The 60,924-nt window shown below is 48.4% G+C and overlaps 1 protein-coding gene across 1 annotated transcript; it reads right to left on the bottom strand.

Annotated features, from left to right (window-relative positions):
- Positions 1 to 15,491: 15,491 nt before the first annotated feature.
- On the bottom strand, positions 15,492 to 53,480 carry ENTPD4 (ectonucleoside triphosphate diphosphohydrolase 4). The gene is made up of 14 exons (XM_058820174.1): positions 53,419 to 53,480; positions 49,598 to 49,792; positions 47,424 to 47,529; positions 46,164 to 46,349; positions 42,978 to 43,183; positions 41,338 to 41,488; positions 40,424 to 40,527; positions 37,334 to 37,393; positions 33,893 to 34,017; positions 28,150 to 28,316; positions 25,600 to 25,912; positions 22,231 to 22,316; positions 18,867 to 19,028; positions 15,492 to 16,748 (listed from the first exon to the last, which is right to left on the bottom strand). Exons 3-14 carry the CDS (start codon positions 47,429 to 47,431, stop codon positions 16,523 to 16,525), a joined length of 1,794 nt encoding a protein of 597 aa, XP_058676157.1. The 5' UTR covers positions 47,432 to 47,529; positions 49,598 to 49,792; positions 53,419 to 53,480; the 3' UTR covers positions 15,492 to 16,522.
- Positions 53,481 to 60,924: the final 7,444 nt, after the last annotated feature.

Raw genomic sequence — 60,924 nt, 5'->3', positions numbered from 1 at the left:
CCCTCCTGCCCAGCACATTCTCAGTGTCCAGAGCTGTTCCTGCAGCACCCACAGAGAGACTGGGAAATAAAATCAAACAATCCTGGAGTGGCTTGGGCTGCAAGGGAGCTTAAATCCCATCCAGTGCCACCTGTGCCATCCCAGGGAACCTCCCACCATCCCAGGGTGATCCAGGCTGGCCTTGGGCACTTCCAGGGATCCAGGGGCAGCCACAGCTGCTCTGGGAATTCCATCCCAGCCCCTCCCAGGCATGAATTCCTTCCCGAATTTCCCCCTTTCAGTTGGAACCCACCCCCTTTCCCCAGCACTGCAGTTCATGCCCTGGAAATTCCTGGTTCCCATCTCCAGGAATTTCTTGGAGCAGCCAGGACAGGGCTGGCCCTGGACCCTGGAAGTGTCAAATCCACATCTCCATTCCTGCTCCTTCCCCCACACCAGGCAGGACATCAGGGAGCTGCAGGTGAAACAGCTGGATCCAGCTGTGCCATCGACAGAAGATGCTCCACACATCCCTCTCTGCCCAGGAGAGCTTTTTGAGCCTCCTGGGATGCACTGAGGGGCTAAAATTTAAATTGAATGGAATTGGAGGAGATCTGGGAAGAGGCCACGGCCTGGATTTGGAGCTGCCCCTTCAGGAAAGGTCTGGCAGTGGATTTGGGTGTTATTCCCTAGAAAAATTCCCCTGTCCTTGCAAATTTTAGGGCATTTATCCTTATAAACATCAATATATCCTCATAAAGATATCCTTATAAATATCCTCATAAAGATATCCTTATAAATACCCTCATAAAGATATCCTTATAAATATCCTCATAAATATATCATTATAAATACATCTTTTTATAAATAAATGTAGAAATAAATATCTCTTTACAGCAATAAATTTATCCTGATAGATAAATTTCTCCTCACAGAGATAAGGAAAAGTTTTCCTGCTACATTCCCAGATTTCAAAACCAGAATCTCTGTCACGTTCTAAGCTCTCCTGGTCTTTTGGTCTTTATTTTTTATCTCCACACAGCAGAAACCACTTCAATCAAACACCAAAAATTCATCTAAAGGGGAAAATTGACCCCAGAGAGGGATCCTGAGTGAGCTGAAGGAGCAGAGCTCAGCCCAAATTTCCATGGAGAGGATTTCCAGGTGGATCTGGAGTTCTCCAAGGAGGAGGGGATCACTCCTGACCCTCTGGGTGATGCTGTTTTAATTAATCTCCCTAATCCAGCAGGGGACAGCCAGGCTCCAAACCAGGCTCTTGTTATTGCTGGGAAATCCCCCTTGGAATAACAAATTTCCACCCTGGATTAGGAGTGGAACTTTTCCTCCTCCCAGGGCGTTTGTGGGGATGGGAATGGGAAATGTGGGACAGAAAGTGGCAAAAAAGGGCCCTGAAGGTGTCAAAAAAAAAGAGTTCTGACTGTCAATAAAGGGCCCTGAAGGTGTCAGAAAAGGGCCCTGAGAGTGTCCAAAAAGGGACTGGGAAGTGTCAAAAAAGGGCTCTGAAGGGGCCAAAAAAGAGCCCTAATATTGGCAAAAAAAGGGCTCAGAAAATGCCAAAAAAGAGCACAGAGAGTGTCTAAAAACGGCTCAGAAAGCATTGAAAAAAAGGGCCCCGAGTGTCAATAAAGGACCCTGGAAATGTCCAAAAAGGTCCCTGAGAGCATCAAAAAAGGGCCCTGAGGGTGTCCAAAAAGGGCTTGGAAAATGTCAAAAAAAAGGCCCTGAAAGTGCCAAAAAAGAGCCCTGAAGGCATCAAAAAAGGGCCCTAAGAGTGGCAAAAAATGGCTCAGAAAGCATCAAAAAAGGGCTCTGAAGGTGTCTAAAAAGGGCCCTGGAAGTGTCAGAAAAGGGCCCTAATGGTGTCCAAAAAAGGGCCCTGAAAGTGGCAAAAAAGGGCTCAAAAAGCGTCAAAAAAGGGCCCTGAGAGTATCCAAAGAGGGCCTGGAAAATGACAAAAAAACCCTGAAGGCATCAAAAAAAGGCCCTGGGGGTGGCAAAAAATTGCCCTAGAAATGTAAAAAAAGGGCCCTGAGAGTCACAAAAAGGGCTCAGAAAGCCTCAAAAAAAGGGCCCTGAGTGTCAATAAAGGGCCCTGAGAGTGTCCAAAAACGAGGCCCGAAAGCGGCAAAAAAGGGCTCAAAAGTGTCAAAAAAGGACCCTGAAAGTGTCCCAAAAAGGGCCCTGAAAGTGGCAAAAAAAGGGCTCAGAAAGTGTCCATAAAGGGCCCTGAAAGTGTCAAAAAGAGCCGTGAAGGCATCAAAAAAGGGCCCTAAAGGTGGTCAAAAAGGGCCCAGAGAGGGTCCAAAAAAGGGCTCTGAGAGTCACAACAAAAGGGCCCTGAAGGAGTCAAAAAAAGGGCCCTGAGAGCATCAAAAACGGGGCCTGGAAGTGACAAAAAAGGGCCCTGAGGGTGTCCAAAAAGGGCTTGGAATTGTCCAAAAAGGGCCCAGAGAGGGTCCAGTAAGGGCCCTGAAGGTGTCCAAAAAAGGTCTCAGAGAGTGTCTAAAAAGGACTCAGAAAGTGCCAAAAAAATGGTCCAGAGAGTGTCCCAAAAGGGCCCTGAGGGTGGCAAAAAAGGGCTCAAAAAGCATAAAAAAAGGCCCCCAGAAGTGTCAAAAAAGGGCCCTGAGGGTGTCCCAAAAGAGCCCTGAAGGAGTCCAAAAAAGGCCCTGAGGGTGGCAAAAAAGGGCTCAGAAAGTGGTAAAAAAAAGGGCCCTTAGAGCATCAAAAAAAGGCTCTGAAAGTGTCAAAAATGGGCCCTGAAAGGGTCAAAATAGGGCCCAGAGAGTGTCCCAAAAGGGCCCTGAGGGTGGCAAAAAAGGGCTCAGAAAGTGGTAAAAAAGGGCCCAGAGAAAGGGCTTGGAAGGTGTCAGAAAAAAAGGGATCAGAGTGTCCAAAAAAGGGCCTGGAAAGCGCCAAAAAAAGCCCTGAAGGCACCCAAAAAAGGGCCCTGAGGGTGTCCAAAAAGGCTTTGTCTGTCTGTCTGTCTGTCTGTCAGGCACTGACCCCCAGGAGAACTCTGCATTTGACCTGAGGCTGTGGGGAAATCTTCCAAAATGGAATGATGGAACTGGGATTGTGGGTGTGGAGTTTGGATAGAGGTGTGTGACATCACAGGGGGAAAACCTGGAATTTAAAGTATTACAATATAGTAATACATTCTATTATATATATTTTTTTGTGTATATATATTTATCTATATAAAATATAAATATACACACAAAATTAAAGTATATAGCTACAAAATACAAATATAACTACAAATGTAAATATAGATATAGGTATAAATATAAATCAAGATAGAGGTTTTAGGGCAGAGGCTGGTCCCTCTTCACCTCCTTCATGAGTTTAAGTGGTTTTGTGTAAATGGATTAAAAAAGTCCACACTGCAGGCCACAAGTTAAAAGTAAAAATAACTTCAGTGTCATTTCTTAATTGGACAATTTATCCTTAACAAGCTTTGGAGAGAGAGAGATGGGGCTCAATATTTTAGTTTGTTAAAGTGCTGTAAAGCTCAGTTGGTGAGACTGTAATATAAATAAGAACTAAATAAACATCTAAGGAAGTGTAATATAAATAAGAACCAATAAACATCTAAGTAAATATGAATAAGAACAATTAAACATCTAAGGAAACATAATGTAAATAAGAATTAATAAACATCTAAGGAAATATAATGTAAATAAGAACTAATAAACATCCAAATCCAAACAAGAATTAATGTCTCATGCATTTAATCCCAATTCTGGCAAAATCTGGGGCTCATCCCAGTGCCCCAAACTGGGAGCTCTGGTTTGAAACCTCACCAGGAAAGCTCTGGAAGTGCTCAGGAGGGGAAGGAATAAAAGGGAAAAATTAATAGAAATTATATTAATTATTGAATATAAATGATATTAATTATTAGATTAATTAATATAATTTCCTTAACAGAAAGGAAAGCAGAATGGAGCACAGGGACAGGAAAGAGTCAAATTATGGATATAAAACCCCAGATATATAACCCAAATTATGGATATAAAACCTCATTTCTGGGTCCATTTTGGGGTCTCAGCCTGTGTGAGCAGTGAAATTCCAGATTTCCCATTAAATCCCCCCGGGATCCTCGTCCTGGGCTCCATCGCCCAACTCTGCCATCCCCGGGGCTTTTCCGAGCTGCTGAAACGTCCCTGGAGCTTTTCCCCCTCAAATTCTCATTTCTGCACCCCCGAAGCTCTGCTGGCTCGGGCTGCAGAGGAATTCTGACCCCAGCACCGCCCGATTTAAGGATTAAATTTCATTTAAAATCCCATTTTCGGGGATGTTTCCCAACCTCCTCCTGCCCTGGGGGATTATCGGAATTCCCTCCCGGAGCACCCAGCACCACTCCAAGGTGCGCACTCGGATATCCCAGCAATTCACATTTTATTTCATTTATTTTTATTTTAACTGCTCCCCACTCCCCAGCCGAGGAAATTCCACCACCGTGGGTGGCTCAATGCAGAGAAAACTGGGAAAGAGGAGCCCTAAATCCCCGATTTTCGGGCTTTATCCAGGAAAAATTGGAAGCACTGCGCTGTCACCTTTACGGGCTGGTTGTGGGGATGATGAATTGTTTTCCTGCTGCACTCCCAGATATCCAAACTTGGATCTTCCTCTCTAATTCCTGAATTATCTGAGCTTAGATCTTTTATCCAATTAACAACAAAAAACTCACGAGGAAGGAAATATTAATCCCAATTATTGGTGAGCTCAGCCCTGCTCGGGTTGAACATCCCACGTTTCTCCGGGTGGATATCCCCAGGTAATCCCAAAAATCACCAGGATAAAGCGATTTTCAAGGAGCTGCTGGGAGGCTCAGAGGATCCCCAGCAGTGACAGCAGGAAAAACAAAAAATCCTTAATTAAGGACATATTTAGCACCTTCTGCCAAACATCTGAGTTTTCCCTCTGGAAACAAACCGGGAATTATCCAGAGAGGAGAACCCCAAATCCCCCTCGATTTACCCCAACGCTGATGGGTTTTCTGCTGGAAATTCGGGATATTTTACCAAAATCCCAGCTCAGCCATTGCCCAGCTTCCAACTCGTCTTTTATTCCGGTCGGGAATGGCTGGGAGCAAAAAAGGGATGAAATCTCCAGCTCGGCCAGGACTTGTTGAAAAAGTGACACCGAAACTCTTCGGCATCGCAGCCCGGCTAAATGCGGGGAGAAGAATCCCCCCAAAACTCGGGATTAGGAGAATTAACTTAGGAAAATTAATTTAGGAGAATTAATTTAGGAGAATTAACTTAGAATTAGGAGATACATAAATTTCCCCCCCTCCAGTCTCTTACCACGATGGGAGAGGGAGAAAAACACACTCGGAGAGAAGGAGGGAAACGAAACTTTCAGCCGGGAAGAAAGAAAAGTTTGGAAATGTTGAAATTATTGAATTTTTTGCGGCAGTAAAGCCCAAACGCGGCTCGCAGCCCCGGATTTACCTGGATTGGCGGTGCCGGTGCTGGGGGCGGCTCAGCCCAGGCTCGCCCAGGTTTTTCTGAGCGCTGTGAAACGCTGCTGCAGGCAGGGAATGTGCGGCAGAGCCGCCGCTTCCTGCCCAATTTCACTGGATTCGTTCGCAAACCCCTCCCCGAGCCGTGAGCTCAGCGCTCCTCCCGGCTGGGCCCGCCCGGGGGGGCGGCAGAGCTGCCCCCCAAAAAAAAATAAAAAAAAAAAAAAAATAAACAAAAAGGGTGTGGAGCGTGGGTTTGTGACCCGGGGGTACCCAGGGGATGAATCCCGGGAGTTATCCCGGCACCCGCGGTGAAATTTTAATGTTTAAGGACTCTGAGATGGTTCAGCCCCTGCAATTCCAGGGGGTTCTGGAGCAGAATCCTGGAATTCCCAGCGCTGGCATCTCCCGGGGTTCACCCACACTTAACCCTTTTGCAGCTGCTCCACATTCCCTGGAATGAGGGATCTCTGGCATTTGGGATCCCTGGGATATGGGATCCCTAAGCTATGGGATATTTGAAATTTGTGATTCTGGGATGTGGGATCCTTGGGATTTGGGGTCGCTGGGATGTGGGATCTTTGGAAAGAGGGCTATGGGATCTCTGATATGATTCAATCCCTGCGATTCCAGGGGGTTCTGGTGCAGAATCTTGGAATTCCCAGCATTGGCACCTCCCTGGGTTCACTCACCCTTAGCCCTGCAGCATCCCCTTTTCCAGCTGCCCCACATTCCCTGGAATGAGGGATCGTTGGAATGAGGGATCTCTGGGATTTGTGATCCCTGGGATGTGGGATCTTTGGGATTTGTGATTCTGGGATGTGGGATCTTTGAGCTATGGGATCTCGGGGATGTGGGATCTCTGAGGTGATTCTGTCCCTGCAATTCCAGGGGGTTCTGGAGCAGAATCCTGGAATTCCCAGCGCTGGCATCTCCCGGGGTTCACCCACCCTTAATCCTGCAGCATCCCCTTTCCCAGCTGCTCCACATTCCCTGGAATTCCTGGATTTCCATACCTTCAGCCCTTTCCCAGCTGCTCCACATTCCCTATAATAAGGGATCTTTGGAACGAGAGATCTCTGGGATTTGGGATCTCAGGGATGTGGGATCCTTCGGATTTGTGATTCTGGGATGTGGGATCTTTGAGCTATGGGATCTCTGGGATTTGGGATCCTGGGATGTGGGATCTTTGGAATGAGGGATCTCTGGGATATGGGATCCCTGGGCTGTGGGATCTCTGAGGTGATTCAATCCCTGCGATTCCAGGGGATGCAGAATCCTGGAATTTCCAGCACTGCAACTTCCCTGGGTTCACCCACCTTTAACCCTGCAGCATCCCCTTTTCCAGCTGCCCCACATTCCCTGGAATTCCCGGAGTTTTCATCTCCCTGGGTTCACCCACCCTTAACCCTTTTCCAGCTGTTCCACATTCCCTGGAATGAGGGATCTTTGGAATGGGACGTCTCTGGGATTTGGGATCCTTGGGATCTGTGATTCTGGCATGTGAGATCCCTGGGATGAGGGATCTTTGGAATGAAGGATCTCTGGGCTATGGGATCTCTGAGGTGATTCAGTCCCTGCAATTCCAGGGGGTTCTGGCACAGAATCCTGGAATTCCCAGCACTGGCATCTCCCTGGATTCCCTCACCTTTGCTCAGCATCCCTTTTTCTCAGCTACGCCACATTCCCTGGAATTCCTGGATTTCCATACCTTCAGCCCTTTCCCAGCTTCTCCACATTTCCTGGAATAAGAGATCTCTGGCATTTGGGATCCCTGGGATGAGGGATCTTTGGAATGAGGGATCTCTGGGCTATGGGATCTCTGAGGTGATTCTGTCCCTGCAATTCCAGGGGGTTCTGGTGCAGAATCCTGGAATTCCCAGCACTGGCATCTCCCTGGGTTCACTCACCCTTAACCCTGCAGCATCCCCTTTTCCAGCTGCCCCACATTCCCTGGAATGAGGGATCGTTGGAATGAGGGATCTCTGGGATTTGTGATCCCTGGAATGTGGGATCTTTGGGATTTGTGATTCTGGGATGTGGGATCTTTGAGCTATGGGATCTCGGGGATGTGGGATCTCTGAGGTGATTCTGTCCCTGCAATTCCAGGGGGTTCTGGAGCAGAATCCTGGAATTCCCAGCGCTGGCATCTCCCAGGGTTCACCCACCCTTAATCCTGCAGCATCCCCTTTCCCAGCTGCTCCACATTCCCTGGAATTCCTGAATTTCCATACCTTCAGCCCTTTCCCAGCTGCTCCACATTCCCTGGAATGAGGGATCTCTGGGATGTGGAATCTCTGAGCTATGGGATCCTTGAGATTTGTGATTCTGGGATGTGGGATCCTTGGGATTTGGGATCTCTGGGATTTGTGATCTCTGGGATGTGGGATTTTTGAGCTATGGGATCTCTGGGATGAGGGATCTTTGGAATGAGGGATCTCTGGGCTATGGGATCTCTGAGGTGATTCAATCCCTGCGATTCCAGGGGGTTCTGGTGCAGAATCCTGGAATTCCCAGCACTGGCATCTCCCTGGGATTCACCCACCCTTAACCTTTCAGCATCCCACTTTCTAGCTGCTCCACATTCCCTGGAATGAGAGATCTCTGGGATTTAGGCTCCCTGGGATGTGGGATTTCTGGGATGTGGGATCTTTGGAATGATTGATTTCTGGGATTTGGGATGCTTGGGATTTGTGTTTCTGGGATTTGGGATCCCTGGGATGTGGGATCTTTGGAATGAGGGATCTCTGGGCTATGGGATCTCAGGGATTTGGAACGACCTGGGATAGGGGAGGGGGATGTGATGGGATGAGCTCTCAGCTCCTTTCCCTGCACCAGGAATTCTCAGGGAAAAGGACAAACCCTGGGAATTGGATCCTGACCCTCAGCAGAGCCAGTCTGGGGACATCTCCTGTCCCAGGAGAAGCTGCAGGAGCAATTCCAGGCTGGAATGAGGGACGTGGAGAAGTGAACGTGCCAGAGCCTGCATGGGTCAGGCCAGGACGGGGCAGGGTGTTTTATCCATGAGAAATTCCAGCTGATGGACGGGAGAGCTGGGGATGAAACATCCAGCAGGAACCCAGCAGAGTTTGGGATGAAACATCCAGCAGGAACCCAGCAGAGTTTGGGATGAAATATCCAGCAGGAACCCAGCAGAGTTTGGGATGAAATATCCAGCAGGAATCCAGCAGAGGCTCCCCTGGATTCAGGGAATTCGCTCTGTCCCACAGCGGGGTAAGAGCCAGGGAAAAGCACCCGGGGGGAAAAGGGGATTTGGAACCAGCCTGGAATCACCCAGGGAAAAATGGATCTGGGAAGCTCGGGATGCTCCTCGTGGACCCTGATTTTCAGCACTTTGCACGTGGGTTTATCACCCCAAACCCCGCGCAAATCCCAGTTCCAGCTGAATCCCCTCCCTGCCCCACTCCCAGCCCCATTCCCGGCGTTTTTCCCTGCCCTGGGACACACCTGGCTTTGACCGAGCAGTGCCGGTCATGCTCCCTGCTCCCAGGAACGGGAACGGGCCGCTGCCTGCTCTAATTCCCCTCATTTGCTCTAATTCCCCTCATTTGCTGTAATTTCCCTCGTTTGCAGTTCCTTGGCGAGGCTCATTGCCTCCCCATCCCGCTGTTCGCACCCTGGGGCGACTCGACCTCCCCAAATCCGGGAGCAGCTCCCCAAAAGCTTTTCCCTGCAGAGATGATCCTGGAGATCCCAAAACCTGCAGGAGTTTTAGGGCCACGTGGCTTTTTTCAGGGATCCAGTGAGAAATTCCTGCAATGGGTGATTGAAGATCCCAGTGGATGAGAAACCCCAAAATTATGGAGAAACGAATCAATATCTCCCCCCCAAAAAATTATTTCTGTATTTAAAGCTTTTCCCTGCTGAGATGATCCTGGAGATCCCCAAAACCTGCAGGAGTTTTAGGGCCTTGTGGCCACTTTCAGGGATCCAGTGAGAAATTCCTGCAATGGGTGACTGAAGAGCCAGATCCCAATGGCTCAGAAACTCCAAAATTCTGAAGAAATGAATCCATATCTCCCCCCCCCCCAAAATTATTTCTGTATTTAAAGCTCCCTAAAAGCTTTTTCCTGCAGAGATGATCCCCAAAACCTGCAGGGATTTTAGGGCCTTGTGGCCATTTTCAAGGACCCAGTGGGAAGCTCCTGCAATGGAACTGCAAATAACAAATCCTAGATTGGAGAATTCCCAGGTGGGAACAGTTCTTTTCCCAAAAATCAGAGCTGGATCAATCCCACATCATTCTGCACCTCTGCCAGGTGGTTTTAAAGTCATTCAGGGCTTTGATTTATCCCATCCAGGGAAAAGATTGAGGAGCCAGATCCCAATGGTTGAGAACCCAAATATTGTGGAGAAATGAATCAATATCTCCCCCCAAAATTATTTCTGTATTTAAAGCTCCCTGAAAGCTTTTCCCTGCAGAGATGATCCTGGAGATCCCAAAAACCTGCAGGAATTTTAGGGCCACGTGGCCGCTTTCAGGGATCCAGTGAGAAATTCCTGCAATGGGTGATTGAACATCCCAGTGGTTGAGAAACTCCAAAATTCTGGGGAAATGAATCAATATCTCCCCCCCCCCAAAATTATTTCTGTATTTAAAGCTTTTCCCTGCTGAGATGATCCTGGAGATCCCAAAACCTGCAGGAGTTTTAGGGCCTTGTGGCCGTTTTCAGGGATCCAGTGAGAAATTCCTGCAATGGGTGATTGAGGAGCCAGATCCCAATGGTTGAGAACCCAAAAATTGTGGAGAAATGAATCAATATCTCCCCCCTAAAAATTATTTCTGTACTTAAAGCTCCCTAAAACCTTTTCCCTGCAGAGATGATCCTGGAAATCCCAAAAACCTGCAGGAATTTTAGGGCTACGTGGCTTTTTTCAGGGATCCAGTGGGAAGTTCTCCCAATGGTTGAGAACCGCAAAATTCTGGAGAAATGAATCAATATCTCCCCCCCCAAAAACCTATTTCCATTTTTAATCCCTGTGGGAATTTCTCCAGCTTGGAATCATGGAATGGTTTGGGTGGGAAAGGACAAAATCATCTCATTCCACCCTTCCACTACCTCAGCTCATTCCAGCCTGGCCTGGGGCAGCCCCACATTATCCAAACCCCTGGGAGGTTTCAAAGGCAGAGTGGGAAAAACCCAAATTCCAGAGAAATCCTCCCAGCAGGAGCTGGGGCTTGGGGATGGCTCCAGGCATTCCCAGAGAGAGCAAACCTTCCTTTATTTCCCTCCTTCCTTTTTGCATGAATTAATTCCTTTATTTCCACCCTTTCAGGAAAAGGCTGGATCAGTGCTGGGGTCTCCCATGGATTTCCTGGAAGAAGGAAAATCCCAGCACAAGGCACTGAAGCTCCTTGCCTGCCTGGGATTCCTGAGGGAAGGAATTGGGTGCTGGAAGGTGAATTCCCCTCAGGAAACTCCTGACAAAACGCAGGAGGCACAAAGGATCCCCCCACATCCATTCCCTGATGGATTCCCACCACAGATGAGGATGGAACGGGGAAAATGAAGATTTTCCCCCCAAAAACCACGAGGAGAGGGAATTTCTAGGAAGGAAAAGGAGAGGGAAGCAGGGACAGAGCTGGGAAGGCAGAGCCAGCGAATCCCAGGAAAATCTGGGAATGAGGATCGGGGGTTCTGCCCCTTCCTGCGGGATCCGAGCCCGGGAATTCCCGGCAGAGGGAGAAGGGCCTGGCCCAGGGGGAGCTCCGGAGGGAGCCGGGGTGGGATCTGGGAATGGGATCTGGGAGTGGGATCTGGGAGTGGGATCTGGGAATGGGATCTGGAAATGGGATCTGGGAGTGGGATCTGGGAGTGGGATCTGGGAGTGGGATCTGGGAATGGGATCTGGGGGTGGGATCTGGGGGTGGGATCTGGGAATGGGATCTGGGAATGGGATCTGGGGGTGGGATCTGGGGGTGGGATCTGGGAATGGGATCTGGGGGTGGGAGCTGGAAATGGGATCTGGGAATGGGATCTGGGAGTGGGATCTGGGGGTGGGATCTGGGAGTGGGATCTGGGGGTGGGATCTGGGAGTGGGATCTGGGGTGGGAGCCAGGAATGGGACCTGGGGGATGGGATCCAGGGGTGGGAGCCTGGGGTAGGAGCTGGGAATGGGATCTGGGAATGGGATCTGGGAATGGGAGCCGGGGGTGGGAGCCAGGAACAGGGTCTGGGAATGGGATCCAGGAATGGGCTCCGGGAATGGGATCTGGAGTAGGGTTCTGGAGATGGAGCCAGGAATGGGACCCGGGAACGGGATCTGGGAGTGGGATCCAGGAATGGGATCTGGGGATGGGATCTGAGAATGGGATCCAGGGGTGGGAGCCAGGGATGGGATCTGGGAATGGGATCCAGGAACGGGATCTGAGGGTGGGACCCAGGGGTGGGATCTGAGGGTGGGGTCTGGGGGTGGGATCCAGGGACAGGATCTGGAGATGGGAGCCAGAGATCAGATCCAGGCATGGGATCTGGGGGTGGGAACCTGGGATCTGATCCAGGGACGGGATCCAGGGATCAGATCTGTGATCAGATCTGGATCTGGATCCAGGGATGGGATCTGGGGATGAGATCTGGGAATGGGATCTGGGAGTGGGACCCAGGGGTGGGATCCAGGGACAGGATCTGGGGATGGGAACCTGGGATCAGATCCAGGGATGGGATCCAGGGAAGTCACCTCAGGAGCCCCCCAGTCCCCCAGGCCTCGGCAAAGCTGATCCAAGGAAAAGGGAGAAGAGGCAGCAACTGAACGGGGTCGGGCTGGGGAAGGGGAGGATGCTCAGGAACATTCCCAGGAAATCCCAAATCCCAAATCCCTCCTCAGCCTTTAGGGGAAACCTGGGAGTGCTGATTCCCTGTGCCAGGCAGGGAACGGGACAGGGACAGAGAGAGGGACAGGAACAGGGACACAGGGAAGGGACCGAGGGACAGAGTGACGGGAACAGGGACACAGGGATGGGACAGGGACACAGAGAGGGGGCCCAGGGAAGGGACAGAGGGACAGGGACCCAGGGACAGGGACATGGGCAAGGGACACTGAGACACAGGGAAGGGACAGGGATGCAGGGATGGGACAGGGACACCGGGTGGGGACACAGAGACACAGGGAAGGGACACAGAGAGAGGACACAGGGACAGAGAGAAGGGACACAGAGACCGGGACATGGGAAAGGGACAAGGACACAGGGAGGGGATCCAGGGAAGTGACACAGGGACAGGGACATGGGGGAGGGACACAGGGACAGAGGGAAGGGACAGGGATGCAGGGATGGGACAGGGACTCGGGGAGGGGACCCAGGGAAGGGACAGAGGGACGGGGCAAGAGATGCAGGGACATAGGGAAGGGACAGAAACATGGGGAAGGGACACAGAGACAGGGACACCGGGATGCAGGGATGGGACAGGGACATGGGAAAGGGACAGGGACACAGAGATCCAGAGACACAAGAAAGGGACAGGGACACAGGGAAAGGACACAGGGGTACAGAGAAGGGACAGGGACACAGGGAGGGGACACGGGGAGTCCTCCCTGCCCATTCCGCTCTCCGGAGCTTCACGCGTTATTTGATACCAACAATGGGACCTTGGGGACAACAATGGGACAATATTTGGGGACAATGCCGGGACTTTGGGGACAACAATGGCCCTCGGGAGGGACGGGGTGCCCCGGCCCGGGTGCTCAGTGTCCCTTTGTCCCCTCCCGGGGACACCGCTCCCGTTGGAGCCGCAGGAGCCGCCCCCTCCCCATGGATCCCCTCCCTCTCCTTTGGGGCCGTTCTGGGGCGTTCTCCACACGGAAACCCCAAGGGAAGGAGGGATTGGCATGGGGTGAAAGGGCCGCGGAGTTTTGGGATCGTTCCCAGCCCTGCTCCCCTCCCTAAAGCACCCAGAGAAGGAAAATGGGTTTTGTCAGGGCAGGAAAGCCCAAATCCCAGCGTGGGCTGGGAATTCCAGGCTGAGGATCCCAAAGGAATCCCCCAGGGCTGGGGGGGAAAATCCCTTTGGGGTTTCTCCTTCTTGTGGGGCCACAGACAGATCTGGGGGACAATTTGGGGTCAATTTGAGGTGAATTTCGCCCTCAGGAGATGCCACCCGGTTCGGCCTCCTCTGGCTGAGCCCACCCTGCAAATCCTTGGGACCCTGGGATGGGGGATCCGTGGGATTTGGGATCTGTGGGATTTAGGATCCCTGGAATGTGGGATCCCTGGGATGGGGGATCTGGATCCCTGGGATTTGGGATCTGTGGGATTTAGGACCTCTGAAATGTGGGATCCCTGGAATGTGGGATCCCTGGAATGTGGGATCCCTGGAATGTGGGATCCATGTGATTTGGGATCTCCAGGATTTAGGATCCCTGAAATGTGGGATCTCTGCAATGTGGGATCTGGATCCCTGGGATTTGGGATCTCTGGGATTTGGGATCTCTGGGATCCCTGGGATGGGGGGATCCATGGGATTTGGGATCTGTGGGATTTAGGATCTCCGAAATGTGGGATCTGTGGGATGTGAGATCTGTGGGATGTGGGATCCCTGAGATTTGGGATCTGTGCGAGGTAGGATCTCTGTGATGTGGGATCTGGGTCCCTGGGATTTGGGATCCCTGAGATGAGGGATCTGTAGGATTTGGGATCTCTGGGATCTCTAGGATGGGAGATCTCTGGGATTTGGGATCTCTGGCATGCTGGATCTCCAGGATTTGGGATCTCTGAAGCACGGGATCTGTGGGATTTGGGATCTCTGGGATTTGGGATCTGTGGATCTGTGATCCCTGGGACGTGGAATCTCTGGTATCTCTAGGATGGGAGATCTCTGTGTTTTTGGCCCTCTGGGATCTTGGGGATTTTTGCTCTGTGGGATTTGGGATCCCTGGGATGTGGAATCTCCAGGATTTAGGATCTCTGAAAGGTGGGATCTGTGGGATTTGGCATCTCTGGGATGGGAGATCTCTGGGATCCCCAGGACGGGAGATCTGTGGGATTTTGAATCTCTGGGATTTGGGATCTCTGCGATGTGGGTGTGATGAAGGAAGACAAACAAAGCCACAGAATCCCCCAGAATCCCAAACCTCGGCTCCCTGCCAGCAGAATTCCAGGAGGGACGAGCTGGATGTAAAACCTTCCCAGGGAACACCCCCAAAAACCAAACCCGGGATTTCAGTGTGGGAAATGTGGAAAATCTCCCCCTGCCCTGAGGCACAATTAATGGCAATTATTGTCACATCCCTTTGTGACACCGAGGTGGCACCAAGAAATCCCTGGGACTGGCCTGGCCATGGATTGGGGATTAAATCTGCATTTTAAATCTGGATTTTGGGGCCCTTCCCACCCAAACCAGCCTGGAATTCTCTGATCCTCCCTCCACTGAAAGGAAATTTTATTTTATGAACAATTGCCCCTTCAACTTTTTAAAAGCTCATTTATTTTTTTCCTTGATTTAATTATTTTTCCTAATTTTTTCATTATTTTAATTTTTCCTGATTTTTTTCCCTGATTTTATTTTTTCCCAATTTTCCCCATGACTTTAATTTTTTCCTCAATTTTACTTTTCCCTGATTTCATTTTTCCCTGATTTTTTCCTGGTTTTTTCCTCAATTTTATTTTTTTTCTGATTTTTTCCCAGTTTTTTTTCCTGACTTTTTTCCTGATTTTATTTTTTCCAGTTTTTCCTCTGATTTTAACTTTTCCCCAATTTTTTTCTCTGATTTTATTTATTCCCTGACTTTATTTTCTCCAGATTTTCCTTTTTTTTCCCCCTATTTTATTTTTTCCAATTTTTCCCTGATTTCATTTTTTTCTGATTTTTCCCCTGATTTTTTCCCCCTGATTTTTCCCCCTGATTAATTATGATAAAAAATGTATCCAATTCCCCAATAATAAAACAATCCAATTTTCCTGCGTTTTCCCACCTTTTGGAAGTTTTCCAGCTGGAGAATCAACAAATAAAGTTAACAAATAAATTAACAAATAAAATCAACAAATAAAACACCCATACCCCTAAAGTTCATAGAAATCCCACTTTTAATCATGGACAAACTGACTTTCAAGTAAAATCAACAGTTTTAAATAAAATATAAATTACCAGAGGACCTGGAAAGACCCTGTGCACGTTCTTCTCCGCTTTTCCAGTTCTCTTCACATTCCTGGAGTTTCTGGGAGGTCTCTCCACCATTATGGAACAGAAATTTGGGATTCAAAGCAGCGACTGGTGCCACTGGGAGGGTGAAAAAGGAGGAAATCCTTCTCCCTTTTCCAAGGAAAAAAAGGAGGGAGCAGAAGTGATGGAAGCAGTTTTTTATGGAAGCACAGCAGCGGATGTGAGGGATTTTCCTTCTCCATCCCAGGAGTGATTCCAGAAGGGAAAATCACATAAAATATCCTAAAACGGTTTTTTTTTTGTTTATTTTTTCTCCTGCTTTTGTTGTCTGAGACTCCAAAGTGAGAGCAGGGATGGCAATGCTGGAATCCAGCAAGGAAAACCCAAGCTCATTCCAATCCCATTTTCCCATTTCCAATTGAGAAAATCCAAACTCATTCTGGGATTTCAACCTCTCCCAAACATGGGAACTCACTCCATCCCAGGAGTGATTCCAGAAGGGGAAAATCACACAAAATGTCCTAAAAGGGGTTTTTTGTTTATTTTTTCCCTGCTTTTGGAACAACTTCTTGTTGAGACTCCAAAGTGAGAGCAGGGATGGCAATGCAGGAATCCAGCAAGGAAAACCCAAGCTCATTCCAATCCCATTTTCCCATTTCCAACTGAGAAAATCCAAACTCATTCTGGGATTTCAACCTCTCCCAAAGGTGGGAACTCAACTCTGCACACCCTCAAGTGCAACATTCCCAATAAATTCTTTTTTTTTTTTTATTTTTTTGGCATTTTTCCCTCATCACCCCACTCCCCTGGAACTCCCAAGCCTGCCCGGAATTCCCAACTCCCGCTTCTCCAAAAAGGGGCAAAAAAAGGAGGAACCCTGAGGCAAAAATGGCTTTTTTTCTGCGAGTGTGTGTGGGTGAAGGCTGCACCTGGAGCCCTAGGCTGGGATTTTCTGTGGGGGGAGCCCCTCGGGCAGCCACAGGGGCGGGGAGGCGGCGCCGGGCGGGAGCAGCCGGCGGTGGATGCGGCGCAGGCGGAGCAGGTAGAGCAGGATGGAGAGCAGCACCACCAGGAAGCAGGCCAGGAACAGGTAGTGGTTGTAGACGAAGGAGAAGCTCCTCCAGTGGGAGTGAATGCCACGGAAATTCTCCTGCTGGATGTCCCTGGAAGAGAGCAGAGGGACGGCGGGCACGGCTTAGAGGGAAAGTTTCGCTTCCAGCCTGGCGGGAATCAGAGCTCATTGGGTGGAATGATCTATAAAAAGCACAAGTTGAGGCTCAAAAAAGTAAAAGTTGAGGTTCTAAAAACCACAAGTTCCTCTCTCTCAAAGGCTTCTCCCAGATTTTTGAGAGGATGTCCATGGAAAAGAGCAGAGGGACAACGGGCACGACTTAGAGGCAAAGTTCCTCTTCCAACCTGGTGGGAATCAGAGCTCATTGGGTGGAATAAGCTCTAAAAAAGCACAAGATGAGGTTTTAAAATCCACATGTTGACGCTCTAAAAAGCACAAATTCCCATCCTCAAAATCCTCTCCCAAAGGCTTTTCCCAGATTTTTGAGAGGATGTCCCTGGAAAAGAGCAGAGGGACAATGGGCACGACTTAGAGGGAAAGTTCCTCTTCCAACCTGGTGGGAATCAGAGCTCATTGGGTGGAACAGGATCTAAAAAGCACAAGCTGAGGCTCTAAAAATCACAAATTCCCATCCCTAAAATTCCCCTCCCAAAGCCTTTTCCCAGATTTTTGAGAGGATCTCCATGGAAAAGAGCAGAGGGACAATGGGCACATTTTAGAGGCAAAGTTCCACTGCCAACTTGGTGGGAATCAGAGCTCATTTAGTGGAATAAGAAGAAAAGCACAAGTTGAGGCTCTAAAAGCCAGAAATTCCCATCCCAAAATCCTCTCCCAAAGGCTTTTCCCAGATTTTTGAGAGGATGTCCCTGGAAAAGAGCAGAGGGACAATGGGCACAGCTTAGAGGCAAAGTTTCACTTCCAACATGGCAGGAATCAGAGCTCATTGAGTGGAATAAGCTCCAAAAAGCAGAAGCTGAGGCTCTAAAAGCCACAAGTTCCCATCCCCAAAATCCTCTCCCAAAGGCTTTTCCCAGATTTTTGGGAGGATGTCCGTGGAAAAGAGCAGAAACGCTCTGGAGGCAAAATTCCAATTCCAACTGGGCTCACTGTAGGAATCAGAGCCCATTTTGAGGAACAGGATCTAAAAAGCTCTAAAAACCACAAGTTGAGGCTCTAAAAACCACAAGTTCCCATTCCCAAAGTCCTCTCCCAAAGGCTTTTCCCAGATTTTGGACAGAATTTCCCTGGAAAAGAGCAGAATAACAACGGCCATGTCTTAGAGGCAAAGTTCTGCTTCCAACCCGGTGGGAATCAGAGCCCATTAGGTGGAATACACTCCAAAAAGAACAAGTTGAGACCCCAAAAAAGCACAAGTTGAGGCTCTAAAAATCACAAATTCCCATCCCGAAAATTATTCTCCCAAAGACTTTTCCCAGATTCTTGCAAGGATGTCCCTGGAAAAGAGCAGACACGCTTTGGAGGCATAATTCCACTTCCAGCTGGGCTCAGGGCAGGAATCAAGGCCCATTTTGAGGAACAGGATAGAAAAAGCAGAAGTTGAGGCTCTAAAAACCACAAGATGAGGATCTAAAAAGCACAAGCTCCCAACCCCAAAATTGCCCTCCCAAAGGCTTTTCCCAGATTTTTGAGAGGATGTCCCTGGAAAAGAGCAGAGGGACAATGGCCATGTCTAAGAGGCCACGTTCTGCTTCCAACCTGGTGGGAATCAGAGCTCATTGGGTGGAATAAGCTCTAAAAAAGCACAAGTTGAAGCTCTAAAACCACGAGTTCCCATCCCCAATATCCTCTCCCAAAGGCTTTTCCCAGATTTTTGAGAGAATGTCCCTGGAAAAGAGCAGAGGGACAACGGCCACGTCTTAGAGGCAAAAGTCTACTGCCAGATTGGTGGGAATCAGAGCTCGTTTGGGTGGAATAAGCTCTAAACCCACAAGCCGAGGCTCTAAAAGCCACAAATTCTCATTCTCAAAATCCTCTCCCGAAGGCTTTTCCCAGATTTATGAGAGGATATCCCTGGAAAAGAGCAGAGGGACAACAGCCACACTTTGGACACCAAATCCCACTTCCTGCTCTGGGCAGGAATCCAAACCCGTTTTGGGGAGGAGGCTCTAAAAACCCCAATTTAAGGGATCACCACCTCTTCCCACCCCACAATTCCCCTTCCCAGGGCTCTCCCGGGTCCCTGGGGTACCTGAGGGGCAGGAAGCGGGTGCGGTAGAGGATGGCCCCCAGCGTCCACTGCACCTCCTTGTCGTAGACCTGCAGCGCCGTCTTCAGGCTCCCGTAGCTCTCCGGGAAGGAAAAGCCCCGGTGGAAAACCTCGAACATCCAGGCAGACTTAAAGCACTGGAACCTGGGGAGAGCAGTGGGGTCAGCCAGGAAATGTGGGGTCAGCCAGGAAATGTGGGGTGAGCCTGGAAATGTGGACTGAGCCAGGAGAAATGGGATGAGGGACAGTGGGATCAGCCAGGAAATGTGGGATCAGCCAGGAAATGTGGGGTCAGGGACAGTGAGATCGGTCAGGAAACATGGGATCAGCCAGAAAATGTAGGGTCAGCCTGGAAATGTGGGGTGAGTCTGGAAATGTGGGGTCAGCCAGGAGAAATGGGATGAGGGACAGAGGGGTCAGCCTGGAAATGTGGGGTCAGCCAGTAGAAATGTGGACTAAGCCAGGAGAAATGGGATCAGGGACAGTGGGGTCAGCCAGGAAGGGTGGGGTCAGTCAGGAAATGTGGGGTCAGGGAAATGTGGGGTCAGGGACAGTGAGATCAGTCAGGAAACATGGGATCAGCCAGGAAATGTGGGGTCAGCCTGGAAATGTGGGGTCAGCCAGGAAATGTGGGGTGAGCCTGGAAATGTGGACTGAGCCAGGAGATATGGGATCAGGGACAGTGGGATCAGCCAGGAAATGTGGGGTCAGCCAGGAGAAATGGGATGAGGGACAGTGGGGTCAGCCAGGAAATGTGGGGTCCGGGAAATGCGGGATGAGCCCAGAAAAGTGGGATCAGCCAAGGACAGTGGGATCAGTCAGGAAATGTGGGGTCAGCCTGGAATGTGGGATCTGTCAACGATAGTGGGATCGGGCAGGAACAGTGGGATCAGCCAGGAGAAATGGGATTTGGGACTGTGGGGTCAGCCAGGAAGGGTGGGGTCAGGGAAATGTGGGGTCAGTCAGGAAATGTGGGGTCAGGGAAATGTGGGATCAGCCAGGAAAAATGGGATAAGGGACAGTGACATCAAGCAGGGAAAGTGGGATCAGCCAGGAAACAAAGGATCAAGGACAACAGGATCAGGCAGGAAATGTAGGATCAGCCAGGAAAATGGGTTCAGGGACAGTGGGGTCAGCCAGGAGAAATGGGATCAGTCAAGGACAGTGGGATCAGGCAGGAAAAATGGGATCAGGCAGGAAAAATGGGATCAGCCCAGAAAGATGGGATCAGGGACAGTGGGGTCAGTCAGGAAAAGTGGGATCAGCCCAGGAAAATGGGATCAGGGACAGTGGGATCAGCCAGGAAACGTGGAATCAACCAGGAAACAAAGGATCAAGGACAATAGGATCAGGCAGGAAATGTGGGATCAGCCAGGAGAAATGGGATCAGGGACAACAAGATCAGACAGGAAAAGTGGGACCAGCCAGGAAACATGGGATCAGTCAAGGACAGTGGGATCTGGCAGGAACAGTAGGATCAGGAACAGTGGGATCAGCCAGGAAAAAATGGGATCAGGGACAGTGGGATTATGCAGGAAAAATGGGATCAGGCAGGAAATGTGGGATCAGGAACAGAGGGATCAGCCAGGAAAAATGGGATCAGCCAGGAAATGTGGGATCAGGAACAGAGGGATCAGCCAGGAAATGTGGGATCAGGGACAGTGGAGTCAGCCAGGAAAAATGGGATCAGGCAGGAAATGTGGGATCAGGAACAGAGGGATCAGCCAGGAAAAATGGGATCAGCCAGGAAATGTGGGATCAGGCAGGAAACGGGACCGGGGACAGGGGGATCAGTGAAGGAGAACGGGATAAGCTCAGCTCAGTATTACAGCAATTGCAGGGCAGAATGAAACATGGAATTCTCAGCTTTTCCATGTTTTTTTCCCACTTCCAGTGGTCCCATGAAATGGAAAGGCCCTGGCAGTTCTGGGTGGGATTAAGTCAGGAATAGGGCAATCAGTCAGGGAGAATGGGATAAGCTCAGCTCAGCGTCCCAGCGCCCGCAGGGCACAATTAAATCTGGAATTCTCAGCTTTTCCAAGGGATTTTTTTCGCAATTCTCAGGCCTTTCCCAAGTTTTTTTCCCACTCTCAGTGATCCACCAAATGGACAGGCCTGGCAGGAGGAAGTTCCTGGCCAAAGCCCAGCCCAAAGCCCAAAGCCAAGCCCAAAGCCCAAAGCCAAGCCCAAAGCCCAAAGCCAAGCCCAAAGCCCAAAGCCCAGCCCAAAGCCCAGCCCAGCCCAAAGCCCAAAGCCCAAAGCCCAAAGCCCAGCCCAAAGCCCAAAGCCCAAAGCCCAAACCCAGCCCAAAGCCCAGCCCAAAGTCCAGCCCAAAGCCCAGCCCAAAGCCCAAAGCCCAAAGCCCAAAGCCCAAAGCCCAGCCCAGCCCAAAACCCAAAGCCCAGCCCAAAGCCCAAAGGCCAAAGGCCAAAGGCCAAAGGCCAAAGCCCAGCCCAAAGCCCAAAGCTCAGCCCAAAGCCAAGCCCAAAGCCCAGCCCAAAGCCCAAAGCCCAAAGCCCAAAGCCCAAAGCCCAGCCCAAAGCCCAAAGCCCAGCCCAAAACCCAAAGCTCAGCCCAAAGCCCAAAGCCCAGCCCAAAGCCCAAAGCTCAGCCCCAGCCCAAAGCCCAGCCCAAAGCCCAGCCCAAAGCCCAAAGCCCAGCCCAAAGCCCAGCCCAAAGCCCAAAGCCCAGCCCAAAGCCCAGCCCAAAGCCCAAACCCAGCCCAAAGCCCAGCCCAAAGCCCAAAGCCCAGCCCAAAGCCAAGCCCAAAGCCCAAAGCCCAAACCCAGCCCAAAGCCCAGCCCAAAGCCCAGCCCAAAGCCCAAAGCCCAAAGCCCAGCCCAAAGCCCAGCCCAAAGCCCAAAGCCCAAAGCCCAGCCCAAAGCCCAAAGCCCAAAGCCCAAAGCCAAGCCCAAAGCCCAAAGCCCAGCCCAAAGCCCAGCCCAAAGCCCAAAGCCCAAAGCCCAGCCCAAAGCCCAGCCCAAAGCCCAGCCCAGCCCAAAGCCCAAAGCCCAGCCCAAAGCCCAGCCCAAAGCCCAAAGCCCAGCCCAAAGCCCAGCCCAAAGCCCAAAGCCCAGCCCAAAGCCCAGCCCAGCCCAAAGCCCAAAGCCCAAAGCCCAAAGCCCAAAGCCCAGCCCAAAGCCCAACCCAAAGCCCAAAGCCCAACCCAAAGCCCAAAGCCCAGCCCAAAGCCCAAAGCCCAAAGCCCAAAGCCCAGCCCAAAGCCCAAAGCCCAGCCCAAAGCCCAAAGGCCAAAGGCCAAAGCCCAAAGCCCAAAGCCCAGCCCAAAGCCCAGCCCAAAGCCCAAAGCCCAGCCCAAAGCCCAGCCCAACCCCACCCCGCTCACTTGAGCCGGTGCAGATCCGCGTGGGGCGCGTAGAGGCCGCGCTCGAAGCGTTCCCGCAGCACCGACCACCGGGTGGCACAATAATCCTGCAGGGAATCAAAAAATGGGGAAAAGGGAATGATCCCAGCACTCCTCCCGCCCGGAGAAGGAAAATCCCACCTGAAAAATTCATCTGAAACAGCAAAAACCAAAAAGTAACAGCGGATTGCAGTGCCCGTGAGGAAAATCGCAAATTTTGTGGGAATATTTTGATCTACATTTGGAATTTGGGGTGGAATTAATGTTAAACTCTCTGGGAATATCCAGGATCCCAAATTTCATGGGAATATTTTGATGCACACTTGGAATTTGGGGTGGAATTAATGTTCAACTCTTGGAATTTGGAGTGGAATTTATGTTCAACTCTCTGAGAATATTCAGGATCCCAAATTTCATGGGAATATTATGACCCACATTTGGAATTTGGAATTAATGTTAAACTCTTGGAATTTAGGGTGGAATTAATATTAAACTCTCTGGGAATATCCAGCAAGGAAAATTCCAAGTTTCATGGGAATATTTTGATCCACATTTGGAATTTGGGATGGAATTCATGTTAAGCTCTTGGAATCTGGAGAGGAATTAATGTTAAACTCTCTGGGAATATCCAGGATCCCAAATTTCATGGGAATATTTTGATCCACATTTGAAATTTGGGAATTAATGTTCAATTCTTAGAATTTGGGGTGGAATTAATGTTCAACTCTTGGAATTTGGAGTGGAATTAATGTTCAACTCTTTGGAAATATCCAGTCAGGCAAATCCCAAATTTCATGGGAATGTTTTGATCCCCACTTAGAATTTGGGGTGGAATGAAATTCAACTCTCAGGGAATATCCAGGATCCCAAATTTCATGGGAATATTTTAATCCACATTTAGAATTTGGCATGGAATTAATGTTCAACTCTTGGAATCTGAGGTGGAATTAATGTGAAACTCTTTGGGAATATTCAGCAAGGAAAATCCCAAAATATTCTGTGGGAATATTTTGATCCACATTTGGAATTTGGGGTGGAATTAATGTTGAACTCTCTGGGAATATCCAGGATCCCAAATTTCACAGGAATATTTTAATCCACACATGGAATTTGGGGCAGAATTAATGTTCAACTCTTGGAGGTTGGGGTGGAATTAATGTTAAACTCTGGGAATATCCAGTCAGGCAAATCCCAAATTTTATGGGAATGTTTTGATCCACATTTGAAATTTTGGGTGGAATTAATGTTCAACTCTTGGGATTTGGGATAGAGTTAATGTTAAACTCTCTGGGAATATCCAGTAAGGAAAATCCCAAATTTTGTGGGAATATTTTGATCCACACTTGGAATCTGGGATGGAATTAATGTCAAACTCTCTGGAAATATCCAGGATCCCAAATTTCATGGGAATATTTTGATCCACATTTGAAATTTGGGAATTAATGTTCAATTCTTAGAATTTGGGGTGGAATTAATGTTCAACTCTTGGAATTTGGAGTGGAATTAATGTTCAACTCTCTGGGAACATCCAAGATCCCAAATTTCACAGGAATATTTTAATCCACACATGGAATTTGGGGCAGAATTAATGTTCAACTCTTGGGATTTGGAGTGGAATTAATGTTAAACTCTCTGGGAACATCCAGTAAGGAAAATCCCAGATTTTGTGGGAATATTTTGATGCACATTTGGAATTTGTGGTGGAATTAAAGTTCAGCTCTTGGAATTTGGAGTGGAATTAATGTTCAATTCTCAGGGAATATCCAGGATCCCAAATTTCATGGGAATATTTTGACCTACATTTGGAATTTGGAATTAATGTTCAACTCTTGGAATTTGGGGTGGAATTAATGTTAAAACTCTCTGGGAATATCCAGGATTCCAAATTTCATGGGAATATTTTAATCCACATTTGGAATTTGGGGTGGAATTAATGTTCAACTCTCTGGGAATATCCAAGATCCCAAATTTCACAGGAATATTTTGACCTACATTTGAAATTAATGTTCAACTCTTGGAATTTGGGGTGGAATTGATGTTCCACTCTCTGGGAATATCCAGGATCTCAAATTTTCAGGGAATATTTTGATCCACATTTGGAATTTGGGGTGGAACTAATGTTCAACTCTCAGGGAATATCCAGTAAGGCAAATCTCAAATTTCATGGGAATATTTTGATTCACACTTCAAATCTGGGGTGGAATTAAAGTTCAACTCTTGGAATTTGGGGTGGAATTCATGTTAAACTCTTGCAATTTGGGGTGGAATTCATGTTAAAACTCTCTGGGAATATCCAGGATTCCAAATTTCATGGGAATATTTTAATCCACATTTGGAATTTGGGGTGGAATTAACGTTAAACTCTCTGGGAATATGCAGTCAGGCAAATCTCAAATTTTGTGGGAATATTCTGATCCACACAAAGATATTTGCTGCAGGACTTTGGGAACAAAATCCTTGAGGATGTTATAGATTAGGAATTGATCCCTTTTTTCCCCTGCGCAGCTTTAGTGAATTTATGAATTTAGGATCTCTTTAAGCAATGCTTTGCCTCATGACTTTGGGAATCAAATCCTTATGGAGAGATGTTCTAAATTAGAAATTTATGCCTGTTTTTTCATCTGTGCAGCTTCAGCAAATTTATGAATTTAGGGTCTCTTAAGGCAATGTTTTCCTGCAGGACTGTGGGAATCAAACCCTCATGGGAGCTGTTCTGAGTCAGACCCGATCCCGTTTCCCCACCTGTGCAGCTTCAGTGAATTTATGAATTTGGGATCTCTTAAGGCGATGATTTTCTGCAAGACTTTGGGAACAAAATCCTTATGGAGAGATGTTATTAATTACAAATTTGTGCCTGTTTTTTCACCTGTGAAACTTTAGTGAAATTATGAATTTAGGGTCTCTTAAGCCAATGTTCTTCTGCAGGACTGTGGGAATCAAACCCTCATGGAAGCCATTCTGAGTTCAACCCAATCCCATTTCCCCACCTGTGCAGCTCTGGTGAATTTATGAACGTGAGATCTCTTAAGGAAGAGTTTTCCTGCAGAACTTGGGGGATCAATCCCTCATGAGAGCTGTTCTGAGTTAGACCTGACCCCGTTTCCCCACCTGCGCAGCTTCAGTGAATTCATGAATTTAGGATCTCTTAAAGCAAAGTTTTTCTGCAGGATTTAGGGAATCAAACCCTTATGGAGAGCTGTTCTAAATTAGGAATTGATCCCCTTTTACACTTGTGCAGCTTTGGTGAATTTATCAATTTAGGGTCTCTTAAGGCAACGCTTTCCTGCAGGACCGTGGGACTCAAACCCTCACGGAGGCCGTTCTGAGTCAGCCCTGTCCCCATTTCCCCACCTGTGCAGCCTTGGTGAACCGGGCCGCGCTGTAGTCGCCGCCCATGCGCAGCACGTCCTCGGTGCAGTAGTAGAACTCGGAGAAGCCGTAGAACTCGCTGCTCTGCAGGTGCAGGGGGGGCTGCGAGACGCCGTTCAGGGAGCTCCCGGTGCCGTTGGTTCGGTTCAGCAGCGGCCGCAGCCGCTCCCGGCACAGCTGGAAGTCGCCGGTGCCGCGCAGCTGCAGCCGCAGCCCCCGGTGCCGCAGCTCGTCCTGCGCGTCCCGCGGCAGGCACGGGTCCGGGATGGGGGCCTGAGGGCTCAGCCCAGCCTGCCTGCAGAGAGATCGGCAAAGTCTGGCTCAGCAAGGCCTGGCTCAGCAAAGCCTGGCTCAGCAAGGCCTGGCTCAGCAAAGCCTGGCTCAGCAAGGCCTGGCTCAGCAAGGCCTGGCTCAGCAAAGCCTGGCTCAGCAAAGCCTGGCTCAGCAAGGCCTGGATCAGCAAGGCCTGGCTCAGCAAGGCCTGGCTCAGCAAAGCCTGGCTCAGCAAGGCCTGGCTCAGCAAGGCCTGGCTCAGCAAAGCCTGGCTCAGCAAAGCCTGGCTCAGCAAGGCCTGGATCAGCAAGGCCTGGCTCAGCAAAGCCTGGCTCAGCAAGGCCTGGCTCAGCTCAGCCCAGTGCCGCAGCTCATCCTGCATGTCCCGCGGCAGGCACGGGGCCGGGATGGGGACCTGAGGGCTCTGCCTGGGGAGAGATTGGCAAAGCCTGGCTCAGCAAGGCCCAGCTCAACCCAGCCAGGCCTGCCTGGGACAGGGAGAGAGATCAGCTAGGCCCAGCTCAGCCCAACCTGCCTGGGGAGAGAGATCAGCAAAGTCTGGCTCAGCAAGGCCTGACTCAGTTCAGCCCGGCCTGCCTAGGAAGAGAGATTGATAAAGCCCAGCTCAGCAAAGCCTGGCTCAGCAAGGCCTGCCTGGGACAGGGAGAGAGATCAGCCAGGCCCAGCTCAGCCTGCCCACCGTGGGATAGGCAAAGAGATCAGCTAAGCCCAGCTCAGCAAGGCCTAGCTCAGCCTGGTCTGCCTGGGACGGGGAGAGAGATCAGCCAGGCCCAGCCTGCCTGCCCAGCAGCCTGGGGGACAGACTGAGCTCAGCTGGCCTCGGGCACTCCCAGGGATGGAGCAGCCACAGCTGCTCTGGGAATTCCATCCCAGCCTTTCACCACCCTCATATTGGGAATTCTTCCATAAATCCAACCTAAATTTCACTTCTTCAGCTGACTCCAATTCCTCCCCACTTCCCAGATTTTCCCTTCCCACACCAGACATGCCTTGATCTCTCCACACAATGTCCAGGATCATTCCCACCTTTCCAGGACCACCATCCACCACCCCAGGCTGCTCCAAGCTGACCTTGTACACTCCCAGGGATGGAGCAGCCACAACTTCTCTGGGAATTCCATCCCAGCCTTTCACCACCCTCATATTGGGAATTCCTTCCTGAAATCCAACCCAAACTTCCACTTTTTCAGCTGACTCCAACTCCTGAGGAGGAATCCCTCTCCACCTCCCAGATTTTCCCTTCCCACACAACACCCAGGATCATTCCCACCTTTCCAGGACCCCAGGCAGCTCCAGGCTGATCCTCCCAGGGATGGAGCAGCCACAGCTTCTCTGGGAATTCCATCCCAGCCTTTCACCACTCCCATACTGGGAATTCCTTCCATAAATCCAATCTACTCCCCTCACACACTGGAAGTTCCATGGTCTCTCCACACAACATCCAGGATCATTCCCACCTTTCCAGGACCCCAGGCAGCTCCAGGCTGATCCTCCCAGGGATGGAGCAGCCACAACTTCTCTGGGAATTCCATCCCAGCCTTTCACCACCCTCATATTGGGAATTCCTTCCTGAAATGCAGCCTAAACTTCAGTTTGACCCAATGCTCCAACTCCTGAGGGGAATTCCTCTCCACTTCCCAGATTTTCCATTCCCACATTGGAAGTGCTGTGATCTCTTCACATAACATCCAGGATCATTCCCACCTTTCCAGGACCCCAGGCTGCTCCAGGCTGGTCCTCCCAGGGATGGAGCAGCCACAACTTCTCTGGGAATTCCATCCCAGCCTTTCACCACTCCCATACTGGGAATTCCTTCCTGAAATCCAACCTAAACCTCAGTTCGACCCCATACTCCAATTCCTGAAGGGGAATCCATCTCCACTTCCCAGATTTTCCATTCCCACATTGGAAGTGCTGTGATCTCTTCACATAACACCCAGGATCATTCCCACCTTTCCAGGACCCCAGGCTGCTCCAGGCTGGTCCTCCCAGGGATGGAGCAGCCACAACTTCTCTGGGAATTCCATCCCAGCCTTTCACCACTCCCATATTGGGAATTCCTTCCTGAAATCCAACCTAAACCTCAGTTCGACCCCATACTCCAATTCCTGAAGGGGAATCCATCTCCATTTCCCAGATTTTCCCTTCCCACACAACAGCCAGGACCATTCCCACCTTTCCAGCTCCAGGCTGTCCCTCCCAGGGGTGGAGCATTCCTCATGCCATGGATGCCTGTACCTGTTCCTGAGCAGGCTGCTGGAGAACAGGCTCTCCTCGTAGCGCCGGCGCGCGGCGTTGCCGCCGAAGCCCAGGAAGGTGGCCACGTACACGCGGTACACGTGCTCCGTCTGGTGGGCGTCACAGCCCAGGTTCACCTCGGCCAGCAGGCCCTTGGCCACCTCCTCCTGCAGCAGCAAAATTGGGGATCACTGCCATGCTCCTGATCCCAAAACGAACTTTTTTGGGATGTCTTGGACAGCTTTGATTTCAGCCGTTTCTTTCGTGTTTTCCTGTCTGTGCTTGCTGCATCCTGATCCAGCAAAATCAGGGATCACGGGGACGGTCCTGATGCCAAAATGAATTTTTTGGGATGTCTCAGACACCTCTAATTTCACCCAACTCTTTCATGCTTTCCTCTCCTGTCTGTGCTTCCTGCACTCTGGATAAAGGATATTCCCACAGGATTATGGAGGTTATTGGTTGGAAAAGATCTTGAAGATCATCAATCCAACAGTGAAATCAGGAATCATTGGGATGGTTCTGATCCTAAAAGCAATTTTTGGGATGTCTTGGACACCATTAATTTCACCCATCTCTTTAGTGCTTTCCTGTCTGTGCTTGCTGCACTCCGGATAAAGGATATTCCCACAGGACCATGGAAGTGTTCTGCTGGGAAAAGATCTTGAAGATCATCAATCCAACAGCAAAATCAGGAATCATTGGGATGGTCCTGATCCGAAAATGAATTTTTTTTGATGTCTTGGACACCTCTAATTTCATCCATTTCTTTAGTGCTTTCCTCTCCTGTCCGTGTGTCCTGTGTTCTGGATAATGGATATTCCCACAGGATTGTGGAGGTTATTGGTTGGAAAAGATCTGGAAGATCTTAAAGATCATCAATCCAACAGTCCTGAAGAGCCACATCTGTGGTTTTAGGATGTTCCCAGGATATCTGGATATTCCCACAGGATGGTGGAGCTGATCTGCTTGGAAAAGATCCTGAAGATCTTGAAGATCATCAATCCAACAGCAAAATCAGGAATCACTTGGGATGGTCCTGACCCAAAAATGAATTTTTGGGATGTCTTGGACACCTCTAATTTCACCCATCTGTTTAGTGCTTTCCTGTCTGTGCCTCCTGCCTGATCCAGCAAAATCAGAAATTACTGGGATGATCCTGACCCAAAAATGAACTTTTCGGGGATATCTTGGAGATTTCTAATTTCACCCATCTCTTTAGTGCTTTCCTCTCCTGTCTGTGCTCCCTGCACTCTGGATAAAGGATGTTCCCACAGGATTATGGAGGTGATCTGCTTGGAAAAGATCTTGAAGATCATCAATCCAACAGCAAAATCAGGAATCACTGGGATGGTCCTGATCTGAAAATGAATTTTTTGGGACATTTTGGACACCTTAAGTTCACCCCTCATCCATCTCTTTAGTGCTTTCCTCTCCTGTCTGTGCTGCCTGCACAGATATTCCCATGGGATTGTGGAGGTGACCTGCTTGGAAAAGATCGTGAAGATCTTAAAGATCATCAATCCAACTGCAAAATCAGGAATCATTGCGATGATCCTGATCCAAAAATGAATTTTTTTTTGATATCTTGGACACCCCTAATTTCACCCATCTCTTCCCCATCATGGATGTGTTCTGCTGGGAAAGGATCTTGAAGATCATCAATCCAACAGCAAAATCAGGAATCATTGGGATGGTTCTGATCCAAAAATGAATTTTTTTTGATATCTTGGACACCTCTAATTTCACCCATCTCTTTCTTCCCCATCATGGATGTGTTCTGCTGGGAAAAGATCTTGAAGATCGTCAATCCAACAGCAAAATCAGGAATCATTGAGATGGTTCTGATCCTAAAATGAACTTTTCTGGATGTCTTGGACACTTCTAATTTCACCCCTCACCCATCTCTTCTGTGCTTTCCTCTCCTGCCTGGGCTTCCTGCACTCTGGATAAAGGATATTCCCACGGGATCATGGAGGTGATGTGGTTGGAAAAGATCTTGAAGATCATAAAGATCATCAATCCAAGAGTCCTGAAGAGCCACATCCATGGTTTTGGGTTATTCCCAGGATATCTGGATATTCCCATGGGATTGTGGAGGTGCTCTCGTTGGAAAAGATCTTGAAGATCGTCAATCCAACTGCAAAATCAGGAATCATTGCGATGATCCTGACCCAAAAATGAATTTTTTTTGATATCTTGGACACCTCTAATTTCACCCATCTCTTTCTTCCCCATCATGGATGTGTTCTGCTGGGAAAAGATCTTGAAGATCGTCAATCCAACAGCAAAATCAGGAATCATTGGGATGGTTCTGATCCAAAAATGAACTTTTCTGGATGTCTTAGGTGATGTGGTTGGAAAAGATCTTGAAGATCATAAAGATCATCAATCCAAGAGTCCTGAAGAGCCACATCCATGGTTTTGGGATATTCCCAGGAATGAGAACTCCACTCTGCCCTGGGCAGATTTCCCAATGCTTTCCAGCCCTTTATAATCCGAATATTTCAGGAGTTTTCCTCAGGGATGATCATCTCCCACATTATTTGGAAAATCCAAGATTATTTCAGAGGGAGAGCAAAACGGAGGAATTTTCCTTGGGAATTATCATCTCTCTCATATTTTTTGTTAAAAAATAGAATTACTCCATAGGAAGTGCAAAAAAAAAAAAAAGGAGTTTTCCTTGGGAATTATCATCTTTCCCATTTTATTTGCGGAATCCAAGATTATTTCATAAGGAGAGCAAAATTGAGGAGTTTTCCTTGGGAATTATCATATTTCCCATTTTATTTGGAAAATCCAAGATTACTTCACAGGGAAAGAGAAAAAAAAAAAAGAACTTTTCCTTGCTAATGATTGTCCCTCCCATTTTATTTGGAAAATCCAAGATTATTTCAGAGAGGGAACAAAAAAAAAAAAAGAGTTTTTTTTTGGGAAGGATCACTTCCCACATCATTTTGACAAAGATCACTTCACAGGGACAGCAAAATCTGGAATTTCAGATCCCTGGCCCTGCAAAGCCCAGGAATTGCTTCTGAGGAGCCTGGAATTTTCCTCTCCCATGGAAAAATGTGGATTGTGGCTGCTGAATTCAGTGCTTCACTTCCTCCCCTCTCATTCTTGATTCCCAGGACAGATTCCATGACCAAAATTCCCATTTTATATCCATTTATGCTCAGATAAAACCACCCCACAGGCAGGAATTTTCATCCCTGTTTTCCCAGCTGATATTTGACTGGATCTGCTCTGGAGCTGAATGTCCAGATTTTAATAATTCCATTCCAAATCAATTAATTCCATTCCAAATTAATAATTCCATTCCAAATTAATAATTCCATTCCTTTCTAAATCATTTCTGTTAATTAAAATGGAGGAATTGGGGAATTAATTAGGGAAACATCATCCCACAGGATTTAAAAACTCAATTTATCCATTATTAGAACAGAGCCAAATGTGGGGATTTGATGCTGTTTTTCCTTTAGATTATTCTCAATTAATTTCAGCTTGAAAAATTCAGGAATTTCTCCAGAACTCAGTGAAATTGGAGCAATTTATGATCAGTTTGGGACAAAGCAATTCTGTGATATAATTCCATTTCTCCCAAAAATTAAAGGAAAAAGCCATTTTCATGGAAGGCTTTTTATGGGAACCACCAAGAATTTTTGGGTTTTAAGCTCCAGGATGCAAATTTTGGCATTTAAGGGATTTTAAATTGTCCAGGAAGATTAAAAACGAAGGATTGATGCAGGGTTTGAGTGATGGGAATGAAAAAAACCAAATTCTTTTGGGGATGGGATGGGATGGGATGGGATGGGATGGGATGGGGTGGGATGGGATGGGACCCATGAGATGGGATGGGATCCATGGGACTGATGGGATGGGATGAAATCCATGGGATGGGATGGAATCCATGCGACCCATGAGATGGAATGGGATGGGATGGGATGGGATGGGATCCATGGGACCCATGAGATGGAATGGGATGGGATGGGATCCATGAGACGGGATGGGATAAATGGGATGGGATGGGATGGGATGGGATGGGATGGGATGGGATGGGATGGGATGGGATGGATGGGATGGGATGGATGGGATGGGATCCATGAGATGGGACAGGATGGGATCCATGGGACGGGTGGGATGAGATGGGATCCATGGGATGGGATGGAATCCATGGGACCCATGAGATGGAATGGGATGGGATGGGATGGGATCCATGGGATGGGATGGGATGAGATGGGATGGGATGGGATCCATGGGATGGGATGGGATCCATGAGATGGGACAGGATGGGATGGATGGGATGGGATGGGATGGGGTGGGATGGGATAGGATCCATGGGATGGGATGGAATCCATGGGACCCATGAGATGGAATGGGATGGGATGGGATGGGATCCATGAGACGGGATAGGATCCATGGGATGGGATCCATGGGATGGGATCCATGGGATGGGATGGGATGGGGTGGGATGGGATGGGATCCATGGGATGGGATGGGATTGGATGGGATGGGACCCATGAGATGGGATGGGATCCATGGGACCCATGAGATGGAATGGGATGGGATGAGATGGGATCCATGAGACGGGATAGGATCCATGGGATGGGATGGGATGGGATGGGATGGAATGGGATGGGATGGGATGGGATGGGATGGGATGGGATGGGATGGCACCCACGAGATGGGATGGGATCCATGGGACTGATGGGATGGGATCCATGGGATGGGATGGGATGGGATCCATGGGATGGGATGGGGTGGGATTGGATGGGATGGGACTCATGAGATGGGATGGGATGAGATGGGATCCATGGGATGGAATGGGATCCATGGGACCCATGAGATGGAATGGGATGGGATGGGATGGGATGCATGAGACGGGATAGGATCCATGGGATGGGATGGGATGGATGGGATGGGATCCATGGGATGGGATGGGACCCATGAGATGGGACAGGATGGGATCCATGGGACTGATGGGATGGGATGAAATCCATGGGACCCATGAGATGGGATGGATGGGATGGGATGGGATGAGATGGGATGGGATGGATGGGATCCATGAGATGGGATAGGATGGATGGGATGGGATGGATGGGATGGGATGGGACCCATGAGATGGGACAGGATGGGATCCACGGGACAGATGGGATGGGATGGGATCCATGGGATTGGATGGGATGGGACTCATGAGATGGAATGGGATCCATGGGACTGATGGGATGGGATGGAATCCATGGGACCCATGAGATGGAATGGGATGGGATGAGATGGGATCCATGAGACGGGATAGGATCCATGGGATGGGATGGGATGGGGTGGGATGGGATGGGATGGGACCCATGGGATGGGATGGGACCCATGAGATGGGACAGGATGGGATCCATGGGATGGATGGGATGGGATGGATGGGATGGGGTGGGATGGGATCCATGGGATGGGATGGGGTGGGATGGGATGGGGTGGGACGGGACTCATGAGATGGGATGGGATCCATGGGACTGATGGGATGGGATGGAATCCATGGGACCCATGAGATGGGATGGGATGGGATGGGATGGGATGGGATCCATGAGACGGGATAGGATCCATGGGATGGGATGGGATGGGGTGGGATGGGATGGGATGGGGTGGGATGGGATGGGATGGGATGGGATGGGATGGAAGACTCCAAAGGATGGGAAAGAAAGGAAAAGGAGCCAAAATGAGCCCTGGAAGGGGGAGGCAAGGCAAGGCTTACACTTTGGGGCACCTCGTAGGCGATCTGTGTGGAGACCCCGCCCATGTCCAGGATCCCCACGGTTCTCTTGCGGAAAATGGGATCGTGGTGCTCGCTGCCAGGGACCTCCACCACAGCTTCATCCTCTGGGAAAAACGGGAAAAATTCATGGGAAATAGGTTAAAATCAATGGGAAACACAGAAAAATCCATGGAAATTAAGTCAAAATCAATAGGAAACACAGAAAAATCCACGGGAATAGGTTAAAATCAATGGGAAACACAGAAAAATCCATGGGAATAGGTTAAAATCAATGGAAAACACAAAAAATCCATGGGAATAGGTTAAAATCAATGGAAAACACAGAAAAATCCATGGAAATTAAGTTAAAATCAATGGGAAATAGAGAAAAATCCATGGGAATAGGTTAAAATCAATGGGAAACACAGAAAAATCCATTGAAATGAAGATAAAATCAATAGGAAACACAGAAAATCCATGGGAATAGGTTAAAATCAATGGGAAACAGAAAAATCCATGGGAATAGGTTAAAATCAATGGGAACACAGAAAATCCATGGAAATTAAGTTAAAATCAATGGAAACACAGAAAATCCATGGAAATTAAGTTAAAATCAATGGGAAACACAGAAAAATCCATGGAAATTAAGACAAAATCAATGGGAAACACAGAAAAATCCATGGAAATAGGTTAAAATCAATGGGAAACACAGAAAAATCCATGGAAATTAACATAAAATCAATGGGAAACACAGAAAAATCCATGGAAATTAACATAAAATCAATGGGAAACACAGAAAAATCCATGGGAATAGGTTAAAATCAATGGAAACATAGAAAAATCCATGGAAATTAAGTTAAAATCAATGGGAAACACAGAAAAATCCATGGGAATAGGTTAAAATCAATGGGAAACACAATGATTTCCATTGGGGAAAATCAATTTCCATTTTTCCATTGATTTCCATTTCCACAGGGCAAAAATTAGTGGGAAAAATCAATGGGAAACTGGGAAAATCCCTGTGATCACTGACATGGACCTGCACCTCCACCACGGCCTCATCCTCTGGGAAAACATGGGAAAAGTCAATGGGAAAAATGGGGAAAATCAATGGGATACAGGAAAAAAATCAATGGGAAATAGGTTAAAAATCCCTGTGCTTGCTCCCTGGGACCTGCACTTCCACCACAGCTTCATCCTCTGGGAAACACAGAAACATCAATGGGAAAATGGGAAAAATCCATGGGAAAATGGGAAAAACCAATGGGAAATAGGTCACAATCCCTGCACTCAGTGCCCAAGATCTGCACCTCCACCACAGCTCCATCCTTTGAGAAAAACATGGGAAATGGAAAAATCAGTGAGAAATAGGGAAAATCAGTGGAAAATAGGGGGAAATCCCTGGAAATAGAGAAAAATCCAAGGGAAACTGGGAAAAATCAATGGGAAACTGGGAAAAATCAATGGGAAAATGGGAAAAAGCAATGGGAAACTGGGAAAATCCCTGTGATCACTGCCTGGGACCTGCACCTCCACCACGGCCTCATCTTCTGGGAAAACATGGGAAAACTCAGTGGGAAAGTGGGAAAAATCAATGGAAAAAATTATTTTCCATTGGGGAAAATCAATTTCCATTTTTCCACTGATTTCCATTTCCCCAGGGCAAAAATTAGTGGGAAAAATCAATGGGAAATAGGGAAAAATCCCTGTGATCACTGACATGGACCTGCACCTCCACCACGGCCTCATCCTCTAGGAAAACATGGGAAAAGTCAATGGGAAAAATGGGAAAAATCAATGGGATACAGGAAAAAAATCAATGGGAAATAGGTTAAAAATCCCTGTGCTTGCTCCCTGGGACCTGCACTTCCACCACAGCTTCATCCTCTGGGAAACACAGAAACATCAATGGGAAAAATCCATGGGAAAATGGGAAAAATCCCTGGGAAACTGGGAAAAACCAATGGAAAAAATTATTTTCCATTGGAGAAAATCAATTTCCACTTTTCCATTGATTTCTATTTCCACAGGGCAACAATTAGTGGGAAACTGGGAAAAATCATTTTGCTCACTGCCCAGGACCTGCACCTCCACCACGGCCTCGTCCTCGGGGAAAAATGGGAAAAGTCAATGGGAAAAATGGGAAAAATCCATGGGAAAATGGGAAAAATCAGTGGGAAAATGGGAAAAATCCCTGGGAAAATGGGAAAAATCAGTGGGAAAATGGGAAAAATCCCTGGGGAAATGGGAAAAATCAGTGGGAAAATGGGAAAAATCCCTGGGAAAATGGGAAAAATCAGTGGGAAAATGGGAAAAATCCCTGGGGAAATGGGAAAAATCAGTGGGAAAATGGGAAAAATCCCTGGGGAAATGGGAAAAATCCCTGGGGAAATGGGAAAAATCAGTGGGACACAGGGAAAACTCCGGGGATCCAGGCAGGGAGGAGCTGCTGCGTGTGGCTGTCACAGCTCCAGGTGGGAGTGGAGCCAGCCCAACCCTGCAGCAGCTGCCAACATCTGGCTGGAACTGCTTCCCAACATCTGGAAATGGAAGTCCCATGGCTGGAACTGCAACTCCTATGGCTGGAACTGCATCCCAACATCTGGAAATTCAATTCCCATGGGCGGAATTGCTTCCCAACATCTGGAAATTCAATTTCCATGGCTGGAACTGCTTCCCAACATCTGGAAACGCAACTGCCATGGCTGGAATTGCATCTCAACATCTGGAAATTCAATTCCTATGGCTGGAATTGCATCCCAACATCTGGAAGTGCAACTCCTATGGCTGGAATTGCTTCCCAACATCTGGAAGTGCAATTCCCATGGCTGGAATTGCATCTCAACATCTGGCTGGAACTGCATCCCAACATCTGGCAATGCAATTCCCATGGCTGGAACTGCATCCCAACATCTGGCAATGCAATTCCCATGGCTGGAACTGCATCCCAACATCTGGAAGTGGAACTCCCATGGCTGGAATTACATTACAACATCTGGAAATACAATTCCCATGGGTGGAACTGCACTTCAACATCTGGAAGTGCAACTGCCATGGCTGGAATTGGATCCCAACATCTGGCTGGAATTGCATCCCAACATCTGGAAATTCAATTCCCATGGCTGGAACTGCATCGCAACATCTGGCTGGAACTGCATCCCAACATCTGGCAATGCAATTCCCATGGCTGGAACTGCTTCCCAACATCTGGCTGGAACTGCATCCCAACATCTGGAAATTCAATTCCTATGGCTGGAATTGCATCCCAACATCTGGCAATTCAATTCCCATGGCTGGAACTGCACCCCAACATCTGGAAGTGCAACTCCCATGGGCGGAATTGCATCCCAACATCTGGAAATTCAATTCCCATGGGCGGAACTGCATCCCAACATCTGGAATTGCAGCCCCTGGAGCCCCCAGCCCCCCTCGGATCCTCACCATCGTCCGTGTGCTCGAATCTCCCGAGGACAAAGTTGATCCCAATCCATGCATAGACTCCTGCAGGAGGAAATGAAACACATCTGGAACTCCAGGAACCGCTGGATGGTGAATTTAAAAGCAGATTGAAACATTTCATTTGTTGCTGATTTTTATTTTAGAAAATCATACAAGTTAAACATTCCTGGGAAATCCTTAATTGCTGAGAATCCTTCCTGGGAAATCATCAATTCCATCAGGGATTCCTGATGATTTTCCCCTCTCCCAGGTCAATACCATGACAAAATTCCTGGCTGAATGAATTAAACACACTTTGATGCGTGAAATCCAGGAAAGAATTGAAGGGAATGAAATCTGAAAGGGATTTGAAGGTTCTGGTGATCAAACCAAAATATCTCTGCTTTTAAATCTTCTCATCCTGCAAAGTTCCTTCCATCAGGAATGTTGGGATTTATCCTTCCCTCCCTCTAGAGGAAATGGATTCAGTGCCATTCCATTTTCAGGGAGAATCAGCAAAGATTTGGCCAATCAGGATTTGAAAATGCAACAAAACCACCCCAAACCTTCCCTTGAAATTCCTAAATATTTTCCAGTAATAAAAATATCCCAAAGCATCCCTTTGAAAGCCTAAATATTTTCCAGATTCAATTCCAGTGATTTTTCAGGGATACTCAGCAAACATTTGGCCAATCAGGATTTGAAAAAGCAACAAAAACACCCCAAGTATTCCCTTGGAAATCCCAAATATTTTCCAGATTCAGTTCCATTGGAAGAAATCCTCAACATTTCCCAGATTGAATTCCAGTAAATTTTCAGGGATAATCAGGAAATATCTGGCCCATCATGAGGCCAGAGGAACAAAGAAATATTCTTTTTCTGAGGAATGGAGGTTCTCAAGCACAGCAGGATTTGAAAAAGCAACCAAAATTCCCTAAATCATCTATCTCTTGGAAATCCCCAATATTTTCTAGATTCAATTCCATTAGAAGAAATCCTAAATATTTTCCAGATTCAATTCCAGTAATTTTTCAGGGATAATCAGCAAACATTTGGCCAATCAGGATTTGAAAAAGCAACAAAAACACCCCAAGTATTCCCTTGGAAACCCCAAATATTTTCCAGATTCAATTCCATTAAAGGAAATCCTAAATATTTCCCAGATTGAATTCCAGTAATTTTCAGCAAATATCTGGCCCATCATGAGGCCAGAGGAACAAAGGAATATTCCAGAAGAACAAAGAAATATTCTTTTCCTGAGGAATGAAGGTTCTCAAGCACAGCAGGATTTGAAAAAGCAACCAAAATTCCCTAAATAATCTCTTGGAAATCCCCAATATTTTCTAGATTCAATTCCATTAGAGGAAATCCTAAATATTTTCCAGATTGAAGTCCAGTAGATTTTCAGGGAGAATCAGCAAAGATTTGGCCAATCAGGATTTGAAAAAGCAACAAAAACACCCCAAATCTTCCCTTGAAATTCCTAAATATTTTACAGATTCAGTTCCATTAGAGCAAATCCCAAATATTTCCCAGATTGAATTCCAGTAAATTTTCAGGGATAATCAGCAAAGATTTGGCCCATCAAGAGCTTCAGAGGAGCAGAGGAATATTCCAGAGGAAGGAACAAAGGAATATTCCTTTCCTGAGGAATAAAGGCTCTCAAGCAAAGCAGCGTTTGAAAAAACAATTTAAAAATACTCCAAATAATCCCTTGGAAATCCTAAATATTTTCCAGATTCAATTCCATTAAATTTTCAGGGATAATCAGAAAATATTTGGCCCATCAGGAGCTCCAGATCTCACACTGCAGATCTCCTGAGGAATAAAGGCTCTCAAGCAAAGCAGGATTTGAAAAAGCAACCAAAATTCCCTAAATCATCCCTTGGAAATCCCAAATATTTCCCAGATTCAATTCCATTAGAGGAAATCCTAAATATTTTCCACATTGAATTCCAGTAAATTGTAAATTTTCAGGGATAATCAGCAAAGATTTGGCCACTCAGGAACTCCAGAGCTGCTGAGGAACAAAGGCTCTCAAGAAAAGCAGGATTTGAAAAACCAATAAAAATACCCCAAATCATCCCTTGGAAATCCTAAATATTTTCCAGATTGAATTCCAGTAAATTTTCAGGGAAAATCAGCAAATTTCTGACCCATGAGGAGCTCCAGAGGAACAAAGGAATATTCCAGAGGAACAAAGGAATATTCCTCTCCTGAGGAACAAAGGCTCTCAAGAAAAGCAGGATTTGAATAACCAATACAAATACCCCAAATCATCCCTTGGAAATCCCAAATATTTTCCAGATTGAATTCCAGTAAATTTTCAGGGATAATCAGCAAAGATTTGGCCCATCATGAGGCCAGAGGAACAAAGGAATATTCCAGAGGAAGGAACAAGGAATATTCCTCTCCTGAGGAATAAAGGCTCTCAAGAAAAGCAGGATTTGAAAAACCAATAAAAATACCCCAAATCATCCCTTGAAAATCCTAAATATTTTCCAGATTCAATTCCAGTAAATTTTCAGGGATAATCAGAAAATATTTGGCCCATCAGGAGCTCCAGATCTCACACTCCAGAGCTCCTGAGGAACAAAGGCTCTCAAGCGAGGCAGGATTTGAAAAACCAATAAAAATACCCCAAATAATCCCCTGGAAATCCCAAATATTTCCCAGATTGAATTCCAGTAAATTTTCAGGGATAATCAGCAAATTTCTGACCCATCAGGAGCTCCAGAGGAACAAAGGAATATTCCAGAGGAACAAAGGAATATTCCTTTCCTGAGGAACAAAGGCTCTCAAGAAAAGCAGGATTTGAATAACCAATACAAATACCCCAAATCATCCCTTGGAAATCCTAAATATTTTCCAGATTGAATTCCAGTAAATTTTCAGGGATAATCAGCAAAGATTTGGCCCATCATGAGGCCAGAGGAACAAAGGAATATTCCAGAGGAAGGAACAAGGAATATTCCTCTCCTGAGGAATAAAGGCTCTCAAGAAAAGCAGGATTTGAAAAACCAATAAAAATAACCCAGATCATCCCTTGGAAATCCCAAATATTTCCCAGTCACTCTCCCAAGGCTCACCTACCTTCCTGCTTGCCAGAAATCACCTCAGCGTGGGAGTCAGAGAAGAGGAAATCAAAGTGCACGGGGATGTCTGTGAGCAGATCCTCCAGGATGGCTTTCTGCTGGCTGCAAAATTCCACAAAAAATTGGACTAAAGCAATCCCAAAAAGCCTGGAGCTGTTCCCTGCTGGAAATATCCTTTATCCAGACCCTCTGGAGAGCAGGAAGCAGAGTCAGGAGAGGAAATCATGGAGAAATTCCATGTTTGTGCCAGTACCTGGCTTGATTTTCATCATCACCTTTTCCTGCTGCTGTCCCATGGAAAATCCTCTCCCTCCTGCCCCATTCCAGACTTGAACTCCTGCAAACCAATCCCAAAGAAACCTGGAGCTCTTCCACCTGGAAATTTCCCTTATCCAGCCACTCTGAAGTGCAGGAAGCACAGTTTGGAGAGGAAATCATGGAGAAATTCCAAGTTTGTGCCAGCACCTTGTTTGACTTAGATCACCACATTTTCCTGTTCCTGTCCTGTGGAAAATCCTCTCCCTCCTGCCTCATTTGTGACTTACACTCCTGCAAACCAATCCCAAAAAACCCTGGAGTTCTTCCACCCTCACAACATGGAAATATCCTTTATCCAGCCACTTTGGAGTGCAGGAAGCAGAGTTAGGAGAGGAAATCATGGAGAAATTCCATGTTTCTCCCAGCACCTGGCTTGATTTTCACCACAATGAGTTTCCTGTTGCTGTCCCATGGAAAATCCTCTCCCTCCTGCCCCATTTGTGACTCAAACTCCTGCAAACCAACCCCAAAAATCCCTGGAGTTCTTCCACACTCACAACAGGGAAATATCCTTTATCCAGCCACTCTGGAGTGCAGGAAGCAGAGCTGGGATCCAGCTGGGATTCCCAAAAAGCAGAGCAGGGAATCACTCACCTCTCGGGCAGGATCCTCATGCCTGCAGTGCACAGGATGTACAGAGGAGTCTCCTTGTGCTTGGAGCGGGGCACGTGCTCGGCAGCGAAGCTCAGCAGGGGTGAGATGTAATCGCTGACCTTGTCGGGAGAGCTGGCAAACTCCGAAATTCCTGCAAAACACAGAGGTGGGAGAGGAACAGCTGCAGCTGCAGCATTGCCTGCGAAACGCTGAGCAGAGGTGGTGAGTTGGTGGGGTGCCCCAATGAAGGCAGGAATGACGAATCTGAGCCATGCTCAGAAGGCTGATTCATTGTTATATTACACTATATTACTTTATATTATATTATATTTATATTGTATCATATCATATGACATTATATCAGATGACACAATATGATTGATATATTATATTACATTATATTACATTATATTGCACTATATTATATTACATTATATTATATTATATTGTATTATATTATATTACATTATATTGCATTATATTATATTACATTATATTATATTATATTATATTATATTATATTATATTATATTATATTATATTACATTATATTACATTACATTACATTATATTATATTACATTATATTATATTATATTACATTACATTACATTATATTACATTACATTACATTATATATTATATTACATTATATTACATTACATTATATTATATTATATTATATTATATTATATTATATTATATTATATTATATTATATTATATTATATTATATTATATTATATTACATTGCATTATACTACCCAATATTATATCATGTTATATATCACATTATATATAATATCATATTATATCATATAATAACATACTGTATATCATATCATATTATGCTGTACTAAATTATACTAAAGAACAGTATATTCATATATTATATGATATATATAGTATATATAGCATACTACTAATAATATTCATATATTATATGATATATATAGTATATATAGCATACTATTATAGAATATATTATGTATATAATATATATATATAGCATACTATTCATACTATATACTATCTACAGAAAGGATACTTACAGAATGTTAAAAAGATAATAATAAAAACTGTTATGTTATGTTATGTTATGTTATGTTATGTTATGTTATGTTATATTATAGAATGCTACACTAAATTATACTAAAGAATAGTATACTATTCATCTATTATATTATATATAGTAAAAATAGTATATAGTATACTATTATATATTAGATATATACTATAGTATCAAATATATATATATTATACTCTTATATATATACTATAGTATACAGTATATATTTACACTATACTATATATATAGCATACTATTATATATGTTATATATATTATATATATTATATATATATATATATATATATATATATATATATATATATATATATAGTATACTATTCATACTATAAATCAATAGCACCTTTTCCTGTTCCTGTCCCATGGACAAACCTCTCCCTCCTGCCCCATTTCAGATTTGAGCTCTACAAATATCCCTACAAACCAATCCCAAAGACACCTTGAACTCTTCCACCCTCACAACATGGAAATATCCTTTATCCAGCCACTTTGCAGTGCGGGAATCAAATTTAGGAGAAAAAAACAGAGAGAAATTCCACATTTGTGCCCATACCTGGTTTGATTTTCATCACCACGGGTTTCCTGGAGCTGTCCCTCATCTGCTGGATGTCCAGCAGGTCCTTGGGGTTGCCGTTGTGCCGGGGCCAGCAGTACACGAACACCCTGGAGCCGCTGCTGCCGCAATCCACCACGATGCCGTAGCTCAGGTTGGGGTTCCCGGTGTCCGTGGCCTCCGTGTCCCTCACCCTGGCCAGGTACCTGGGTAAAATAGGAATTGCTGCAGGGAATTTGGCTCCCTATATGTCAGAACCCAGGAAATTCCTCTGGCTGCCCTGGGTGATTCCAGACCCTGGCAGGGGGCTCAGAGACCTTGGCACAGAGTCACAAACACCTGAGCCTTTGATTTCAGCCCATGGAAACAATTCCCAACTTTGGGTGAGGCGTTACAAGCCACAAGAGTTTGAGTAGAATGACAGTGAATTTGTCACAGGGTGAAAATGTAGAATTTTGGGGTTTTTAGAATGGGGGTTCAAGAGCCAAGATGGAGGAATCTGGGCATGTCCAGCCTTTCTCCTTTTTCTTCTTCTCGTCCTCCATCCTCTGCTGTGATGGTGACACTTCTGGATTGGTTTAGAGTAGAGACAGACTGTCTAACACAGGGGATAGGTATTGGAAGATTATTGTAAATAAAGCACAGGTAGTTCTCAGTATAAAAAGCCAACAGCACCCCAAGGGCAGGGACTGTGCCACAACCCGACCTGCTGGACAGATCTCAGCAGGTCAGAGACAGAATGGAACAGAGAAGAGAAAATAAACAACCTTGAGAAGCAGAAACAACCTTCCAAGCTCCTGTGGAAGCTCCGGTCCCAGGAGCTGGACTTGCTGTGGATCAGGAGCAGAGCAGCGTTTCCCCTTTCCTCAAAAGCTCCATTTCATTCTTTCCTATGAAATTCTTTCCCTTTTTTCCAGGTATTTCTCTTCCTCTTTTCCCATGGAATTCCCTCCCCTCACCTGTGGAATCTCCCATGCCGGGCTTGGCCATACTTGCTGCAGATCAGGAGCCAGGACACCTGTGACTGTTCCTCCTTTCCTCCAGCTTCCACTCCCTGCTTCCCACGGAATTCTTTCCTCCATTCCCCCAGGCTCCACTTCCTGTTTGCCATTGAAATCTTTCCCTCTTTTCCCGGAATTCTTTCCCTCTTTTCCTATGGAATTCCCTTCCCTCACCTCTGGAATCTCCCATTCCACACTCAGCTGTACTTGCTGGAATCAGGAGCAGGGAGCAGAGCAGAATTTCCCTTTTCCCCAGAGCTCCATTCCCTGATTCCCACGGAATTCTGTGCCCCCTCACCTGTGGAATCTCCCACTCCAGGCTCAGTAATTCCCACAGATCAGGAGCAGAGCAGCATTTCCCCTCTCCCCCAGGCTCCATTCCCTGACTCCCATGGAATTCCCTCCCCTCTTACCTGTGGAATCTCCTGTACTTCCAGCGGATCAGGAGCAGAGCAGCCTTTCCCCTTCCATTTTCACGGATTCCCTCCCCTCTCACCTCTGGAATCTCCCATTCCAGGCTCAGTATTCCAGCGGATCAGGAGCAGAGAGACCTGTAAGTGCTTTCCCTTTCCTCCAGGCTTCATTCCCTGTTTCCCATGGAATTCCCTCCCCTCTCACCTGTGGAATTTCCCTTCCGGGGTACGGTGCTTGCCGCGGATCAGGAGCAGAGCAGCCTTTCCCCATTCCTTGTTTCCCATGGAATTCTGTGCCATCTCACGTGTGGAATTTTCCTTCCCAGCCACAGATCAGGAGCAGGGAGCAGAGCAGCATTTCCCCATTCCCCCAGAGCTCCATTCCCAGTTTTCCATGGATTCCCTCTTCTCACCTCTGGAATCTCCCATCCCGGTTCCTGCCCTGGATCACCAGCAGGGAGCAGAGCAGCATTTCCCCATTCCCCCAGACTCCATTCCCTCCATTCCTAAGGATTCCCTGCCCTCTCACCTGTGGAATTTCCCATCCTGGATCACCAGCAGGGAGCAGAGCAGCATTTACCCTTTCCCCCAGAGCTCCATTCCCTGTTTTACATGGAATTCTCTCCCTCTCACCTGTGGAATTTCCCATCCCAGGCGCGGTGCTTGCCGAGGACCAGCAGCAGAGCAGCATTTCTCCTTTCCCCCTGACTCCGCTTCTCTGTTTTCCATGGATTCCCTGCCCTCTCACCTCTGGAATCTCCCGATGTCCCGGTGCCTGCCCTGCACCACCAGCAGGGAGCAGAGCAGCGTTTCCCTATTCCCAAGGATTCCCTGCTCTCTCTCTCTCTCTCTCCTGTGGAATTTCCCATCCCGGTGCCTGACCCAGATCATCAGCAGGGAGCAGAGCAGCATTCCCCCATTCCCATTCCCTGTCTTCCATGGATTCCCTGCTCTCTCACCTCCGGAATCTCCCGCTATCCCGGTGCTTCCCCTGCACCAGCAGGGAGCAGAGCAGCATTTCCCCATTCCCCCAGGCTCCATTTCCCCATTCCCATGCATTCTCTGCTCTCTCACCTCTGGAATCTCCCATCCCGGTTCCTGCCCCGCACCACCAGCAGGGAGCAGAGCAGCATTTCCCCATTCCCAAGGATTCCCTGCTCTCTCACCTCTGGAATTTCCTGTCGCAGTGCCTGCCCTGGATCACCAGCAGGGAGCAGAGCAGCATTTCCCCATTCCCCCGGACTCCATTCCCTCCATTCCTAAGGATTCCCTGCCCTCTCACCTGTGGAATTTCCCATCCTGGATCACCAGCAGGGAGCAGAGCAGCATTTCCCCATTCCCTGTTTCCCAAGGATTCCGTGCCCTCTCACCTGTGGAATCTCCCGCTGTCCCGGTGCCTGCCCCAGATCACCAGCAGGGAGCAGAGCAGCATTTCCCCATTCCCAAGGATTCCCTCCATTTCCATGGAATTCTCTCCCTCTCACCTGTGGAATTTCCTGTCCTCGATGAGCAGCAGGGAGCAGAGCAGCAATTCCCCATTCCCCCAGGTTCCATTTCCCCATTCCCATGGAATTCCCTCTCCTCACCTGTGGAATTTCCCGTCCCGGCGCTTGCCCCGCACCACCAGCAGGGAGCAGAGCAGCATTTCCCCATTCCCATGGAATTCCCACCTCTCTCACCTGTGGAATTTCCCGTCCCGGTGCTTGCCCCGCACCACCAGCAGGGAGCAGAGCAGCATTTCCCCATTCCCATGGAATTCCCACCTCTCTCACCTGTGGAATTTCCCGTCCCGGTGCTTGCCCCGCACCACCAGCAGGGAGCAGAGCAGCAGCGCCGCCGCGGCCGCGGCCGCCCCCAGGAGCAGCAGCTGCCGCAGGGACGCGTTCAGGATGCGGGGACAGCCCACGGGAGAGAGGCTGAAGTGCCACGAGGCCGGGAGCAGGCACGAGATGCTGATCCTGGGACGCCAAGGGAGAAACGAGCGGATTGAGGGATGGATTTGGTGCTAAAAGCGGGGAAAATTCCTGCCTGGAGGGTGGGGAGGGGCTGGGATGGGATTCTGAAGTGTGGGAGTGCCTGGGTTTGGGGCTGAGGAGGATGGAAGGATCCCCTGGGATTTGCTGGGTTTGGGGCTGAGGAGGATCCCATGGGATTTGCTGGCTTTGGGGCTGAGGAGGATCCCCTGGGATTTGCTGGGTTTGGGGTTGAGGAGGATGGAAGGATCCCCTGGGATTTGCTGGGTTTGGGGTTGAGGAGGATGGAAGGATCCCCTGGGATTTGCTGGGTTTGGGGTTGAGGAGGATCCCCTGGGATTTGCTGGGTTTGGGGTTGAGGAGGATGGAAGGATCCCCTGGGATTTGCTGGGTTTGGGGTTGAGGAGGATCCCCTGGGATTTGCTGGGTTTGGGGCTGAGGAGGATCCCCTGGGATTTGCTGGGTTTGGGGCTGAGGAGGATGGAAGGATCCCCTGGGATTTGCTGGCTTCGGAGCTGCAGCTCCTTTTTATCTCCCGGCTTTCTTTCGAAGTCTCAGGAAAATTATGGGCAGAAAAGAGGGAAAAGCCTGGCTTGGGATTCAGGGAATGGAAATCTGGGAATGATCCTGGAGAAATCTGGGAGAACTTCAGGGCAGTTCCCCATGGCCTGAATGGGGCTCCAGGAGAGCTGGAGAGGGACCTGGGACAAAGGATGGAGGGATGGGACACTGGGAATGGCTCCCAGTGCCACAGGGCAGGAATGGATGGGATACTGGGGAGGAATTCCTGGCTGTGAGGGTGAGGAGGGGCTGGGATGGAATTCCCAGGGAGCTGGGGCTGCCCCTGCATCCCTGGCAGTGCCCAAGGCCAGGCTGGAGCAATCTGGGGCAGTGGGAGCTGTCCCTGCCATGGCAGGGGTGGGATGATCCTTATGGCCCCCTCCAACCCAACCCACTCCAGGATTTTGCTGTGGATTGAGAGCACTCAGGACACCATTCCCATGCTGGAATTCCTGATTAGGTTCCCTGTCCTTCCCACGGTTCCTCTGGGATCCTTACCTGCCCATTTTGGGATGGGGCAGCAGCAGGAGCTGTGGAGCCTCAGCCGGTGCCCTCGGAGGGACCAGGAACAGCCGAGCTCCCCTGGGCCATCCCTGCTCTGCTCCTGAGGGAAAAGCAAGGCAGCTGATTCCCTGGGACATCCCTTCCCTTCCCTTCCCTTCCCTTCCCTTCCCTTCCCTTCCCTTCCCTTCCCTTCCCTTTCCCGGGTAAGGAATTCAGGAATCCAAAGGAAAACAGGGATCCAGAGGGGATGGAAGCACTGAATGCCCTCGGGCTGGGCTGGGATTCCCAGAGGAGCCGGGGCTGCCCCTGGATCCTGGGAGGTGCCGGGCTTGGGGCTCGATGGGATTTCAGGTCCTGTTTCAGGTTCTGTTTCAGGTCCTGTTTCAGGTCCTGTTTCAGGTCCTGTTTCAGGTCCTGTTTCAGGTCCTGTTTCAGGTTCTGTTTCAGGTCCTGTTTCAGGTCCTGTTTCAGGTTCTGTTTCAGGTCCTGTTTCAGGTTCTGTTTCAGGTCCTGTTTCAGGTCCTGTTTCAGGTTCTGTTTCAGGTTCTGTTTCAGGTCCTGTTTCAGGTTCTGTTTCAGGTCCTGTTTCAGGTCCTGTTTCAGGTTCTGTTTCAGGTCCTGTTTCAGGTTCTGTTTCAGGTCCTGTTTCAGGTCCTTCCCACCCAAAGCATCCCGGGATTCCGGGACCCCAAGCACCAGCAGAACTCCAAAGGAGCCAAGGGAATGAGGGAATTCAGCCCGGGGAGGCAGCCGGGGCTGTCCCTCCTTCCCCGCCCGAGGGGAGATCCCGAGCCAGGGAGCGGAGCCGGGGGGACAGAGAACACCGGGATGGGGAACAATGGGGAGAGGGAAAGGGATGGGGGAACAACGGCATAGGGGAACGGGATGAGGGAACAGCGGGATGAGGGAAATGGATGGGGGGACGGGATGAGAGAATGGGATGGAGGAAACAACGGGATGGGGAACACCGGCATGGGGAACAACAGGGGTGAGGAAATTACGGGGTGAGGGAATAACGGGATGGGGGAATGGGATGAGGGAAGCAGGACGAGAGAATGGGATCAGGGAATGGGATGGGGGGATCGGGATGGAGAGAACAGGGTGAGGGAAAGGGATGAGAGAATGGCAAGGACGAGGAAGGGACGGGGAAGGGACGCGGAGCGGAACGAGCTGGTGCAGCTCCCCACGGCCGCCACCATCCCGCAGGGCCCGGCTCGGCTCCCCCGAACCCCGCGGCGATCCTGGTCCCGATGCCATTCCCATTCCTGATCCCATTTTCATTCCCAGTCCCATTCCCGTTCCCATTCCCGATCCCTGTGCCACTCCTGATCCCAGTCCCATCCCGTTGCCGTTCCCGATCCCATTCCCATTCCCGATCCCATTCCTGCTCCCGTCCCCATCCCCATCCCTATCTCCATTCCCGTGCCCATTCCCAACCCCATCCCCGTCCCCATTCCCATTCCCGACCCCATTCCCATCCCCATTCCCGTTCCCATCCCCGTTCCCATTCCTGACCCCATTCCCATTCCCATTCCCGTTCCCGTTCCCATCCCCGTCCCCATTCCCGACCCCATTCCCATCCCCATTCCCGTTCCCATTCCCGTTCCCATCCCCATTCCCACTCCCATCCCCATCCCCATTCCCGTTCCCATTCCCATTCCCGTTCCCGTCCCCGTTCCCATCCCCGTTCCCGTTCCCGTTCCCGTTCCCGTTCCCATTCCCGTTCCCGTTCCCATCCCCATCCCCATTCCCGTTCCCGTCCCCATTCCCATTCCCGTTCCCGTTCCCATTCCCATCCCCATCCCCATTCCCATCCCCATTCCCGTTCCCATCCCCATTCCCATTCCCGTCCCCGTTCCCGTTCCCATCCCCATTCCCGTTCCCGTTCCCATTCCCATCCCCATTCCCATCCCCATCCCCATTCCCATCCCCATTCCCATCCCCATCCCCATTCCCATTCCCGTTCCCGTTCCCGTTCCCGTTCCCATCCCCATTCCCGTTCCCGTTCCCGTTCCCATTCCCATTCCCGTTCCCGTTCCCATCCCCATTCCCATTCCCATTCCCGTTCCCGTTCCCGTTCCCATCCCCATTCCCATTCCCATTCCCGTTCCCGTTCCCGTCCCCATTCCCGGTGTTCCCCCCCCCTTCTCTCTCTCCCCCAACTTCACCTCCCGGGCCGCCCCATGGCAACCGGCCCCACGCCACTTCCGGGTGCGCCGCCGGACGTGACGCAGAGCGCGCTGACGTCACGGTAGGGCCGAGAGGGGATTCCCCGGGGGCGTGGCTTTGGGGGCGTGGTCACGGCTAAGGGGGCGTGGCCAGGAGGAGCTGGGTGCCCTGTCGGTAAAACCGGGCAGAAATCGCTATAAAAACAACGGCACAAATAGGAATCTGTGGGTAAAAATATGCCAAAATTGAGAAATATATATAAAATTCCTAGCTATAACTGTGTTAATATTTTGAAATATATAAAGTTCATAGCTAAAAATGTGTCAATATTTTGAAATATGTAAAATTTATAGCCAAAATGTGTCAATATTTTGAAATATATTAAATTTATAGCTAAAAATGTGTCAATATTTTGAAATATATTAAATTCATAGCTATAATTGTGTCAATATTTTGAAATATATAAAATTTATAGATATGTGTTACTATTTTGAAATATATAAAGTTTATACTTATAAATGTGTCAAGATTTTGAAATTTATAAAATTCATAGCTACAACTGTGTCAATATTTTGAAATATATAAAATTTATATTTATAAACGTGCCAATATTTTGAAATATATAAAATTTATACTTATAAACGTGTCAATATTTTGAAATATATAAAGTTTATAGCTGTAAATGTGTCAATATTTTGAAATATATTACATTTGTACTCATAAATGTATCAATATTTTGAATTATATAAAATTTATACTTGTAAATGTGTCAATAAAATTTATAGCTATAAATGTGCCAATATTTTGAAATATTTTAAATTTATAGCGATCAAAGTGTCAATGTTTTGAAATGAACTTATTCGTGTGTCAATATTTTGGAGTAAATTCAATTTATATCTATCACTATGCAAATATTTTGAATTATATTGTTACATATATCCAATGGTTGTAGCAGCTGTAATAAATATCTCGATATTTAGGATCTAACTAATAAATACATTAATTTTATTAAAAAAAAAAAACACAACAAAAAACCAAAAAAAACAACAATTAGGAAGGGGAAGAAATTCCATGGGGAAAAGGGGAATTCTGCATTTTGCCACTGAGCGGCAGCACCGCCTGTGCCCGCTCCGGGATCCTCCGCAGAAATGGAAAAGCTTCTCCTGGGCAGGATGAGGTGGAAAAAATGGGAATAAAATCGGGGATTTGCAGGGAAAGCGGGGCTGGGGGTGGGATCCATCCCAGGAGGGGCAGGAGAGGAATTTGGGGTGGGAAATTATCCCGGGAGGGGAGGGAATGAGGGAATAAGGGAAAGAAAAAGGAATAAGGGAAAGGAAAAATTGAAGGAATAAGGAAAGGGGAAAGTTTAAAAGATAAAGAAATGGGGAATGGAATAAGGGAAAGAATAAGGAAAAGGAAAGGAGAAAGGAAAGTTGAAAAGAGAAGGGAAAGGGGAAAGGAATAAGGAAAATAAAAGGGAAGGGGAAAGGAAAAAGGGAAGGAATAAGGAAAAGGAAAGGGAAGGAATAAGGAAAGGAGAAAGGAAAGTTGAAAAGAGAAAGGAAAGGGGAATGGAATAAGGAAAAGGGAAGAGGAAAGGAAAACAAGAAGACAAAAAAGGGGAATGGAATAAGGAAAGGAAAAAGGAAAGGAATAAGGAAAAGGAAAAATAAAAGGAATAAGGAAAGGGGAAAGGAATAAGGAAAAGATGGGAAAGGAAAAAGTGAAGGGGAAAGGAAAAAGGAATGGAATAAGGAAAGGAAAAAATGAAGGGGAAAGGAATAAGGAAAGGAGAAATGAAAGTTGAAAAGAGAAGGGAAAGGAATAAGGGATAAGGAAAAGGGAAGGGCAAAGGAAAAAGAGAAGGAAAAAGGGAAGGGGAAAGGAAAAAGGAAAGTTGAAAAGAGAAGGAAAAGGGGAAAGGAATAAGGAAAAAGAAAAGGGAAGGGGAAAGGAAAAAGATAAGGGGAAAAAGGGGAACGGAATAAGGAAAGGAAAGGGAAAAGAAATAAGGAAAGGGGGAAGGAAAAAGGGAAGGAATAGGAAAGGGAAAAGTGAAGGGGAAAGGAATAAGGAAAGGAGAAAGTCAAAAAGAGAAGGGAAAGGGGAAAGGAATAAGGAAAATAAAGGGGAAGGGGAAAGGAATAAGGAGAGGAGAAGAAATGAGGGAAGGGGAAGGACGGGAAAAGGGAAGGAGTGGAGCCGATCAAGGCCAAGGTCTCTCAGTCCCCAGTGGCGCTGCCCAGCTGTGGCAGGAGGAGTTTGCCCAACCCCGCTGGGGCAATGCGGGACAGCCCGGGCCGATCCAGGCTGGGCACAGCGGGGTGCGGGAGCAGCGTTTGGGGCTTCTGCAAGGGGGAATCACCCCTGGGACACGGCCAGGCCACTGCCGAGCCCTCACGGGCTCCTCGGGACACGGCCAGGCCATGCTGTGCCCTCACGGGCTACCGGGACACGGCCAGGCCATGCTGTGCCCTCACGGGCTACCGGGACACGGCCAGGCCATGGCTGTGCCCTCACGGGCTACCGGGACACGGCCAGGCCATGGCTGTGCCCTCACGGGCTCCTCGGGACACGGCCAGGCCACGGCTGTGCCCTCACGGGCTACCGGGACACGGCCAGGCCATGGCTGTGCCCTCACGGGCTCCTCGGGACACGGCCAGGCCACTGCTGAGCCCTCACGGGCTCCCGGGACACGGCCAGGCCACTGCCGAGCCCTCACGGGCTACCGGGACACGGCCAGGCCACGGCTGTGCCCTCACGGGCTCCCGGGACACGGCCAGGCCACTGCCGAGCCCTCACGGGCTACCGGGACACGGCCAGGCCACGGCTGTGCCCTCACGGGCTCCCGGGACACGGCCAGGCCACTGCCGAGCCCTCACGGGCTCCCTGTCCCTGCCGGGGCCGCTGCTCCCTGCGGGGATCCGGGGATCCCATGGGAGCAGCCGGGGTGTGCGGGAGCAGGGGAGCGGGCTGGAAGGGTTCCCTGTTACAAACAGGTCAGAAACTGCTGTAAAATACTTGATAGACTGTCGCCCTGATTTTTTGAGATTTTCTAAGCCTTCTGATGTTTATATTCTCGTATCCTGGAATGTGTGCCATCCCTCCATCCTTTGTCCCAAGTCCCTGTCCAGCTCTCCGGGAACCCCTTTTAGGCTCCGGGGAACTGCTCTGAAATCTCCCCAGACCTTTTCCTTTCCCCTTTCCTTTCCTTTCCTTTCCTTTCCTTTCCTTTCCTTTCCTTTCCTTTCCTTTCCTTTCCTTTCCTTTCCTTTTTCCTTTCCCCTTTCCTTTCCTTTCCTTTCCTTTCCTTTCCTTTCCTTTCCTTTCCTTTCCTTTCCTTTCCTTTCCTTTCCTTTCCTTTCCTTTCCTTTCCTTTCCTTTCCTTTCCTTTCCTTCCCTTCCCTTCCCTTCCCTTCCCTTCCCTTCCCTTCCCTTCCCTTCCCTTCCCTTCCCTTCCCTTCATCCCAAACCAGGTTTTTCCCCTCCTTTCTGCCTCTAATTGTGCTGATTTCTGGATATAAACCCAGGACAAACCCAGGACAAGCCCAGGAGCTCCACCTCTGCCCGGTGCCACCAACCCCTCCCAAAATCACCTCCAGCTGCGCCTCCCATTGTTCCCCCAGGGCTCCAAACCAGAAAGACGAGTTGGGAAAATAAAACCAAACCAAACCAAAACAATGTAGGTGCAGGAAATAATCCCAAAGCAGCTTTAATTACACACGGCGGCTCTGCCTCTCCCTGTGCCCTGCTCGGGGAGGGGAATGAGGTCAGGTTATGTGAGCGCTGAAGGGAAATTCGGAAATTCCGGCAGTCGCACCTTGAACTCGGTGGGGCTGAGCTCCAGCGCTGCCTTTTCCCATCCTGGGATGGTCTGGGGCTGGAAAACCCCCTGGAGAACATCAGGGCTCGGTTCTTTGCCGTTTCTTTCTTTGCTGGTGACGCTGTGGTGACGCTGCACAAAATCCCGGCGGTGAAAGCGATCCCTGGGTGACTCAGGCACGAAGGAGAAAGTTCAGGAATGTGGGTAAAGCTGGGAACGATCCTGCTCTGCCTACACGCCCCAATTGTTTCGTTCGGATGGGCTCCAGCACTTCTGGGGGCAAAGAACCCCGGGAATCCCTGCCCTGAGCTTGTGGCAGAGCAGGAATTCCTGTTTTCCGTGATTTTACAGCACCAATCCCAGCACCAGCACCTCAAATGCATTAATCCCTAACTCTGAGCTTGTAGCAGAGCAGGAATTCCTGTTTTCCGTGATTTTACAGCACCAATCCCAGCACCAGCGCCTCAAATGCATTAATCCCCAACTCTGAGCTTGTAGCAGAGCAGGAATTCCAGTTTCCTGTGATTTCCCACCACTGATCCCAACACCAGCATTATTCCCTGTCCTGAGCTTGTGTCAGAGCAGGAATTTCTGTTTTCCATGATTTTCCAGCCCCAATCCCATTCCAACACCATTCCTGGATTCCACACCTTTCCCTCCAAGCTGCACAAAGTCAGAGGGATTGGAGCTCCCTGCCTGGATCTGCTGGAGCTCCCGTGCTGCCCCTTCCCATTTTGGGATGGTTTGGGGCTGGAAAAACCCCTGGAGAACATCAGGGCTCAATTCGCTGCAATTTTCATTGCTGGGCATCACCTCATGGGTGCTGAGAAAGTTCAGGGAATGGTTAAAGCTGGGAGCGATCCTGCTCTGCCTACATTCCAAACATCAAATTGTTTCATTCTGATGGGCTCCACCACTTTTTTAGGGGGCTAAAAAGTTCATTAATCCTTATCCTGAGCTTGTAGCAGAGCAGGAATTCCTGTTTTTCCATGACTTTCCAGCCCTAATCCCAACAGCAGCACCTCAAGCTCATTAATCCCTAACCCTGAGCTTGTGTCAGAGCAGGAATTCCAGTTTTCCATGATTTTCCAGCCCCAATCCCATTCCAACACCATTCCTGGATTCCACCTTTCCCTCAAAGCTGCACAAAGTCAGAGGGGCTGGAATTCTGGGAATGTCAGGGAAAGTTCAGGGAATGGTTAAAGCTGGGAGCAATCCTGCTCTGCCTACATTCCAAACATCAAATTGTTTCATTCTGATGGGCTCCACCACTTTTTAGGGGGATAAAATGTGCATTAATCCCTACCCAGAGCAGGAATTTCTGGTTTCTGGGATTTTCCAGCATTGATCCCAACAGCAGCACCTCAAATACATTAATCCCTACCCTGAGTTTATAGCAGAGCAGGAATTCCTGTTTTCCATGATTTTCCAGCACCAATCCCAACAGCAGCACCCCAAGTGCATTAATCCTTATCCTGAGCTTGTAGCAGAGCAGGAATTTCTGTTTTCTGTGATTTTCCAGCACTGATCCCAACACCACCATTATTCCCTGCCCCGAGCTTGTAGCAGAACAGGAATTTCTGTTTTCTGTGATTTTCCAGCCCTAATCCCAACGCCAGCATTATTCCCTGTCCTGAGCTTGTTGCACAGCAGGAATTCCAGTTTTCCATGATTTTCCAGCCCCAATCCCATTCCAACACCATTCCTGGATTCCACCTTTCCCTCAAAGCTGCACAAAGTCAGAGGGGCTGGAATTCTGGGAATGTCAGGGAAAGTTCAGGGAATGGTTAAAGCTGGGAGCGATCCCTACATTCCAAACATCAAATTGTTTCATTCTGATGGGCTCCACCACTTTTTAGGGGGCTAAAATGTGCATTAATCCCTACCCAGAGCAGGAATTTCTGGTTTTTGGGATTTTCCAGCACCAATCCCAACAGCAGCTCCTCACTGAGGCTTCAGAGCAGGAGCTGCTGCTCCCAAAGTGGGTCAGGCCACCCCGAAGACAAAACAGAATTGTTTGTTTTTATTCCTGGAGTTTGCAAATGTAAAGATAAAAAAAAATAACTGGGACACGTCAGGTTTCCAAGTAGATGAATTTCCCTGGATCTCCATTCCAGGGAAAATCCAGGCTGGATCCATTTCCAGGGATGGAGCTCAGGATGGGGCTGGGACAGAGCTCCAGACTTGGCTGAAATTTGTATTTTGGGGCTGGGAAAGAGGTGCAGACTCAGGGTTAAATTTGTAATTTTGGAGTAGGGAAAGAGCTGAAGATTCAGGATTAATTTGGGTATTTTTTGGGGGGGGGACTGGGAAAGAGGGGCAGACTTGGGGTTAAATTTGTATTTTGGGGCAGGGAAAGAGCTCCAGACTTGGGGTTAAATTTGTATTTTGGGGCTGGGAAAGAGGTGCAGATTTGGAGTTAAATTTTTAATTTTGGGAGAGGGAAGGAGCTCCAGACTTGGAGGTAAATTTGTATTTTGGGGCTGGGACAGAGCTGAAGATTCAGGATTAATTTTTTTTTTGGGGCGGGGCGCTGGGAAAGAGGGGCAGACTTGGGGTTAAATTTGTATTTTAGGGCAGGTAAAGAGCTCCAGACTTGGAGTTAAATTTGTATTTTGGGGCTGGGAAAGAGGTCCAGACTTGGAGGTAAATTTGTATTTTGGGGCTGGGAAGGAGCTCCAGACTTGGGGTTAAATTTGTAATTTTGGGGCTGGGAAAGAGCTCCAGATTTGGGGTTAAATTTGTAATTTTGGGGTTGGGAAGGAGCTCCAGACTTGGAGGTAAATTTGTATTTTGGGGCTGAGAAAGAGCTCCAGACTTGGGGTTAAATTTGTAATTTTGGGGCAGGGAAAGAGGTGCAGACTCAGGGTTAAATTTGTATTTTTGGGGCATTTTGGGTGTTTTTAAGGAGGGATGTGCTGGAATGGGCTGGTCTGTGTCCCTGGAATAATGAATTTATTCCCGCACGGAGTCTGTCTTTCCTATGAGGATCTGGCACCCAAACTTGCCAAAAAAAAGCAGTGAGGACATAAAATTCCAGCTGGCTGTGCTGCAAATAAGATTAAAATCAAATCCACCATTTATATTTGCTGTGATCCCTCTTCTAAAACCTTTATGGAATGCCACAAACCAGGGAATTTTCCTTTCCACATTAAAAACCCTGGAATGGTTTGGGTTGGTTCCACTACCCCAGGATGTTCCAGGCTGGCCTTGGACACTTCCACAGCTCCTCCGGGAATTCCATGCCTGGGAAGAAAACCACCCATATCTGATGCTGAAAACACCAATTTTTAAAATTTTTTTTAAAACAAAACAACTTTGAATTTGCTGCTGGTGGGGAGGATAAACCCCCCGAGCCAGGTGGGGCTCAGCTGTTAGAGGTGCTGGAGATTTGCAAAGTGCCAGAGATGTAAATGCAAACCCCTGGGTGCAGCAGATAAAACCCAGTTTGGGTGCCCACCTCGCAGCTGGGCACTGCTGCCTTATCAAGCTGGCTGCAGCCTCTGGGAGGGCGGAGATAAGGAGCTGCAGGTGCTTCTTATCAGCTGGGAGGTGCTCAGGGGCTGTGGGTGCTGGCCCAGCCCTGCAGAACCTCCCTCCCTCCCCCTGCCTGGGTTCTTCCTCTGAGCCTTCTTCCCCCTGTTTGGGTTCTCCTTTCTCCTGGAGTTCCTGGCTCTGGGTTCTGTTCCTGCTGCCCCACAGCTGCTCCAGGAGGGAGCTGCCCCATCCTCAGGGCTGGAAAATTCTTGGATTTGTTTGGGAATGAGGGTGCAGGAAGGGGCTGCTGCCCCATCCTCGGGGCTGGAAAATTCTTGGATTTATTTGGGAATGAGGGTGTAGGAGGGAGCTGCTGCCCCATCCTTGGGGCTGTGGCTGATTCCTGGATGGTTTGGGGCTGGAAAATTCCTGGATTTATTTGGGAATGAGGGTGCAGGAGGGAGCTCTGCCCCATTCTTGGGGCTGTGGCTGATTCCTGGATTTATTTGGGAATGAGGGTGTAAGAAGGAGCTGCTGCCCCATCCTCAGGGCTGTGGCTGATTCCTGGATTTATTTGGGAATGAGGGTCTAGGACAAAGCTGCTGCCCCATCCTCGGGGCTGTGGCTGATTCCTGGAAGGTCTGGGGCTGGAAAATTCCTGGATTTGTTCGGGGATGAGGGTGTAGGAAGGAGCTGCTGCCCCATCCTTGGGGCTGAAAAATTCCTGGATTTGTTTGGGAATGAGGGTGCAGGAGGGAGCTGCTGCCCCATCCTCGGGGCTGTGGCTGATTCCTGGATGGTTTGGGGCTGGATAATTCCTGGATTTATTTGGGAATGAGGGTGTAGGAAGGAGCTGCTGCCCCAGCCTTGGGGCTGAAAAATTCCTGGATTTGTTTGGGAATGAGGGTGTAGGAGGGAGCTGCTGCCCCAGCCTTGGGGCTGTGGCTGGTTCCTGGATGATTTGAGGCTGGAAAATTCCTGGATTTATTTGGGAATGAGGGTCTAGGACAAAGCTGCTGCTCCATCCTCGGGGCTGTGGCTGATTCCTGGAAGGTCTGGGGCTGGAAAATTCCTGGATTTGTTCGGGGATGAGGGTGTAAGAAGGAGCTGCTGCCCCATCCTCGGGCCTGTGGCTGATTCCTGGATGGTTTGGGGCTGGAAAATTCCTGGGTTTATTTGGGAATGAGGGTGCAGGAGGGAGCTGCTGCCCCATCCTTGGGGCTGAAAAATTCCTGGATTTGTTTGGGAATGAGGGTCTAGGACAAAGCTGCTGCTCCAGCCTCAGGGCTGTGGCTGGTTCCTGGAAGGTTTGGGGCTGGAAAATTCCTGGATTTGTTCGGGGATGAGGGTGAACTTTTGGGAACTCTGCTGGGACTTGCTGGCGTGTGGATCGTGAGGTTGTGGGTTCATGGAATGGTTCGGGTTGGAAGGAGGGAAGGAATAGGAAAGGAAAAAGTGAAGGGAAAAGGAGAAAGGGATGGAATAAGGAAAGGAAAAAAGGAAGAGGAAAGCAGAAAGGAAAGTTGAAAAGAGAAGGGAAAGGAATAAGGAAAGGAAAAGGGAAGGGGAAAGGAAAAAGAGAAGAGGGGAAAAAAAGGAATGGATAAGGAAAGGAAAAAGAGAAGGCGAAAAAAGGGAATGGAATAAGGAAAGGAAAAAGAAAAGGGGAAAGGAAAGGTGAAGAGAGAAAGGGGAAAGGAAAAAGAAAAGGAACGGGCTGCTGTGGGCACAATTTGGGGCTGATTTTAGGCACAATTTGGGGCTGATTTTGGGCACAATTTGGGGGTGGTTTGGGGACAGTTTGGGGCTGATTTTGGGCACAATTTGGGGCGGCTTTGGGCACAATTTGGGGCTGATTTTGGGCACAACTTGGGGCTCTTTTGGGCACAATTTGGGGCTGATTTGATGTCCCTGGCCTTGGGCACTTCCAGGGACCCATGGCCAGCCCCAGCTGCTCTGGGAATTCCATGCCAGGCAGGGATTCCTTCCCCAAATCCCCCCAGCTCTGCTCTCTGGCATTCCCCGGCTCCCATCCCTCAGGCTCTCCTGCCCAGCACATTGCCAGTGTCCAGGGCTGTTCCTGCTGGGGAAACAAAGTCCTGGAATGGTTTGGGTGGGAAGGGACCTTAACTCCCACGCAGCGCCACCCCTGGGACACGTCCCACTGTCTGTCCCAGGTCACCCCCAGCCCACCCGAGTGGCCCTGGGTGATCCCAGGCTGAGGCTTTGCAGCCCAAAGGTGCTTTGAGCGCTCCCCGTTCCCCTGCTCCCATGGAATTTGGGGCTCCAGGGTGGGGTGCAGAGGTTGAATTCCAAATTAATGAAATAAAAGTCAGGGCTGCTCCCTGAGCCACAAAGGCTTTGCCTCTTCCCCCTCCTGGAGAGGCACCAAATTCACCTGGCTCGGGGTGGTTTGGTGGTGGAAGAAGGAAATCATGGCAAATGGGAAGGAAGGGAGAACGGGGAATCCTTGCACAGGCCTGGTCCCTCAGGAAGCTTTTCCAGGGAAGCTGAGGGATGGCAGAAATCCATCCCAGAGCCACAGGCTGCTCCTCTTCCTCCTTTTCCTGGCCACAACCTGTGAATTTTATAGGAATTTTCTATCAAACTTTAAAGATGTATTTCCCACACCTGTCTGCCCCGTTTCCCTGGCAGAAATCATGGATAACCCCATCCCCAGGAACAGGGGGAACCCCTCAGGCTGAGCTTTGGAGCAGAAGATTCTTCATGGCACCGCTCCAGGGTTAAAATATAACCTGGAAATAGAATTGCAGCCTGATCCAGGTCATTAGCAGGGAGCTCCACCTGAGAGTGCAGGAGAAAGGGCTCATTAAGGTGCCTCTAATTCCACAGGAAGGAGATTAAAGTTCTTGCTCAGGGAGAGGAAAACCTCGATAAAGGCTGTGGAGCAATGCTGGGAAATGTGTCCCTGCCCGTTTTATTTCCTTGGGTCTCAGTAAGGGAGGTTCCTGTGCCTGCTTTGCTCTGGGGATTGTGGTTCTCTGTTGAATTTAAATGTAATTTCATGTGGAAAACATGAACTTTAAATGTAATTTCATGTGGAAAACATGAACTTTAAATGTAATTTCATGTGGAAAACATGAAATTTAAATGTAATTTCATGTGGAAAACATGAACTTTAAATGTAATTTCATGTGGAAAACATGAACTTTAAATGTAATTTCATGTGGAAAACATGAAATTTAAATGTAATTTCATGTGGAAAACATGAAATTTAGATGTAATTTCATGTGGAAAACATGAAATTTAGATGTAATTTCATGTGGAAAACATGAAATTTAGATGTAATTTCATGTGGAAAACATGAAATTTAGATGTAATTTCATGTGGAAAACATGAAATTTAAATGTAATTTCATGTGGAAAACACGGTGCCAAGCCCTGCCAGCAGCACAGCTCTGGTCTCTCCCCAAGGAAATAAATCCCATGGCTTCTCCCAGAGGCTAAAAAGGGGAGATTGGAGCAATTCCTGGGTTAAATGTTGTGTTCCTGAAGGGTTTGACACTCTCAGCTTTGCACGGGGATGGGGATGGCTGGGACAGCAGCTGGCTGTCACCTCCAGCTCTGCCACATGTTGGGAGAGTAGTTAAGAATTGGAAAAGTACAAGGCTGTGGTTAATTTTAAGTCTTGCACTTGCAAGATAGCGTGGTTTTGGGTTTGGCTGTAGTATGATAACAAATAGTGAAAGAGACACGAGAAAAGAGAGATGTAACTCTTAAGGAATGGGGAAGAGTTGATGCTATGGTGGCCAATGGACGGTGTAAATTACAGAATATTCATGAGCTAATTACTTGCTGTATAAGTGTCTGATGCTCCCTTCAATAAACGGAGCTTGCTGATGTCATAGTGAGCGTCCCAAGTTTTCCCTGCACCCCACAAATGGCTCATTCTGCAACACCCACATCCTGGAGAGGTTTTTTGCCAAGTGCAGGAAATGCTGCCAGGTCCCCAGAATCATTTATTGTTATTTTCTGCAGCAGCTCCGTGTTCCCACAGGGACTCCAG

Source organism: Ammospiza caudacuta, chromosome 26 (assembly GCF_027887145.1).
Source record: "Ammospiza caudacuta isolate bAmmCau1 chromosome 26, bAmmCau1.pri, whole genome shotgun sequence".
Taxonomy (NCBI): Eukaryota; Metazoa; Chordata; class Aves; order Passeriformes; family Passerellidae; genus Ammospiza; species Ammospiza caudacuta.
Note: the sequence above shows the minus strand (reverse complement) of the source record. Positions and strands in the feature narration are given on the sequence as shown.

What these genes read in the sequence shown, in the direction of transcription:
- ENTPD4 (XM_058820174.1), bottom strand. An exon ending in GGTTCACCAAGGCTGCACAG is followed by an intron (nt 22,317 to 25,599) that starts GTGGGGAAATGG and finishes GATTCCCTGCAG; the next exon opens with GATTATTGTGCCACCCGGTG. An exon ending in GCGGATCTGCACCGGCTCAA is followed by an intron (nt 19,029 to 22,230) that starts GTGAGCGGGGTG and finishes TGCTCTCCCCAG; the next exon opens with GTTCCAGTGCTTTAAGTCTG.